This window comes from Apodemus sylvaticus, chromosome X (assembly GCF_947179515.1).
Source record: "Apodemus sylvaticus chromosome X, mApoSyl1.1, whole genome shotgun sequence".
Classification (NCBI taxonomy): Eukaryota; Metazoa; Chordata; class Mammalia; order Rodentia; family Muridae; genus Apodemus; species Apodemus sylvaticus.
Genome location: NC_067495.1, coordinates 66,675,887 through 66,740,015, shown reverse-complemented (window position 1 = coordinate 66,740,015; position 64,129 = coordinate 66,675,887). Strand labels below are relative to the sequence as shown.

The window sequence follows — 64,129 nt, the reverse complement described above, 5'->3', positions numbered from 1 at the left end:
AGTTTCATATATTTGCATGTTGAATTTCAGTCCTATTTACCCCCAGTTTTCATTGCTCATCCCTTCCTTTTTCATTGAAACTCTTCCTCTCTCTCTCTCTCTCTCTCTCTCTTTTTTTTTTTTTTTTTTTTTTTTTTTGGTTATTTCGAGACAGGGTTTCTCTGTGCAGCCCTGGCTGTCCTGGAACTCACTCTGTAGACCAGGCTGGCCTCGAACTCAGAAATCCGCCTGCCTCTGCCTCCCAGAGTGCTGGGATTACAGGTGTGCACCACCACTGCCCGGCGAAACTCTTCCTCTTGACAAGTCCTGCTCCCTTTCATGTTTTTTCATATGACCTACTGAGTTTAATTAAAGCTCCTTGATTGATCGTGGGTGAGAGGTTATCTCCTGAAGCAGGGGCACTTATCAGTGGCTACACAACTGAAGAAAATCCCATGCATCTTTCCAACCTGTAGTCCCTCATGGATGAATGGGACTTCATAAGTACCTCACCCCAATCCATGATGGAATATTAATAGTCCCAAGCATATGCATGTCTTGTACAGATAACCACAGTGGCTGTGAGTTTGTGAGTGAAAAGCCTATGCCATGCCCATATGCTTTTGCTGTGCATTTCCCTATCCTCTGGCTCTTACATTCTTTCTACCATTGAGATCCATTCTGTTGGAGTATTTGACCTTGGGATGAGGCTAGAAATAAGAAGGTACAACCTGCTTAACAGGAAAAAATTAATGATTTGAACTGAATTTAGATGAAGAATTATAGACATATTCACTAATCAGGAAACTGAAAGTACTCAGTTGTCTCTCTCTAGCAGTTACTAGGACCACTAAAAGAATGGTTAAAAACTGTTTTAAAAAAAGAGCCTTTGAAGAAAGGCAGAAGTGATTTTGAATCATATTTATTATACATAAGATAGTTTGACCATCTGAAAATGGAACTAATCAAATATGTATATGTATATTATATGTATATGTATATATATACTCAACTAATAGAATAATACTAAAATTTAAAAGGAAAATAGACAAATAATATACAGAAGAACAACATAAACTACTGAAAAATATGAAATATTTACAATTTTACTAGTATTAGAAAACTATGTCCCCATTTTATGTTTACCAAATCAGCAAAACTGGCAAAATAATTGCTCAATGTCATCATGGATATGATAAAATGAGCATTCCTGTATCATTCTGGGATGTAAATTGAAGCATCTTTTCTGACAAGCAGATACAAGGCAAATTAAACATTTTCAAGCAGGCCATAACCTTTGAAAGATGAATTTCCCTTCTCAACAGTTAATCAAAAAGAATAGTGAGAACCCCAACAAACATGTATTCATGAATCATTCACTGCCACACTTGGTTGGTATAACAGCAATTATAGAAAACTAAAGGACCAACAAGATGGAAATTTTCAAATAAATTGAGATTTATCCTTTCAGTAGCATATTTTGAGAGCATTAAAAATGGTATTTAATCATATGTTGAGCTGGAACGGGAGCCTTCCAGTTTCTGTCTGCTGCTGAAGATGATAATCTGCCACAGGGCTCTATACCGAGGTGGGGCAGGGAGATAGCTAGCCTTCCAGGACTGTTGACAGACCTGTGAGAGCAGGTAGGAACATCCCTGCTGCTCAGAGAAACCTGCCCAGAACCCTAAGGTCACAGGAACCCAAGGGCAGCCTACAACAGGAGTCTTCGGGTGTCTGTCTGCAGCTGAAGACCATCCTCTGTCACAGGGCTCCATACCCAGATGGCACAGGGAGATAGCTAACCTCCCAGGAGTATGGACAGGCCTGGGAGCACAGGTAGAACCACACCTGCTGCTCAGAGGAACCAGCCTGGAACCTTCTGGACACAGGAACTGAGGGGTTGCCTGGGATAGGAGGATTCCAATTTCTGTCTGCTCCCACAGCTGATCCTGGGCAACAGAGCTACATTTGCAAATACCGACAGGAGAGACCTGGTCTGCCAGGAGTGCCTACACACCTGCGAGAACAGAGTTGGCCCTGTACCATAGCTCTCCATACCTAAATTCCTCACAGAAAGAACTGGACTTCCATGAGTACTGACACACAGGCTTGCAGAACAACAAGCAAAATTCAAAGACAGCAAGACCAGATAACACCAGAGATAACAAGATGGCAAAAGGCAAGCTCAAGAACACGAGTAACAGAAACCAAGGCTACTTGGCATCATCAGAAACCAATTCTCCCAACACAGCTAGCCCTGATTACCCTGACATACTTGAAAAGTAAGACTCTGATTTAAACTCACATCTCATGATGATGATAGAGGACTTTTAAGAAGGGCATAAATTAGTCCCTTAAATAAATACAAGAGAACACAGGCAAACAGGTAGAAGACCATAAAGAGGAAACACAGAAATCCCTTAAAGAATTATAGGAAAACACAACCAAACAGGTGAAGAAACTGAACAAAACTATCCAGGATCTAAAAACAGAAATAGAAACAATAAAGAAATCACAAAGGGAGACAACCCTGGAGATAGAAAACCTAGGAAAAAGATCAGGAGTCATAGATGTAAGTATCACCAACAGAATACAAAATAGAAGAGAGAATCTCAGGTGCAGAAGATATCATAGAAGACATTGACACAACAGTCAAGGAAAATGCAAAATTCAAAAAGATTCTAACCCAAAACATCCAGAAAATCCAGGACACAATGAGAAGACCAAACCTAAAGATAATAGGTATAAAAGAAAATCAAGATTCCCAACCTAAAGGGTCAGTAATTATCTTCAACAAAATTATAGAAGAAAATTTCCCTAACCTAACCATGAATATACGAGAAGCCTACAGAACTCCAAATAGAGTGGACCAGAAAAGAAATTCCTCCTGTCACATAATAGTCAAAACAACAAATGCACAAAACAAAGAAATATTAAAAGCAGTAAGATAAAAAGGTCAAGTAACATATAAAGGAAGACCTATCAGAATCACACCAGACTTCTCACCAGAGACTGTGAAAGCTAGAAGATCCTGGGCAGATATCATACAGACCCTAAGAGAACACAAATGCCATCCCAGGCTACAGCAAATCTCTTCTCAATCAACCTAGATGGAGAAAGCAAGGTATTCCATGACAAAACCAAATTTACACAATATCTTTCCACTAATCCACCCCTACAAAGGATAATAGATGTAAAATGCCAACACAAGGAGGGAAACTACAAGCTAGAAAAAGCAATTAAGTAAACTTTCAACATACCCAAAAGAAGATAGCCAAACAAACATAAAAAATAACATCAAAAACAACAGGAAGGAACAATCACTATTCCTTAATATCTCTTCATATCAATGGACTCAATTCCCCAATAAAAAGACATAGATTAACAGACTGGATATGTAAACAGGACCCCTCATTTTCCTGCATACAGAAAATGTGCTTCAATGTCAAAGACAAATACTCCCTCAGAAAAAAGGCCCGGAAAATAATTTTCCAAGCAAATGGTCCCAAGAAACAAGCTGGAATAGCCATTGTAATATCGGATAAAATAGACTTCCAACCAAAAGTTATCAAAAAAGATAAGGAAGGACACTTCATACTCATCAAAGAAAAATATACCATGAAGAACTCTCAATTCTGAACATCTATGCTCCAAATGCAAGGGGACCCACATTCATAAAAGAAACTTTACTGAAGCTCAAAGCACACATTGCACCTCACACAATAATAGTGGGACACTTCAACACCCCACTCTCAGCAATGGACAGATCATGGAAACAGAAACTAAACAGTGAAACTAGCAGAAGCTATGTACCAAATAGTGGGTTGGTGAGCAGGGGGAGGAGGCATGGGATATGGTATTTTTAGAAGGGAAATGAAGAAAGGAGATAACATCTTAAATGTAAATAAAGAAAATATCTAATTTAAAAAGCAAGAATAAATAAATAGTATTAAATATTTTCCCAACTTACAAGTGTATATGCATTCTCTTGATAAATGTATTTGTGTGTATGTATATTTATGTGTAATATGTATAAGAAATAGATAATGTATATTTAGTATATAATATATTTGAAGAAAACAATATGAAATAAATTATTTATGAAACAAATACATGGAAATGTGAGTTTCAAATGGATAATCATGAAGAAATCATAAATCATCTCTTTTATTTGTTTTGTTTATGCTTCCATAGCTTTCTAAGCTTTTATAATTAACATATTTTCACAACTAAAATGATGCACCATAATATCAGAATGGCTGTGAGGTTTAAATGAACCATAATTTGTCAATTCATTTAAAGTATATGTGCAATTTTTCCATTCTAAATTTTTGTTTATAGTATGTGCTTATAAATTCAGCCAGAATCTGTGTATTCTCCCTCTCCTTCAATTCCAGTTTGAATCTATGTATTGTTTTTATTCTGCTCAGAAATGACCAACTACAAGACTCACTTTGCTGCCTAGTGTTTTCTCTCTCTTCTGTCTCTCTGTTTCTCTGTGTGTGTCTCTTGCTCTCTTTCTCTGTCTCTCTTTGTATTCAGATAGGTAGATAGATAGATAGATAGATAGATAGATAGATAGATAGATAGATAGATAGATAGATAGATAGATAGATGTGTAGATAGATAGATAGATAGATAGATAGATAGATAGATAGATAGATAGATAGATAGATAGACAGGTAGATAGATAGATAGATAGATAGATAGATAGATAGATAGATAGATAGATAGATAGATAGATAGATAGATAGATAGATAGACAGAGAGAGATAGGAACTGAGGAGAAGCAAATTAAAACTAGATTAGAATATCATACATATCTATCAAAAGAACTAAAATTTAAAAAAACAATGTTGCAACACTAAATGCTGGCAAGGATTCAGAAGAAGTGGGTTGTTCATACATTCTTGGTGAGAGTGTAAACTTGCACAGTCACTCTGGAAAAGTTTGGCCACTTCTTATAAAAGTAAACATGCAATTACTGCATTGCATAATGGTAATCTGGGGCATTTATTCCAAAAGAACTAGGACATTTACAGAAAAATATCAGCACATGAATATTCATAGCAAGACTTTACACTATTAAATATTGGAAATTGTTCAGAATTCTTTCAACAAGTGAATAATTAAACAAACACAGGACATCATATCATAAGAACATAGCATACGATATTATGAAGTACTACTTGGAAATTTAAAACAAAATGAACTATTGTTATATGCAACAACTTAAATCTCTAGGAAATTAAACTAAGACAACAAGCCTCTAAAATCTCTACCAGTGAAACATTAATAACATGACAAACTTTTGAGAACTGATTAACTGCTATTAGGGGTTATCAATGTGGATGTGCAAAGAGGTAGTATATGTGGCTATAAAGAGGTACCTAAATTTTGCTAAATATTTAACAAAATAGCTAATTGATTTGATTCTGGCTACTAACCCATCAACTGAAAATGATGATAAAGTGTAGTGAATTTAGTATATACACATGCATAATTTAATTCAAGTAAAACTGAGGAACTCAAAATAAGATTGATGGGTTGTATTGACATCAGTTTTCTGAATGTGCTATTATAAAATAATTCTGCAAAATGTTTTCCATTGGAAGAAACTGGGGAGAATATACCAGGATTCAATTTGAATTGTTACAACTGCATTTGTGTATACAATCAGCTCAATATAAATCTCAGCTAAAGAACCAAAGAAACCCTAGTACTTCCTTGTATATATTCCATGCCTGTCATCCCTGATTAACACAACTCCATATATATAGACAATGTATTCTGATTTTGCATTACCATAATGACTAACACAGGGTCAAGGCTATCAGTCTTGGTCTACTGAAGAGAAAATCACCAACTATCCTGTTACAATACTTTAATTATTATTATAAGAAGAGTTTGAGAACCTATTTTCAGAAAACTACAAGAATATAGCAAAGGCCAATAGATATTTTCTGGTTTCTGTATATTGTTGAAAACATTGTATTATTAAAATTAAAGGGGACAAAAAAAAAGGGAATGATACTTTAGCTAAGCAACACAGCACATGACTAATATAATTAAGGCCTTGTCTTCTATCATTACCCATCCCAGAAAAGCAGTTCCATAGACCTGAGTGGAAGTCCCAGATTTGTACTACATTGGGCTGTATAAATTATTTACTACCAAATTTCTTCTTCTTTCTTTCTTTCTTTCTTTTCTTTTCTTTCTTTATCCCTTCCTTCCTTTCCTTCTTTTTTCTTTCTTCCTTTCTTGAAACAGGGTCTCCTGGCTGACAAGACATTTGCCAATCTGAGCCTAAATTCTAGATTGGCCTAAAACTTTTGATCTTCCTCTCTCAGCCTACTAAATTCTGGGATTACAAATGTGTACAGTCAACATGGTTGGCAATGTCTTGTAGAAAGTCACAGTTCAGTTGGTATTAGGAGTTATACAGAAAATAATAATTGACTAGAGACAACCCTTTCAGAGGACATGGCCCTAAACATTTTGACTTGCGCATGTAAATGGGAGAGTAGGGAGAAGAAAAAGTAATGGTAAAATGCATGGGGAATATTTAGAAGTATATTCATGATAAATTCACTTACTCAGGTTTTTCTTTATCACTATATATAATCTGTAGGACTCACATGAAGTTTGTGTTAGCCTACATACTGCATACTAAATTGGGAGCTATTAGCAGGTGGAGATAGCTATTTCCTTACCTGTCTGTTTCCCCTACATCACCACCCTGAGGGCAATGCATAAAACACGTAGTCAGTAAGGACTTTATAAGTTGAACTTGCTTGGCAATTGAAGCAGCCTTGTACCTAATCCAAATGTCCTTTCCATCTCCATAAGGGCTTTCCCCAAATAACAAAACTGTTTCAAATATCAGATTCATATACTTTTACTGAAGAGGCCAAAGAAAGAGATCAAAAGAACTCTCAGATGGTAAATCCTCTCTACCACAGATGACTGCCAAAATTCTCAGGGATTTCTTAAAACCTGGCCAACTTAGTACTTCCCATAATTCCAATTGTTAGAAAGGTTTTATTGTTATCGTTTATTAGTTTTGTCTACTTTCTTACTTGCTCTGTTAAATATTCAGGTCAAACGTCTGATTCTGTTATTAAGACTCACTGGCCTTTGGCGGTGCCTTTTGGGAATACACAAATTAAGTACAATTACAAAACCACAGGCCAAGAATTAAATTCAGTGCTGGAAGCCAAAAATGGCAGTGATATGACTAGCATTCTGAAACTACATAGTTTTCCTTTTTAACTGATGACTGAATGTAGGCATTAGAACTATCCTTCCTTTATAGAGCCTTTGATTTATTTTTATTCAAGTCTAATATGCCATGGAAAAGTGCTTTTACATCTATGGTAACTAGTCAGTGTTCCTCTCTCACCCAGCGATTCAATACACTGAAGATGGCAGGAAGTAAGTTTTAGTTCCTTCTTGGTCCTCATATCACGTATAACCAGAGGAAACCAAGCACCACTCACTCATATAAACTTTCACTGTTTTAGCTCCATATTGACATGGAGAAACTGAGGCATAAATGGGTTAAAGGTCTGGGGTCATAAAGCTAGAATGATGCAATCTTACTAGAATCTATAACTCTCTACAAGATGTACTATGAACTAGAAAACAGTCAAAAATTAAACACTAGAAAAGAAATATGAAATCCTACAGTGATTCAACCATAATCAATAAATTATTGCTGATAAGAAACATATTAATTTTAAAGTTTTTCCTAGAAAATTTCCCTAAATTTGCAAATCTATCATTTTGTTTTGTCTTAGATTCAGTAAATATGAAAGACAATAGAATCACAGGCAAAATAACATTTGAGATCAAACCTACTTAATATTCCCCAAACATATGATCTTGAAAAATTCCTACAGTCTGCCTCCTCAGAAGCTTGGACTCTGTTGTACATGTAGCAGTAACCTGAGAGTTCAACATTTTATTACCATCAAATAGTATTGTGCCACAAGGAATTAAAGGCTCTTGTCAATTGCATTTTACTGTCATGGTGGCCATTTACCAGGTCTTATTCTACTGACCTACTTGCTGTTCAGTCTACTTTAGTTTTTCCATTTTGAAACAAAAGCATGACACATAACTGTATTATTTCTATTACAACATAATACTATGACTATAGCTAAATACAAAATAAAGAATCATATATTTGGTGAACTTTTTAAAAATTGACTAATGTGGCCTAAGTGAGGAATGACTCAGAGATTAAGAGCACTGTCTGCTCTTCCATATGTCCTAGGTTCAATTCACAGCAACTACACGATGGCTCATAACTATCTGTAATGGAATCTGGTGCCCTCTTCTGGCCTTCAGGCATAGGTGCAGGCAAAAAGTTGTATATATATATATATATATATTATTTAATATTTTTTATTATTGCATGGAAATAAAATAAAATAGCTGATTTGGAAGGCTTCATTGCTTTCCACAGAAAAACTCAGTTCTTGCTTCCTAGTGGAAAGTAATTTCTTCTTTCTCTAGGTGCATCTCATTCCATTTACACATTTTGCCAAAATATTATAAAGGACGAGCTTTTTAAAATTTCACTATAGCCTTCTGGTTTCCATATGCACCCAGAGCTCATCCTGTGTCACAGTTCTCCATACCCAAATACCTCCAGGAGAGAACTGGTTTCCCAGGAGTGCTAAAATGCCTGTGGACACAGGTAAGTCCACCATTTCTGCTCCAAGGAATCTGCCCGGAGCCGTCAGGACACAGGAACCAAGGAGCAGCCTAGGACAGGATCATTCCAGTTTCCATCTGTGTCCAAAGCTGGTCCTGTGCCACAACTATCCATACCCAAATTCTGCCAGGAGAGAGATCACCTTGAAGGAGTGCTGACACACATGTGAACACAGATTAAGATCACCATTTCTTTTTTCTTTCTTTTTTTGAGAGAACTTTTTATTAATTATTTTTATATACTCCATATTTTATTCCCCGCCCTGTCAACCCAAGTCTACCCTTTGACTGTTCCATGTCCCATACATTCTCCTCTCCCCCACTTTCCACATTAATGTCTCTACCCCACCCCATCTGACCTCTAAGCTTCCTGGGCCCTCCAGTCTCTTGAGGGTTAGGTACATCACCACTAGATGAACACAGACCCAGCAGTCCTCTATTGTATGTGTGCTAGAGGCCTCATATCAGCAGGTGTATGCTGCCTGGTTGGTGGTCCAGTGTTTGAGAGATCCCTGGGGTCCAGATTCATTGAGACTGCTGGTGCTCCTACAGGGTCAGCCTCAGCTTCATTTAGCCTTCCCTAATTCAACAGCAGGGATCAGCTGCCTCTGTCCATTGGTTGGGTTCAAAAATCTACATCTGACTCAGCTGCATCTGTTCAGCTGCTTCTTGGGTCTTCCAGAGTGCTGTCATGCTAGGTCCCTTTTTGTGAGTACTCCATAGCTCAGTAATAGTGTCAGGCCTTGGGACCTCCCCTTGAGCTGGATCCAACTTTGGGCCTGTCACTGGACCTTCTTTCCTCAGACTCCTCTCCATTGCCATCCCTGTAATTCTTTCAGACAGGAACAATTATGGGTCAGAGTTATGGTTGTGGGATGGCCCCATTCTCCCTCATTTGAAGCTCTGTCTTCCTGCTGGTGGTAGGCTCTGTAAGTTCCTTCTCCCTACTGCTAGGCATTTCACCTAAGGTTCCTCCCTTTTCCTCCTGTGAGTCTCTCCCCTCCCAGGTCTCTGGTGCATTCTGGAGGGACACCCCAACCTCCTATTTCCCAAGGTTGCTTGTTTCCATTCTTTCTTCTGACCCTCAGGGCTTCAGTCCTTTTTCCTCCCCCAGTGTCAGTTCAAGTTCCCCTCTCCAACCTCTCCTCCCTCTCCTCACTCTCCCCAACCCCATCTACATTTCCCCCAGGTCCCTCACTCCCTCCCCACTTGTGATTGATTTCTTCTCCCTCCCATGTAAGACTGAGGTGTCCTCACTTGGGTAAAGACCACCATTTCTGCTCAAATTCTTGGCCCAAGAGGAACTCACCCACAGCCAACAGGACACAAGAACCAATGAACAGACAGGAACAGGATCTTTCTGGTTTCCATCTGTACCCAAGAACTGACCCTGTGCCACAGTTCTCCATACCCAAATTCCTGACAGAGAGACTTGGTCTCCTAGGAGTACTGACACATGGGATTGAAGGAGGGACAAGCCACAATCAGAGACAGTAAGACAAGATAACACTAGAGATGACCAGATGGCAAAGGGCAAGCATAAGAACATAAACAACAAAAACCAAGGCTACTTAGCATCATCAGAACCCAGTTCTCCCAACACAGCTAACCCTGGTTTCCCCAACATACCAGAAAAGCAAGACCAGACTGATTTAAAAATCACATCTCATTGATAATAATAGAGGACTTTAAGGAGAATATTAAAAAAAAAAAAACTCCCTTAAAGAAATACAGAACACAAGTAAACAGCTAGAAACCCTTAAAGAGGAAACAAAAAAATCCATTAAAGAATTATAGGAAAACAAAACCAGTTGAAGGAATTGAACAAAACCTTCCAGGAAATAAAAGTAGAAATAGAAACAATAAAGAAATCACAAAGGGAGACAACCCTGGAGATAGAAAAAATAGAAAAGTGATCAGGAGTCATAGATGCATCACCAACAGAATACAAGAAATAGAAGAGAAAATCTCAGGTGCAGAAGATACCATAGAAAATATTGACAAAACAGTCAAAGAAAATGCAAAATGCATAAAGATCCTAACCCAAAACATTCAGGAAATTCAGGACACAATGAGAAGACCAAACCTAAAGATAGGTATCGAAGAAAGTTGAGATTCCCAACTTAAAGGGTCAATAAATATCTTCAACAAAATTATAGGAAAAAAAACTTCCCTTACCTAAAGAAAGAGATGCTCATGAACATACAAGAAGCCTACAGAACTCCACATAGAGTGGACCAGAAAAGAAATTCCTCCTGTCACATAAGACTCAAAACACCAAATGAATAAAACAAAGAAAGAATATTAAAAACAGTAAGGGGAAATTGTCAAGTAATATATAAAGGCCCACATAACAGAATTACAACCTACTTCTCACCAGAGATTGTGAAAGCTAGAATATCCTAGGCAGATGTCATACAGACCCTAAGAGAAGACAAACGAGAGCCAAGACTACTATACACAGCAAAACTCTCAATTACCATAGATGGAGAAACCAAGGTATTCCATAACAAAAACAAATTTAAGCAATATATTTCCACAAATACAGCCCTACAAAGGAAAATAGTTGGAAAACTCCAACACAAGGAGGAAAACTCCACACTAGAAAAAGCAAGAATGTGATCTTCTTTCAACAAACCCAAGAGAAGATAGCCAAACAAATTTCAACCTTGAATAACACAAATGACAAGAAGTAGCAATCACTATTCCTTAATATCTCTTAACATCAATATATTCAATTCCCCAATAAAAAGAAATAGAGTAACAGACTTGATAATTTAAACAGACACAGCATCTTTCTGCATACAGGAAAGGCACCTCAGTGACAAAGAAAGACACTACCTCAGAGTAAAATGCTGGAAATTTTTTTCTAATCAATTGGTCCCAAAAAACTAGCTAGAATAGCCATTCTAATATCAAATAAAATCAACTTTCAATGAAAACTTATTTTAAAAAAAAAGTAAAAGAAAGAGACTTCATAATCATTGTAGGAAAAAACCTACCAACATGAACTATCAATTCTGAACATCTCTGCTCCAAATGCAAGGGCACCCACATTCATAAAAAAATTAAATAAAACTTTACTAAAGGTCACAGCACACATTGCATAGCACATAATAATAGTGAGATACTTCAACACGCTACTCTCATCAATGGACAGATCATAGAAGCAGAAACTAAACAGAGACACATTGAAACTAACAGAAGTTATGGACCAAATGAATTTAACAGATATCTATAGAACATTTCATCCTAAAACAAAAATATATATATACCTTCTCATCAGCTCATGGCACATTCTCCAAAATTAACCATATAATCTGTTACAAAACAAACCTCAACAGATATAAGAAGATTTAAATAATCCCATGCATCCCATCAGATCACCATGGAATATAACTGGTCTTCAATAACAACAAAAACAACAGAAAGCCCACATACATGTGGAAGCTGAACAACACATTACTCAATGGTAACTTGCTCAGGGAAGAAATAAAGAAACTAAAGACTTTTTAGAATGTAATGAAAATGAAGACACAACATACCCAAACTTATGAGACCTGTTGAAAGCAGTGCTAAGAGGAAAACTCGTAGCTCTGAGAGCTTCCATAAAGAAATTGGAGAGAGCAGGTAATAGCATCTTAATAGCACATATGAAGGCTCTAGAACAAAAAGAAGCAAATACACAAAAGAGAATTAGACAGCAGGAAATAATCAAACTCAGGGCTGAAATCAACCAAGTAGAAACAAAAAGAACTGTACAAAAAATCAACGAAAACATGAGCTGGTTCTTTGAGAAGAACAAGAACACAATAGATACACCCTTTGAGAATCAACAAGATAGATAAACCCTTAGCCAGACTAACCAAAGGGCCCTGGAACAGTATCCAAATTAACAAAATCAGAAACAAAAGGGAAATAAAACAACAGAATCTGAGGAAATTTAAAAAAAAATTATCAGATCCTACTACCAAACCCTATACTCAAAACTGGAAAATCTGGATGAAGTGGACAATTTTCTAGACAGGTACCAAATACTAAAGTTAAATCAAGATCAGATAGACCACCTACACAATTCCATAACCCCTAATGAAATAGAAGCAGTCAATAAAAGTCTCCCAACTAAAAAAAAAAGCCCAGGACCAGTGAGGTTTAGTGCAGAATTCTATCAGACCTTCAAAGAAGACCTAATACCAAAACTCTTCAAAGAGTTCCACAAAATAGAAACAGAAGGAACACTATACAGTTCATTCTATGGGGCCATAGTGACACTAATACCATATCCACACAAAGACCCAACAAAGAATGAGAACTTCAGACTAATTTCCCTTATGGGTATCAATGTAAAAATACTCAATAAAATTCTCACAAATGGAATCAAAGAACTCATCAAAACGATTATTCAACAGGATCAAGTAGGCTTCATATCAGGGATGCAGGGATGGTTCAATATACAGAAATCCATCAACACAATCCACTACATAAACAAACTCAAAAAAAGTACATGATCATTTCATTAGATGCTGAGAAAGCATTTGACAAAATCCAACACCCCTTTATGATAAAAGTCTTGGAAAAATTGGGAATTCAAGGCCCATACCTAAACATAGTAAAAACAATATATAGCAAACTAGTAGCCAACATCAAACTAAATGGAGAGAAACTTGAAGCAATCCTACTAAATTCAGGGATTGCCCATTCTCTCCCTATCTATTCAATATAGTACTTGAAGTTCTAGCTAGAGCCATTAGACAACAAAGGAGGTTAAAAGGATACAAATTGGAAAGGAAGAAATCGAAATATCATTATTTGTAGATGAGATGATAGTATACTTAAGTGACCCCCAAAATCCATCAGAGAACTCCTAAGGCTGATAAACAACTTCAGCAAAGTGGCCAGGTATAAAATTAACTCAAACCAGTAGCCTTTCTATACTCAAAGGATGAATGGCTAAGAAAGAAATTAGGCAAATGACACCCTTCACAATAGTCACAAACAATATAAAATATCTTTGTGTGACTCTAACCAAGCAAATAAAAGATCTATATGACAAGAACTTCAAGTCTCTGAAGAAAGAAATCTAAGAAGACCTCAGAAGATGGATTAATATAGTAAATATGGCCATTTTGCTAAAAGCAATCTATAGATTCAATGCAATCCCCATCAAAATTCCAACTCAATTCTTTGTAGAGTTAGAAAGAGAAATTCTCAAATTCATTTAGAATAAAAAATAACCCAGGATAGTGAAAACTATTCTCAACAATAAAAGAAATTCTGGGGGAATTACCATCCATTACCTCAAGCTGTATTATAGAGCAATAGTGATTTAAAAAAAAACTGCATGTTATTGGTACAGTGACAGGCATGTAGATTAATGGAATAGAACTGAATACCCTTCAGAGTATCTGGCTTTATGTGGAGGTCCTTGATCCATTTGGAGTTGAGCTTAGTACAAGGAGACAAGAATGGATCAATTCGCATTCTTCTGCATGCTCAACTCCAGTTGAACCAGCACCATTTGTTGAAAAGGCTATCTTTTTTCCATTGGATGTTTTCAGCACCTTTGTCAAGGATCAAGTGGCCATAGGTGTGTGGGTTCATTTCTGAATCTTCAATCCTGTCCCATTGCCTGTCACTGTACCAATACCATGCAGTTTTTAACACTATTGCTCTGTAGTATTGCTTGAGGTCAGGGATACTGATTCCCCCAGACTTTCTTTTGTTGCTGAGAATAGTTTTAGCTATCCTGGCTTTTTTGTTATTCCAGATGAATTTGATAATTGCTCTTTCTAACTCTGTGAAGAATTGAGTTGGGATTTTGATGGGTATTGCATTGAATCTGTATATTGCTTTTGGCAAAATGGCCAGATACTCTGAAGCTAATAGAAAAGAAACTGGGGAAGACCCTTGAGGACATCGGTACAGGGAGAAAGTTTCTGAACAGAACACCAATAGCATATGCTCTAAGATCAAGAATTGACAAATGGGACCTCATAAAATTACAGAGTTTCTGTAAGGCAAAGGACACCATCAAAAGGACAGATCAGCAACCAACAAATTGGGAAAAGATCTTCACCAATCCTACATCAGATAGAGGGCTAATATCCAATATATATAAAGAACTCAAGAAGTTAGACTCCAGAAAACCAAACAACCCTATTAAAAAATGGGGTACAGAGTTAAACAAAGAATTCTCACCTGAAGAACTTCAGATGGTGGAGAAACATCTTAAAAAATGTTCAACTTCATTAGTCATTAGGGAAATGCAAATCAAAACAACCCTGAGATTTCACCTTACACCAGTCAGAATGGCTAAGATTAAAAATTCAGGAGACAGCAGGTGTTGTCGAGGATGTGAAAGAGGAACACTCCTCCACTGCTGGTGGGGTTGCAAATTGGTACAACCACTCTGGAAATCAGTCTGGCGGTTCCTCCGAAAACTGGGCACCTTGCTTCCAGAAGATCCTGCTACACCACTCCTGGGCATATTCCCAAAAGATTCCCCAGCATGTAATAAGGATACATGTTCTACGATGTTCATAGCAGCCCTATTTATAATTGCCAGAAGTTGGAAAGAACCCAGGTATCCCTCAACAGAAGAGTGGATGCAAAAAATGTGGTATATCTACACAATGGAGTACTATTCAGCCATTAGAAACAATGAATTCATGAAATCCTTAGGCAAATGGATGGAGCTGGAGAACATCATACCAAGTGAGATAACCCAGACTCAAAAGATGAATCATGGTATGCACTCACTAATAAGTGGATATTAACCTAGAAAACTGGAATACCCAAAACATAATCCACACATCAAATGAGGTACAAGAAGAACGGAGGAGTGGCCCCTTGTTCTGGAAAGACTCAGTGAAGCAGTATAGAACAAAATCAGAACAGGGAAGTGGGAAGGGTTGGGTGGGAAAACAGGGGGAGGGAAGGGGACTGATGGGACTTTCGGGGAAGGGGGGTCCAGAAAAGGGGGAATCATTTGAAATGTAAATAAATATATCAATAAATTATAAAAAAAAAAAGAACTGAATACCCAGAAATAAACCTACACACCTATGCTCATTTGATCTTTGAGCTAAAACCATTCAGTGGGGGGGAGGGGAGGGGAGAGACAGCCTTTTTAAAAATTTGTGCTGGCAGTCAGCATGAAGAATAGAAATTGATCTATTCTTGTCTCCCCATACAAAGCTCAAGTCCAAGTGGATCAAGGACCTCCACATAAAACCAGAAACACTAAATCTAATAGAAGAGAACAGGGGAAACACCTTAAACACATGGGAACAGAGGAAAAGTTCATGAAGAAAACACCAATGCCTTATGCTGTAAGATCAAGAATCAACAAATGGGACCTCATAAAATTGCAAAACTTCTGTAAGGCAAAAGACACTGTCAATAGGACATAACAGCAACCAGCAGATTGGGAAAAGATCTTTACCAATCCTACACCTGATAGAGGGCTAATATCCAATATATACAAAGAACTCAAGAAGTTAGACTCCAGAGAGTCGAATAACCCTATTAAAAAATGGGGAATGGAGCTAAACAAAGAATTCTCAACACAAGAAACTGGAATGGCGGAGATGCACCTAAAGAAATACTCAACATCCTTAGTCATCAGGGAAATGCAAATAAGAACAACCCTGAGATTTCACCTCATACTAGTCAGAAAAGCTAAGATCAAAAAAACTCAGTTGACAGCAGATGTTGGCAAGGATGTGGAGAAAGAGAAACACTCCTCCACTGTTGGTGGGATTGCAAGCTAATACAACCACTCTGGAAATCAGTTTGGTGGTTCCTCAGAAAATTGAATATAGTACTACCTGAGGACCCAGATATACCACTTCTGGGCATATACCAGAAGATGATTCAACATATAACAAAGATACATGTTCCACTACATTCATAGCAGCCTTATTTATAATAGCCAGAAGCTGGAAAAAAAACAGATGTCCCTCAATGGAGGAATGGATACAGATAATGTGGTATTTTTACACAGTGGAGTAATACTCAGCTATTAAAAACAATGAATTCATGAAATTCACAGGCAAATGAATGGAACTTGAAAATATCATCCTGAGTGAAGTAACCCAGTCACAAAAGAACATATAAGGTATGCACTTACTGATAAGTGGATATTTGCCCAAAAGTTCAGAATACCCAAGATACAATTCACAGACCACATGAAGTTCAAGACGAAGGAAGGCCAAAGTGTGGGTGCTTAAGTGCTTCTTAGAAGATGTAACAAAATACATTAGGAAACATGGAGAGAAATTGTGGAACACAGACTGAAGGAAAGGCCATCCAGAGATTACCCCACCTGGGGATGCATCCCATATATAGTCACCAAATGCGGACACTATTTTGGATGCCAAGAAGTGCTTGCTGACAAGAGCCTGACATGGCTGTCTCCTGGGAGGCTCTGCCAGAGTCTGACAAATGCAGAGGCAGATGCTCCCGTCCATCCATTGGACTAAGCGCAGGGTACCCATTGGAGGAGTTGGAAAAGGGAAGGAAGGAAAGGAGGAGGGAGCATCAATGTCAACTGGCCAGACCCCCTGATCTCCTGGGGTCTGGGCCACCAACAAAAGAGTACACATAGAGGGACCCATGCCTCAGACCACATATGTGACAGAGGCTGGCCTTGTTGGACTTTACTGGGAGGAGTGATCCTTGGGCCTGATGCGTTTTGATGCCCCAGTGTAGGGGAATGCCAGGGGGAGAAGGTAGGAGTGGGTGGGTGGGTGGGGGGAGCACCCTCATAGAGGCAGGTAGAGAGGATGGGATGGTGGGTTTCTGGAGGAGAGACCTGTGCAGGGGATAACATTTGAAATATAAACAAAGAAAATATCTGGCCATTTAGTAGACTCCGCAGGACTGAGAGAATCTGTAGGAGCAGAGCTAGAGAGAAGTGGGTGGGCCTGCTGGGATTTGAGCTTGGAACTTTTGAACCCATGATCTCCCTTGGACTATGTAGGTAAGGTTTATGTAGGTAATCTTGGAAACAATAGGAACAAGACTGAATTAGAATGGGCTTTTGGCTATTATGGACCACTCTGAAATGTGTTGGTTGCTCAAAACCCTCCTGGCTTTGCTTTCTTCAAACTTGAGGATCCCCTAGTTGCTGCTGATGCTGTCAACGAGTTAGATGGAAGAGAGGGAAGAACACTATGTGTCTGCCAAATAAGAGTGGAAGTGTCAAATGGTGAAAAGAGAAGTTGGAATCGTGGTCTGCCTCCCTCTTGGGGTCGTCGTCCTCAAGATGATTTCTGCAGGAGTCCTCTACCTCGGCACAGATCTCCCAAAAGGAGAACAGCCAGGGCTACACAGAGAAACCCTGCCTTCAAAAACCAAAGAAGAAGAAGAAGAAGAAGAAGAAGAAGAAGAAGAAGAAGAAGAAGAAGAAGAAGAAGAAGAAGAAGAAGAAGAAGAAGAAGAACAACAACAACAACAACAACAACAAGAACAAGAACAAGAACAAGAACAAGAAGAAGAACAAGAAGAAGAACAAGAAGAAAAACAAGAAGAACAAGAAGAACAAGAAAAAGAAGATCAAGAACAAGAAGAACAAGAACGAGAACAAGAAGAACAAGAAGAACAAGAACAAGAACAAGAAGAAGAACAAGAAGAAGAACAAGAAGAACAAGAAGGAGGAGGAGGAGGAGGAGGAGGAGGAGGAGGAGAACAAGAACAAGAAGAACAAGAACAAGAAAACAAGAACAAGAACAAGAGCAAGAAGAACAAGAACAAGAAGAACAAGAAAGAGCAACAAGAACAAAAAGAACAAGAAGAACAAGAAGATGAACATGAACATCAAGAAGAACAAGAACAAGAAGAAGAGCAAGAAGAAGAACAACAACAAAAAGAAGAACAAGAACAAGAAGAACAAGAAGAAGAACAAGAACAAGAAGAACAAGAACAAGAAGAACAAGAACAAGAAGAGCAAGAACAAGAAGAGCAAGAAGAACAAGAAGAAAAACAAGAACAAGAAGAACAAGAAGAACAAGAACAAGAAGAAGAACAAGAACAGGAGGAGGAAGAGGAGGAGGAGGGAGAGAAGGAGGAAGAGAGAGGAAGAATAGGAGGAAGGGAAGGGGAAGGAAGAGGAGGAGGAGCAATGAGGAAGAAGAGGAGAAAGAGGAAGAGAAGGAGGGGGAAGGAGGAGGGGAGGAGGAGGAAGAGGAGGAGGGACAATGAGGAGGAATAGGAGGGGGAGGGAGAGAAGGGGGAAGGAGGAGGGAAGGAGGAGGAAAAGGAGGAGGAGCAATGAGGAGGAAGAGGAGGAGGAGTAAGAGAAGGAGGAGGAAGAGAAGGAGGAGGAAGGAGGAGGGGAGGAAGAGGGGAAAGAAGGAGGGGAGGGGGAGGAGGAGAGGGAGGAGGAAGGGGAGGAGGATGGGGAGAGGAAAAGGAAGAGGGAGAGGGAGGAGGACAGGGACAGTGAGAGGGAGAAGGAGGGGGAGAGGAGGAGGAGGGGGAGGGGAGGGGAGAAGAAGGGGGAGAGGAGACAGAGGGGAGGGGAGGGGAGGGGGAGGGGAGGAGGAAGGGGAGGGGGAGAAGAAGTTCCTGAAGCAGAAGCAGGTCACTTTCTAGAGATAGGAGAAGAGAAAGGCCTCTGTCTCATGAGAGAAACCGCAAGCCATCTCAATCCTTCTCTAGGTTTCTTGGCAGATCTAGGTCAAAGGAACAGAAATAGAAGACCAGTTTGCAAAAGTGGTGTACAGGAAATAACTTCATCTGACAGGAGTATGTACAGGAAATTAAAGTTTTGTTTGAGACTTCATAAGCTTGGTGCATTTTTAAGATATTTTAAATATCTGAACAAGAAGAACAAGAACAAGAACAGGAGGAGGAAAAGGAGGAGGAGGGGGAGGAGGGGGAAGAAAAGGAGGAGGAGGGGAGGAGGAGGAAGAGGAGGAGGAGGGAGAAAATATCTGTTCAAATGTGTTTTGTCTCTTGGAACAGTGGCACACAAAACAATGTAATTCTCTGTGGTTTCAAATGGATCATATGAGGCATGAGATATCAAGAATTGTTACTTTAAAATGTTCCCTTAAGCAAGATTGAATTTGCTTTAAATTTTAATTTTTCATAGACTGAAATAAACCTAGATCCTGCCCAGTTTTAAGTGTGATGTACTAATGATATAAAGCAACTGGCAGAAACTGAATAAAGCTGTAGTCCTCTAGTAGCTGAGATACAACACTGTGTGGCACTGTGGGTGGAATGATAAGCAGTGTTTAAGAGCTGCTGTGAACACAAGCCAACAGGTAAAGGGAAGGAACCACACTCTGAAGGTTTGCAAAGGGGTTCCTTCCTGGTTGCTATATGTGGATGCAGAGCTGTTGTAATGTCTTTATTTGGAAATGTAAAAACTAAAATACCAATGTCCTATCAGTTTCAGGGTACATTGTAGAGCTGAACTTTTCAGTTACTGTGCAAGATTTTTTTTTCATGCTGTCATTTGTAATATGTTTGTGAGACTCCTTGGGATTAAAATTTTGGTTACAAATTGTTGTTTAAAAAAAAGAAAATATCCAATAAAAATGCAAAAACTTTATTACTTTTTAATGGAAATTTGTTGAACAATCATGCAAGTGATTGCTAATAATATTTGAATAACTTTTACTTCTCATCTGTAGTTATGTGACCTTTGTTTCATTACCTTCATGAAATCACAGAAAGGGAAATGTAGTCAGAATAAATAAAGTTTCAGCATTGAGACCATATTACACTGGAATAGTAACTACAGGAAGCGGGATAAGATACACCTAACATCTTTTTTTTCTTGGAGGTAAACTTTGAGTTCATAGAAAATTGTATCATTTGAATATCTAGCACAAGACATGGTTTAATAAGCAAAACCAGAACAGGGAACTGGGAAGGGGTGGGAGGGAGGACAGGGGAAGAGAAGGGGGCTTACGGGACTTTCGGGGAGTGGGGGGGGGGCTAGAAAAGGGGAAATCATTTGAAATGTAAATAAATTATATCGAATAAAAAAAAAAGAGAGATAAATGATTCCAGAGAACTTTTTTATTGGTTAGATAGTGTAGAATTATTTATTAAAAAGGAAAGTTGCTATGATATATTTTTAAGTGAAAATGGAATTAAAATATTACAAAGAGTATGTTTCTATAAAAGAATATCTAGATAAATCATAGATAGATAAATAGGTAGATAGATTGATTGATAGATTGATAGATAGATATACACAGAGCTTTCTAGAATAATCCACAACTGAAATAATAGGAAGATTAACCTCAATAGTGGGTGATATTTTATTTTCTCTAATCCTTTCTATATAATTTTATTTTTGAAATTAATATTATTTGTGTGATTTATTTTTAATAACTTAAGAATTGTTTCAATTTTGAAATATCAGACATTAAAGCTACTGTTTTTCTGACACTAAAATTTACCAGTTTCATTGGAACATAATATCCACATAATTCGTATTAAATATAATCTGCACTTCTGACTGGAATGGAAATTATAATACCTAACTATATTTATTTTGATTCTTTTTCTGGTTATAGCAGGTCTCAAGCAAAATAATTATAATGATCCTTTTATTTCTACAGTATATTGTTACCTTTTTCTTTTCAAACTACCTGCGAAGTTATTTTCCTCCTATTCATTTTTAGAAGCTGATTATGGAAAAATGAAATTGCCCTCACTTTGTCATCTATATTTTTAAACTGGACATCAAGAGAACAAACATGTGACACATTTTCAAATTTGTATCTAAAGAACTTAACTTCTTACATGAATGAAGCTAGCCAAGTTGTTTTTTCCATCAAAACTTTACCATGTTACCAGAATATTTAAACTTATCTATTTTAAGCAAACGTATTAATAGCCTAACAACTTACAAAAATATAATTGAGAATTATGAAAGATTAGATAATAAATTTTCTATTTAAATATGCTAATTTATGTAAATAAATCATTTAGCAAAAAAAAGTACTAGATTGTAATCCAGGATAATCTTATAATGTAAACATAATTATATTTTATACAAAAAGTTGCTTTCTTTTGAGAAATAAGAAATATTTATTTGCATAAATTCACTCTCCTTGACAGGAATAAATTGAAGATATTGCTCACTATTATACAATTACGGATCTCATAATATGTATCAGTGTAACCTACAAATTTAATAATCATTCGTGTACAATTGTGCTATTATTTATCTTCAGTTAGACTGTAATAAAAAAGTAATAAATACTAAGCCTTAAAACTTTAATCATAAAATTATTTATACTATAAATTATAATGAATATGTGTAGGAAAACTAGATTTTATATATGTTTTAGAAACTCCTCAGATTGAGTGCCTCACTGATGTGAATATTTTATGTAGTACTTTAGAAATCCCATCTTAAGATTTTAATACACTAATGTCCTGGGCCATACATATTTCTACTTGTTACTTGAGAGAAAGGCTTTGTTTCAAGAGGCATAATTGATATTTCCAGTAGCAATATCATGTGTTTGATATGAGTGCCATCAATTCATCCAGTGTCTAAGAGTTTACATTTAGGAGTCTATCTTTGAAGACCTAAAATATTAAGCTACTGGTATGGATGACTACATTTCAATGAAGGGAAAACCAAAGAAAGATAAACCTTTTACATTTAAAACATGAACAGCACAGCATATTTGAAGACAGCTAACATAAATCAATCACTCTTCACCTAAGCTCTACACTCTCAGCATTGCACTATGTCAAGAGTCTTCTTGCAAAGAGACAGGGCACAATCTCATTGGAACTGTCTGGGAATCCTAACTCTGTTTTAGACTCTCACACTTGACTGATAGCCTGTACAAACTCACACATATCTCAACATGCTTACTTGAGGTTTGGATGTTTTCATCTCAGAATTGTTTGGCTGTTATGATCCCACCCAGGTATACAGCTAGAAAAGAATCTGTTCTTCTGGAGCACATCTGTTTCCAAAAACACTAGGAAGATAACAGAGCTGCTTCATACTACAGGCAGAAAACTTCACCCTTCATCTGGAGAACAGGGCTTCCTGAGCCACGTGCAGAGCTGATCAAATGAGCATACTTCATGTCAAGGTCACTTGGTTACCAGGTACACCTATTGCACCACCTGCAACAGTCTTAGGCTTTGATGAAGCTCCCCAATCCATTTGAAGGAGTACTATTAGTTTTAAGACATTTAAGGAGTCCTTTCAAACAAGTGGTTTTCCAGATGACCAAAACAGTTTGGCAGTTTTATATAGATTTAAACTGTGAGAATCCTCCAAGTAACTGAGTTATGTAGTTGGAACTAATGGAAAAATCATTCTGCATTGCCAGGGGCATAATTCTATCAGTGCATACACTTTAGTATTGCTTAGATTCATAATCTAGCATAGCTATCATTTGTGGCCAATTCCAAGAAACACGTCAACATAGACTGGCCAGGGATAAAGTAATAGATTTCCAGCTAGAATTATGGTTTGGTATGTAACAAGAAGGACCTCTAGGACATAAATTTACCACCAAATTCATATCCTTATTCTTCTACTTTACCTCTCAACCCAAACTACCACTAGAAGCTGTGGGCTTGCCAAAGATGTTTAAGAAGGAGAGACTGTTACTACTCATGACGAGCAACGCAAGATTTGTAATTCAACTGCTTGAGTTCAAATATTTGACTCACACTCCTGTCTTACAAACTCTCCCTTTTCCTCTGCCCCTCTCCCTTCCCTCCCCCTCTCCCCCCTCTCTCTTTCTCTTCTCTCTGTTCTCTCTCTCTCTTCTTTTCTCTCCACATGTAGTAAATTATTATAAAAGACTGGTTAAACAATTGTATAATAAAGTGCTTTACTATGAACAATAACAACAAATGTACAATTTAAGAGATTTTTTTTAAAAAGAAAGGAAAATAAACAAAAACCATAAAAATACTCAATCCAGAACACACAGGCCAGCTTTCATGACAGTGGGTATATGACCTAACCTACCTCCTTGCCCCCATTTTCAAAGCACAATCCTAGACACTAACAATGTTCTCCATTGCATATTCCTATTGAAGGTTGTCATGAAGCTGAAGGCCACTGAAAACGTCACATTCCATTTGGTCCCTGGATTTAATCTTACACTGCTACTCTGATATTAAGAATCATACTGGGTTTGTTTATTGATGTGTCAGATAACTTCCACACATGCCCAAAAACAGAGACTCACAGCTCATGTCAGACACTATTGAGACTTCAGTTTGTCTCCTCTTCCTTTTATTTTCCTTCTTGGCCATCCCTGCCACCACCACCCCAGCCCAGGATTTTGTCTGGAAGCATTTGAAACACTTGAGCTGAGACAATTGCATCCAACTAATGCAATCATATTTCTGGCACACAGCCCAAAGTGTGGCAACTGTGGGGAAAGCCATCCAGGATCCCCTTTCTCTGGGCTACTCTACAAGCATGCTATTCAGTGACTTTCTTGGCAAGTGAAAACATGAGTTTAATTGCACCATCATCCTGACTCCCAGGGTATAGAACTTTGCCAAGAGGGTTTGATTGTTTTCCAAAGCCAAAGTATAAGCATTTTAAAGTTGGTTAAGCACACTTTCCAACAAGAAATATTCTGAGAAAAATGAATATAAATTATTCACGTGATGAATAGTAGGAATCCTTCTCATTCCCCAAGATATCAAGTAAGTCAAGCTTTATGCTGCTTCTTTAAATAAATAAATAAATAAATAAATAAATAAATAAATAAATAAATGTCTCAAAATTATCTCAGTTAGGAAAGTTCTTGGCTTGTAAACCCCAGAACCCACATATAAAAACTGATCATGGCAGAGCATGCTGATGATATTAGCACTGAAGAAGTGGCAGGCATATCACTGGAGCTTAGTAACCTCCCAGCCTAATATAATTAGTTCCCTACCAGCTTGACACCCTATCTTAAAATAAAATAAAATAAAATAAAATAAAATAAAATAAAATAAAATAAAATAAAAGTGTGGGTGGTGCCTAAGGAATAGCACCTGCAGTTGTCCTCTGGTTCCCGAATGCACATAATGCACAGGTGCATGTGCACCTGCACACACATGTGCAAACACAAACATGCATACCCACACATACACATACATGCATATACACACACACATATATATACCCACACAAAGTCTAGGAAGGTATTCTTGTGCAAATTTTCATATATGACATTAATTGATCTAGATGGCCTCACCCATCTCTCATTACTAGGAGTGCTACTCTTGCCAAATGAACAGGATCCCAATGAACAGAGAGCACATTGACCAAGACAGAGACCAAGGATCAGGCAAAGTTCAAAGAAACTGTACCTTTAAGTTGGGCGGAGGAATCTCAGCACCAACCACAGACACTTGTCTTTGTTGATCATCATGGGTTCCAGGTTCCCTTGTAGAGCTTCTTTCTATCCAAATCCCTTATGACTTGAATCAGAGGCTTACCCATAGACTTTTTTGGTGTAATACTATCAGTGCCACCTCCTGTGCTAGACCAGAAGCTGAGGTTGACTGTTACTTTGTTATATCTTGGTTCAGCATTCTGAGTTTCACTATCCTGCCCATGCATTCCTAAGACTAAATCATAGTGTCATTTTTTGCTTCAACACTCCCAACTTAGCATCTGGTGAAAGAAAGAAAGAAAGAAAGAAAGAAAGAAAGAAAGAAAGAAAGAAAGAAAGAAAGAAAGAAAGAAAGAAAGAAAGAAAGAAAAGAAAGAAAAGAAAGGAAAGAAAGGAAAGAAAGAAAAGAAAGAAAAGAAAGAAAAGAAAGAAAAGAAAGAAAAGAAAGAAAAGAAAGAAAAGAAAGAAAAGAAAGAAAAGAAAGAAAAGAAAGAAAGAAAAAAGGAAGGAAGGAAAGAAGGAAAGGAAAGAAGGAAAGAAGGAAAGAAGGACAGAAAGAAAGCTCACTACATATCAGATATGACAGGAGAAAAATGAATCCCTGTGAGATATTGCATTTTACCTGGAAGTATAAAGACAAAGCAAACTTCTTCAACTTCTCAAAGTAAACACTCAAAGTAAACATGCAGCAGTGGTTTAGTACATACATTTTCACTATATTTGTAGGAATTCCAAAGGTATATAAACACTTCATTTGTTATCACTACTCCTCAACATACTTTATATACCCCATTATGAATTTGTCACAAGTTTTGTGAGTGTTTTGCATATCGTTAGTTCACTGTCAAAATCTGTAAAGGCAGAAATCATATGTGGAGTTGTTACTGCACATTTTTTTAAGCTTGCACAAGATCTCCTACTGATAGCTAACAGATTATTGTACAGTCTTTCTGGAAATTGTCAATTTCATTTTGATAGCATCATTACCCTTGGATTTTTGTCTTTTATTCTCAGAAGTCTCTGCCTAGCCCTATTGATAGCTCCTCCCTTCCACCTCCTCTTTACTATTGATTTTGAGGTGTTTTGGCTTTAGATCTGGGTATTATTATTTGTGCTACAACTTTTACAGACTCTAATAAAAAGGAGTGGCCCCTGGTTCTGCAAGGACTCAGTGCAGCAGTATAGGGGAATACCAGAACAGGGAAGTGGGAAGGGGTGGATGGAGGAACAGGGGGAGGGAAGAGGGATTATGGCCGGGGAGTGGGGGGCCAGAAAAGGGGAAATCATTTGAAATGTAAATAAAAAATACATTGAATAAAAAAAAAAGCTAACTCCTTTATCCAAGCACAAGCTCACTCCTGAATTATAAATCTTCATGGAGCTGTCTCCTTGACCTTTGCGTGTCCTACATATCTTTATCAGTTAGTACAAACAAGGTTGAAGTTACCACCTCCTATTCCTGCCCCCAAATTAATCCTCTCTCAGGCATGAAGTCACTTAGCACACAAACCAACATTCAATAAGTCACTCAATACATTCTGCTTTTGTTGTTTAGTACCAACTTTAAAAATAGTTTTAATAACAGTTTTAAAAAACGTTTCAATCTGATGTGTAATACGGTGTCACGTGGAGTTGAGTGTTGTAGGGCTCTTGCAGAGGGCTCACATTTTTTCCCAGCACTCACATGGTGACTCACAACTTCCTGTCCTCCAGGTCAGTGTTCTCTTCTGTCTTCTTGTGGGAATGTGAGCACCCATATATACACAGAAGTTTTAAATAAGAAATTATGCATGTAACTAGACATATTTGGGCATAAGTGTGTGAATTTGTTACATAATTACAGCATGAACAGTGTCATTCTCCTCATGAATAAAGACTTACAGAGGCTGGACAGATGGCTTAGTGGTTAAGAGTACTGGCTGCTTTTCCACAGGGCGGAGGTTCAATTCCCAGTACTTACATGGAGGCTTACAACCATCTATAATGACTTTTCCAGAATATCTGTTCTTCTGGCTTCCATGGACAGTGTATGCACTTGATACATCCAGTTAAAACACCCATATAAATGAAATAGAAAATAAATTTAAAAAGGAAACTTTACTCATATTCCTTTCCTCAGACTCCTACCTTCATGCTGCATTTTCACCATTAATTTATATTTCTATGAGAATATCTTAGTACCATGGATTTGATGCCTGCCCCAAATTCATATACTGAATTTCTGAAGCCAAATACCTCAGAAATAGCCCTTCTCAAAAGTATGGTATTTACAGAAGTAATCAAGATAAGGGTAGGACCTAATCAATTATGATTGATGTTCTCATTAAAAAGGAAATTTTTAACATAAACACACACAGGAAGAATGCCTTATAAAAATTAAGGGGAAGATCAGTGTGATTCTTCTTTACTCCCAAGAAATTCCAGAGATTGCAGGCAAATCATCAGAAACTCAGAAAAATGGGAGGAAACCAATGTTTTACTCCAACTTCCAGCAGACACCAAGCCCGGGAGCACAGAAACTAAAGGTTTATGGCCTGCAGTTCTGTGAGATAAGAAGTGTTTGGTTTTGTTCAGCCTATAATATTTGTTATGACAAAACTAAAGATAGACATTTGGTTTGCATTTGTAGCCTTTTAAATTAAGGAGATTACATGAGAATGTCCTGATTTTCCATTTTCTGTCATAGAATGATTATTTTAAGATTCATCCATATATAAATATATTAATAGTTCTGTTTAATGTTGAATAATTTTCCTTTGTATGGAAATAATACATTTTGATTGCCTATTCAATTGTGGATGGGAATTTGGGTTATTTCAAGTGTGGAGTCATTAAAAGTAAAGATTATATGAGGATAAGTATATGAATCTTTATAATCAACTCATATTTTTTATTACATATGTAAGTACCAAATTGTGAAATGATTGGTCAATAGGGTATGTGTATATTTGAAATTTTAAAATGCTTCTAAATTAGTTTTTAAAATATTCCAAACTATTATTTTACATTCCTACTAGCAGTTCAAATTTGTCAGTTCAAATACAACTGTCAGTACTTAGTATGGTCAGAATTTTTAAAATTTATTTTAGCCATTATAAATAAGCATAGAGTAATGCCTCTTGCAACTTCTGTTAGGGGAATTTCTAAGAACCAATAACTTCTAATATTTTTTCAAGTGTCCATTATTATATATTTCTGGTATATCTTATAACTTGAATTTCCATAATGATAATTGACCTTGAAATTTTTCCTCATGTTCTTATTTGATACTGTGTATGTCCTTTTGTGATATATCCATTACAAGGATTCTTCTCCCTTATTTTGATTTTATTATTTTCATGTCACTGATTTTTTTAATATTTTTATTTTCTATATTCTTTGGTTACATTCCAAATGATTTCCCCTTTCCCGGATCCCCCCTCCCCATATGTCCCATAAACCTTCTTCTCTCCATCCATTCTCCAATCACCTCCCTCCTTTTTTCCCTCTGTCCTTATATTCCTCTCCAATGATAGATAAATCCTTTCCAGGATCAGGACCCTCTCCATACTTCTTCATGGGAGTCATTTGTTATGCGATTTGTGCCTTGGGTATTCAGAGCTTCTGGGCTAATTAATATCCACTTATCAGAGATTGCATTCCATGTGTATTCTTTTGTGATTGGGTTACCTCACTTAGGATGATATTTTCCAGATCAAACCATTTGCCTAAAAATGTTGTGAATTCATTGTTTCTAATTGCTGAGTAGTATTCCATTGTGTAAATATACCACATTTTCTGTATCCATTCCTCCTTTGAGGGGCACCTGGGTTCTTTCCAGCTTCTGGCTATTATAAATAAGGCTGCTATGAACATAATGGAGCATGTGTCCTTATTGCATGCCGGGCAATCCTTTGGGTATATGTCCAGGAGAGGTATAGCAGGGTCCTCTGGAAGTCTCATGTTCAGTTTTCTGAGGAACCTCCAGACTGATTTCCAGAGTGGTTGTACCATCTTACAGCCCCACCAGCAGTGGAGGAGTGTTCCTCTTTCTCCACATCCTCGCCAACACCTGCTGTGTCCTGAGTTTTTGACCTTAGCCATTCATGTCACTGATTTTTATGATTACTTAGGAATGATGGTTGCAAATCCCTGATTCACTGTTTCATTTTTCAAGTGTTTCATCTGAATCCTTGGCTTCTATTTTCATCTTCTTTATATCTATAGAAAAACGCAATTGTAAAACTTCAATACAATCCTGTTTATCAATTTAATTTTATAGGCTATGCTTTTCATATCATGCATGAGAAATCTAAGCCTAAATCTTATATCTTCTTCCAGAAATTTCTATGTTTTTTCTGATTTATAATGATGTTTATGATCCATTTTGAGATCGCTTTTATACATGGAGACTCATGGAGCTGAGTTTAGTTTTATCACTTGTTGATATTTAATTATTTCAGGGTTATTTATTGTAAAGAATGTATTTCACAGCTAAGTTTACTTTTACCCTTTACAGACAATCAATTGCCTGTTAAGTGGCATATGTGAGTCTCTCTCTGATTCTTTATTTACACCTTTACACCAAGATCACATTATTTTGATTGTTGTAGCCTTATAATAAATCCAGAAAGCATAATGTTAGTTATACTGGTTGTTGAATTGTTATATTTAGATTTTGAGATTATTCATATGTTCCTTACGTTTTTACATAAAATTTAGAGATTACACATCAATATTTTTACAGAAATCATTTGAATTTTTAGGGAAAATCAATAAAGATATTCTAAAATGTCTTGAAATAATTAAAGTTGAAACACAACATATAAAAAGCCAAAGGAAAGCAAAACAGCACATTATAAAGAGGTGTGTATACAGCCTTCTATGTGCATATTTTAAAAAAATAGTATGTCATCTGAGGGAACTAGAAACATAAGAACAGCTAAAATCCCAAATTAGTAAAAGGGAAGAAATAATAAAGATCACAGCAGAATAAAAAGAATAGAGGCTAACAAAATACCAGCACCAATGAAACAGAGACACTTCTTCAAAAGGTATTCAAAATATATAAACCATTACCTAGGGTAGCTAAGAAAAAGAGGGAGACAATTGAAGCAAATTAAATTAGAAATAATAGTGAAACACTATAGCTTACACAACAGAAATAGGAAAATCGCTAAACATTAGAAAAACTCTGTGTGTGTGTGTGTGTGTGTGTGTGTGTGTGTGTGTGTGTGTGTGTGGTATGTCAGAGAGAGGAGGTTCCTGGAACTGGGTTATGGAGGATCTGGGATGAATTGGAGAAGGAAGAATGTACGACTATAATATTTTCTATATAAATGTTATTTCAGTTTTAAAAGCAGATCAATCCTATGCCAACAAAATGTAAAACCTAGTTTTCAAAATGTTTTTGCCAGGTAAGTGTAGCTATCATCCTTTTCAAAGAAGTGTCTCTGTATAGAAAATGGAAACCATCACAGAAAACCAGAACTAGACACAATGTGGAATACCTAGTACCAATGGGTAAATCTGCAGCACAGCTTCTGCATTTATGACTCAGGGAAAATCGAGGAAGAGAGGGCAGAAAGACTGTTAAGAGTCAGAATACCAGGAAGTCTACTACTGTGAGACTGAGTCTTCTAGAAATGCCTGAATAAACAAGGCCCAAACAATGACAATATCAAAAGACATATTAACACAGAACAGGGAAAAATCTCATGGGTCCCACCCCTAGACAAAGAACTACAGTAAACTAATTACTTATAAGTTAGGGAGAACAACCTGTGCCAGAGATGAACATTTTAACTAGTTATCCAATACAAAGTGGTTAGCCATATGCACACAAACAACAAACATGTAATCAACAATTATATTTACATATTTTTGGTATAGAACAATAACTATCAAATGAAAAGAGAGTATCAGTTTGAGACGGGTTGTGAGAGGGATTGGAAGGGGGAAGTGATGTGATTATATTTTAATTAAAACTGTATTAAAAATGTAAAGCCTAAAACTGAAAATCCTAGAAATCACAGGGTAAACCACTTTAGCTCATTGGAATGGCATAAATTTTTTTCAGCAAGACCCTCAAAACATAAGATTAATTTGATAAAAGAAGACATGAGTTGTAATTTGATTTGGTGAAAAAATATTGTCTGATATCATTATTTTTACCTTCTTTGCTTCTAGAGCTGTCCTCCTCTAATTCAATCTCAACATTGGAGTGAAGTTGATAAATTCACTCCAGTGATTTGATAAATATATCAAAACCAGTCTTGATATACTCCTAATTAAGCACTTTAATTCTCTATATCCATATGCCCTGCATCTCTTTGACATGCTGCCTAAATAATTTCATCACTTGGCCCTTGTCTCCTCCAAATTAACCTCTACTCTTGTTGTTTACCTAATATTAGAAGTTCTAATAACCTTAACTTGGGTTACTATGAAAGTTATAAATTCTCCAAACTAACATTCAACATCAGCAGTACTGTACATATATTTGTTTAATTAGACTCTATGTCTCTAGCTAGATAGTTCAAACAGCTGTTCTTTTTGTCATCTCCCCAGTTCCCACAGATAATGTTGTTGGACTTTTTCCTTTCCTGTTCTCCAAGATGATTGATTTATTGCTTTTCTCTAGAATTTACTGTGTTACATTGTTAATACCTGTTTACATTTTCCCAACATGTTAAACTGAGTATCTCAGGGGCCAGGATGAGTTATGTTTTTATTTGAACCTATAAATTCAAGCACCTGTGCTTAACACATTGCCTGGAATTGTGTGTCTGCACAGTAAATACATGTTGAGTGAGGAAGAGAATAGCTAAGGAGATGTTATCTGAGTTCCTTTTGTAGCTATTTAAATACTGCCAAATTTCATTAATTCTCCATCTGCCTCCTAAATTCATCATATTGGCATACCATATGTATAGTTAATATTTTTATGTTGAGTCAAAACATTTTTTTAAAATCTTAAGATCTTCTGTCTTAAGCAAGAGTGCCTATGCATTCAAAAATGAATATTCTATTCATGGATTTTATAATATTGATTAAATTAAATACATACTAAAAGTAACATTCCATTTTAAAATGTTTATCTATCGCTAACCATCACCTTACAAAACTGCCAGTGATATGCATTGCTGACATTAGGAGCTACTGAGCCAGAGAATTCTGCATTTATATCGTTTGCCTATGATCAGGCAAAACAAATGGGAAATGAATACCACAGTCCAGGTCTTCCAGCCTACAGCCAAGAATTGCCTACCTACATTGGAGTGTGCTTCCATGGATAGACTTCCAAAAGATAAATGGATAAATAAAAATACCCTGAAGACCCAGAAGGGGGAACAAAAAAAAAGCCTAACTTAGTATAAAAGCAGAGAAGGTTTTATTATTAGATTAGCATAAACATATGATGGATGCAGAAAATATAAGGTGGAACATATGGTGAGCATCAGCCCAGTGGGATGATTGATGTCCTTTTTAGATAGCAATAGTGTTAAAAACTGCATGGTATTGGTACAGTGACAGGCAGGAGGATCAATGGAACAGGATTGAAGATCCAGAAATGAACCCACACACCTATGGCCACTTGATCCTCGACAAAGAGGCTGAAAACATCCAATGGAAAAAAGATAGCCTTTTCAACAAATGGTGCTGGTTCAACTGGAGGTCAGCATGCAGAAGAATGCGAATTGATCCATCCTTGTCTCCTTGTACTAAGCTCAAATCCAAATGGATCAAGGACCTCCACATAAAGCCAGACACTCTGAAGCTAATAGAAAAGAAACTGGGGAAGACCCTTGAGGACATCGGTACAGGGAGAAAGTTTCTGAACAGAACACCAATAGCGTATGCTCTAAGAGCAAGAATTGACAAATGGGACCTCATAAGGTTACAGAGTTTCTGTAAGGCAAAGGACACCATCAAGAGGACAGATCGGCAACCAACAAATTGGGAAAAGATCTTCACCAATCCTACATCAGATAGAGGGCTAATATCCAATATATATAAAGAACTCAAGAAGTTAGACTCCAGAAAACCGAACAACCCTATTAAAAAATGGGGTACAGAGTTAAACAAAGAATTCTCACCTGAAGAACTTCGGATGGCGGAGAAGCATCTTAAAAAATGCTCAACTTCATTAGTCATTAGGGAAATGCAAATCAAAACAACCCTAAGATTTCATCTTACACCAGTCAGAATGGCTAAGATTAAAAATTCAGGAGACAGCAGGTGTTGGAGAGGGTGCGGAGAAAGAGGAACACTCCTCCACTGCTGGTGGGGTTGCAAATTGGTACAACCACTCTGGAAAGCAGTCTGGCGGTTCCTCCGAAAACTGGGCACCTCACTTCCAGAAGATCCTGCTATACCACTCCTGGGCATATACCCAGAGGATTCCCCACCATGTAATAAGGATACATGCTCTACTATGTTCATAGCAGCCCTATTTATAATTGCCAGATGCTGGAAAGAACCCAGGTATCCCTCAACAGAAGAGTGGATACAAAAAATGTGGTATATCTACACAATGGAGTACTATTCAGCCATTAGAAACAATGAATTCATGAAATTCTTAGGCAAATGGATGGAGCTAGAGAACATCATACTAAGTGAGGTAACCCAGACTCAAAAGGTGAATCATGGTATGCACTCACTAATAAGTGGTTATTAACCTAGAAAACTGGAATACCCAAAACATAATCCACACATCAAATGAGATACAAGAAGAAAGCAGGAGTGGTCCCTGGTTCTGGAAAGACTCAGTGAAACAGTATTTGGCAAAACCAGAACGGGGAACTGGGAAGGGGTGGGTGGGAGGACAGGGGAAGAGAAGGGGGCTTACGGGACTTTCGGGGAGTGGGGGGGGCTAGAAAAGGGGAAATCATTTGAAATGTAAATAAATTATATCGAATAAAAAAAATGTAACAAAAAAAAAAAAAAAGAAGAAGATCATAAGAGAAGATGACTGAGAAAGCCACAGTAGTTTCTAAGGAAGCTCCAAAAATTCTCAGTAGTTTATCCCTGGATCCTGCCATTTAGTAAGTCTTATGCCTGGTGGTTTAGCCTAAGGCTGGTGTCTTCTTGTCATACCCCATCATCACCAATGAACTGCCAAAACAGTGAACTTCTAAGTTATCCTTTTCTCTTAGGAAGTGCAGAGAATCATATTTTTTGAAGAAAAAGAAAATAATCTGCTATAGGAAGCATATTAAGGTACTGAGTACAAATTTAGGAGTTAAAGTTTCTGAATCCTCACCTTTGTTCTCCCACTGATTCAGATTTAGAAAAACAAGCCTCTCCAGGAAGTTTCCAGAATAAACATTTACCTTGGTTTAATTCGGGGCTAGTCTCACCATTAAGGACTATTTTTACATGAAAAAAAAGTGAATATGTTGGCATTCATACAAAATGGACACCGTTTAATGAGGCCTTTCAATGGATCGGCTCAGCAGAAACACTGGTTCTGGACAAATTCTTTTCCAGGACCTACCCTGCTGAAGTCCTTTTTCTGAGCTAAGTGACTGCATATTTATGACCCAGTTTTAATAGGTGTTGTTGACTCGGCCAAAACTGTGATGTCCCAAGTAGGATCACACCAATGTAAATTATGGAGTGCAAAACTGGACTCTACTGAGGAAATTCCACTATAGCAGTCAAGGATGCAGCTTTAGTAAATCTTTCCTTGCTATAGCTATCAGAAATAAAATAACAAAGGTCTGGGTGTTTTACTAATATATTCAAAGAGATTGAGGAAAGTCAGGTCTAAGGCCACTCCCATCACACGTACACTTGAAAATTTCCTTCCTAAATTTGATAACCCTGATTTGGGGAAGTCATGGCTATTTCAAAAGCTTGCCTGTAGATCACACTGGCTGTCTCTAAGCACATCCTGAATATAGCCAGCCTCCTCAGATAGTACTGGTGGATTTGTATTTCTTAATCTTTTCAGTTTTTCAATGTGGTTGATGAACAGCGAACTGTAGTTTTGTTTTAAAGTTATGTGAAATAGATGAATGGTCCTCAATGCTTACTACTAAACTAGAAACTCTGGGGATACCAGCTAACAGTCTCTACTTTAATAATTATAGATATTTTCTCTCATCACATTTCACCCAATAGACAACAGTATCTCACTACGATGTTAGAACACTACTACCTTATTCTTGTTGTTTCCATGAGGTCTGTCAATATGCAGCTCTGTGCATATCTTTTGCCTATATTTTCAGGTAACCCATACACTCTATTTCCATCTAATCATCACTTCTATATCTATCCTACTCATACCCACAGTTAAGATTCAGTCTTTTTTTCCCAAGAAGTATCCCCTTACAAATTTACATTGATCTCTTCCTTAGCTTGAATCTAACCCTTTTTATGATAGTCAAGACATAGTAAAACTCTGAATTATTTACTCTATTATTTAAATGACCCCTATGTCTGTCTCATTTTTTTCAGTTTGATCCAAGGAATGAAACCAATGGTTGTTTGTGTTTGTTTGTTTTCAGAAGAGTTGTTTTTTGTTTTTTCTCATGTTATGGGAATCTATAAGGACAGAACTAATTTAATCCTTTCTGACTACTTTCATAACAATGTAGTCATTTCTGCAAAAGGTAAAGCAACAAAAGATTAAATTATCTTATTGGTTTGGTTTTCTTTCAATTGAAGTGAGGAAATCCACTGATGATGATAGTATAACACTACACTTAATATTTCCAGACAGTGTAGATATTTTTTTCCTCATTGCTACAAAAATAGCTGAGATAAAGAAGGTAAGAAGACCTGTTTTTTGAGTCATAGTTATAGAGGTTCTGTTCCATGGTCAGCCAGCCTCACTGCTTTAAGTGGAAAATGTGACAGATTGTCATGATGGAGAACACATGAGAGACCAGTGGTTCTCAATATTCCTAATGCTGTGACTGTAATTATGAATAGAAATACATACAATAGTAACAGCTATACAACCCTAAGGGGGTTGCAACCCACAGATTGATAATTACTGTGAGGAAAGACATTCACCTCATGGCTGACAAAGAGTAGAGAAAATGATAGGGAGAGGGACAAGATAAGCCCTTCAAAAGCATGGCCAGAATGATTTGTTTCCTCTGAGCAGGCCCCATCTCTTGAGAAACCATTGGATTCAAAGAAGCAGTAGCAGAAATCAGGGGACAAATGAAACAAATTTGTCTATGCACTTTGATAACAAGAAATTGATTGTGTCTTATTCCAAGGTATACTCCTTAACATTTTAAGGATAATTCAGAATGTCCCTAGTTAGCAACGACTCTTAACTAATATGTCTGGAAAGAGTGAAATAGAAATAAACACTCAGTTTCACACCTGTTGAAGTTTTTTCCCCATCAAGGGGAAAATGTGAGGTTATATGGATCGTGTTTTCTGTGAGAAGTCAGCTCTAAGAAGCAGTGCTAATAAACTTAATAAAACTTTACTCGATGGACTGTAGAACAAACATCAAAGTCACCAAAAATGAAAGGTAAATATATGCTGACTTTTAAGATTTCCTCTTAAGAGTCTCATGTTGTCTTACTAGGTGTGTAGCTTAGGTCACAAGCCAATATTGGCAAGATCTGGGAGGTTCTACATACTCAGTTTAGAAGATGTTTGTTTTTGTATGAAAGGGGGAATGTGCTTACTTTCTGTAATCCCTGGGAACTCTGCGGGACCTTAGATGCTATCAAACACACATAATGATGCTGACTGACTTCAGTAGGATTAAGTAAAATTCTTTCTCTTTTTCTCTATGACTGCAACAAATAGTTTTGAGTTAAGGGGTTCTCTTGAAGCCTATCCAAGAGTAGATAAGGTTCTTCAGGTTTTCTCACCCTGCCCCCCACCCCATGTACTTATTTTTCTTGCTCACATTGCCACTTCCAAACTAACCTTCCCTTTTTCATGCTCCATTCTTGTTGTTTAAGATGCATACAGTCCCTGGTCCTGGAAAGGCTCAGTGCAGCAGTATAGGGGAATATCAGGACAGGGAAGCAGGAAGGGGTGGATTGGGGAACAGGGGAGGAAGAGGGCTTATGGGACTTTCGGGGAAGGGGGAACCAGGAAAGGGGAAATCATTTGAAATGTAGATAAAGAATACATCTAATAAAAAATGTGTACAATCTATGCATATCAATGTTCCCTTCATTCTGAGTCTATATATGGAGCACTGACCCATTTCTTTCATATAGACTATATTCTAAGGTACTTTAACTGTCATATATCCTTGCATTATCTAAAAAGACTTGAGTGTTTGTGTGAGGAACCCACTTCCTATTTTCGACTGATGATATCTAATTATTTAAAAAAAAAAAAAACGCAGTGACTCAATCCCCAAACTGCTGCAGCCACACACTCCTCTGGCCACATCTGAGCATAGCCATGAGGCAAAATTGCTTTAGTTTTTAAACATTAATTTAGACACCTTGCTAAAGACAGTATGCCTCTACCTCTCTTGTTACTTTCTATGAATATTCTTATTCTCTGACCTGAGGTCATTCACATCCTCCCTTTATCTCAGGGTACAACTTGTCTTTTGTTTTACTTCCTTCTTTATCTAGCCTGAATGACTTGGGCCTCACTTCAACTAGACTTTTTCCTGAACTCTCAACAACCGTTTGCTTTCATCATCCTGGAAACATACATCTCCTAATAAAATCCGACACTTTCTGTTCTGCTGTATGGACAAGGTGGAGTGCCAAGGTAGCAGTGGAGGGGTTGTCACTGCACAAACATGCAGGCTGACCCCTACAAAGCCCTACCAAATAGGACTTCAGTGTAACTCAGAAATTTTGGACAACACCTTCTCTAATTATTCTTAGGAGCAAGTTCAGATACTTTTTTCTAATCCCTCACCACTGCCTCCCTCTCTCTTTGAGCAGATGACATCATCTCCGACTCACCAGAGAAAAAAACAAGGTCACTAGGCAGAAACTTCCACGACTTCCTGACTCCAGCTCTACAGATTTATCTCTGTGTGTAGCTGTTCTTTAAATCCTTTTCCCCTCACGACTCAGTGGGAAAAGGTATTTCTCCTCCTACTCAACACTTGGATTCCTCAACAACCTTGTGTCCACTGGGTTTTTTTCCCATTTAACATATGAATTAAAAGTATTTTCAGTCTAAAGAAAATCACAACAATAGGATCAAAAAAAAAAGTCCCCATTTTCTCCACTAATTTGCTCTGCCTTTGCTTTCCTTCACAGACTGACCTATACACAATAGGCTGCCTCTGTGTCCTCAAAGGGATTCAGCCCTCAATATCCTTTCATTTAACTTCTCTTCTAAACACTGCTACCACAAAAGCCACTAGTCACTCCAAGTTTCCAATTTATTGTACTATTTTTTTCCTTTTCCTTTTGTTTTTCTTAATTGTTTTTCTTAATTGTTATGTATTTATTTATTCATTTTACATCTGAATCGCAGCTCTCCCCTCCTCCTCGTGGGACACCACCGCCAAACACACACACACACACACACACACAGTCCCTCCCCCATCCTTCCCTCTCTTTCTCCTATGAAACAGAGAAGACTCCTGTGAGTATCACCCACCCTGGCATATCAAATTAGGACCAAACTCATCCTCCTATTTTACTCAGAAGACTCCTTCAACCATTAGTAAATCACAATCAATCAAGACATTTCCTCTTCCTTGTGACACCCTCCCTGTCTACCAATAAGTGATTAAAGTCCTTCATGGGCTCCTTCTGGTATGGATCCTTTACACAGATTTCATTCAGTAGATCCTCATTTGATCAGTACCCTCTGTAAATTTTTTCCTCATTAATTCATTTATTTATTCATTCACTTTATAGCCTGATCTCAGCTCCCCTCCCTCCTCTCCTCACACCCTCCCTATGTAGCCCCTTTCCCCACCCCTTTCCTCTTCTCCTCAGAGAAGCACCCCCCCACCCCCAGGTACCAACTCACTCTGGAACATCAAGTCCCAGAAGAACTAAGTGTATCCTCTCCCACTGAGGTCAGACAAACCAGCCCTGCTATGAGAAAGAGGTCTAATTTTTTTTTTTTTTTTTTTTTTTTTTTTGCAGAGCTCCAGACACAGTAGTCCAGAGTGTACAGCACCCACCTGCATCTCAAAGTGTCAAAGCAGGCAATTTCCTCACTGCCTCTATCTCAAAGTCGCTCTTTGTCTTCCAATATAGCCCATTAGCAAAATTATGTACCCAATGACCCAAGGAAAAAATAAAATCATGATATCATCCTGGTCATCTTTGCCCTTCCCTTCTAACTTTACGAACATATCTAATCTGTTTCCTCCTCTTCGTTCCCTGTAAAGAAGTCAAGACCTGAATGTTTGTCATCTTGACTAATAAAAGCACCATAAATATTCTGCTCACTTCCTTTTCTCTTTTGTAAACCATTCCCTATAGAGCATTCAAAATAATCTCACTCAAGGCCAAAAATGGTTGTTATTTAACTGCTTCGACTCGTCGGCATCCAAGCGTAAGGTACAGAGCAGCTTCAAGTCCCTTCAAGCAGGAATGCAAAGCTTGCCGGCCAATGGTTTTGATCTGTTTCCCATAATGTGCTGCCATTTATAGGCATGCAGGAAATTCTTTCAGAGTTGGATCTGAAAAGAGACACAATCACTTTACCAAGTGAATTCCTTGCAAGGAGTCTTAACTCTGGTGATTAGTTTTCTAGGAAATCATATGATCAATCTCATCATTCCTAGATCACAAAGTCGTCTGAAATTTTAGCAACTGAATGAATACATCCAAGAAGCAAAGGTCTAGACTTTTATAGCTGTGGTAAAATTAAGATACATTTCATGCTTCTTTCTTTAACTATCCTTAGAGATACTTGTGTATCGGAGTGAAATGACTGGCACTTTCACTCTCTGGGAGATATGAGCAGGAACATTAAAATAAAACTGACATTAGGTTTAATGTAAATTACCTCAAGAAAGGTTTGACCATCTGATTTTGAATGTACTGATTTTTACATGCAGTCAATATTAATAAATGCGTTTTGGGTTTGGAAATAAAATTGAAAAAATCTGTATTATAGTCATATCTACTTATATTTGAATATTGAGATTTGTCCACTAGCTCTGTGAGCTGAGGCAAATTATTTAACATCTGTGAATTTCAATTTTCTGCAAAAGAGATATACTAATATTTTATCACTTTCATTATAGGATTCTTATAATGATTAACAGACACAAGCACATATGTAAGGAACCTTTAAGCACATAATAAATTGTCTAAATAGTTTCCAGACCTTTGCTCCTATGTTATCTTATACTATACTACTATCTAAGACAACAAAAATTTTCTGGAAAAAAATAAAAACAAAGAAAGAAGTCACGGAAAAACAACACATTATTATACAGAAAAAGCAATAATTTAAATTTAATATAATCCAAATTAATAAGACACAGAGAAAGGGAACAGGCTCACAACCTGCTATATTTTAAAACTCTTGCATGTTCTTTTCTATGTGAACACAAAGAAAGTAAGAAGAGTTAAAGAAGCTTACTCAGTCCGTGAATTATCTGTAAACAGTTTGCTTCTGGGGCTGAAGAAATGTCTTAGTAATTGCAAGTGTATACAGCTTTTACAGAAAACCCAGGTTCATTTCCCAGCCCCTATGGTGGCTCACACCTGTCATTTATAACTCTAGGTCCAAGGGATCTGAAGTCTTCTGTCCTCCTCAGGCACCAGACATTCATGTGGGACACATTCATACATGCACATATTCATACACATTAAATAAAAATAAGGAAAAAACTTTTTTAAAAGATTGATACCTAAGACTTTGATGGACAAGATCACGTAAGGTGGTTCTGGAGATGTACTTGATACACCATAGTGTTACTCCACTCAGGTGGGTAGTGTTGGGCATTACTAGGAAGGCGCACATCCTGTGAGTGCCATCGTACAAGAGATGGAGGACTTGTGAAAGCTCGACATTAAAATTCCCATTTCCACTTTCTTTTTCTTTGCCAGGACACACACAAACTGCAAACAAACAGTCTAGTCATGAAGATCTCTAGACCAGAGTTACTAGAAAAAGGAAGCCTGTTCTATTTTAGATCTTTTTGGTCCCTGTAATCATACCAGTGGGTGATGGTGGGCTTGGGAAAATATGAAAGTTTCTTGGGGCTTCAAGAGCAAAGAAGGGGAGGGGAGCACACATGGAAACTGGCAAACAGACTGGCTCATCTAAACAGCAGAGTTACCTTCCACCTCAGATTTGTCTTTGGAGTGTTGTGAAATGTCTGCTTCTAAGAGGCAAGCTTTTGTGTTCGGAAAATGTAAATTGGAAAATTAAAACTAACAAAACTAATCTGTCTTGCTGAGAAGATAAAATCATTATTTCCCCACCTCTTCATTCAGAAGCACAAAAGTAGAAGAGATAATATCCAATACATATAGTCTGTTTTATTGGTAGTTTTCTGACTACAATCAGGTGCTTCTTAGAAGAAAGAGGAGGAAGAAGAGAGAAGAAGAGGAGGAGGAAGAAGAAGAAGACTTATTCATTCCATGGGAATGTGATCAATTCACATAACACACAACATTTTTTAAAATATCACTGTCCTCTGAAAGACCCAACAAGTAGCTGAAAGAGTTAAATGCAGATATTTGCACCCAATCAATGGACAGAAGCTGTTGACCCCTTTGGTTAAATTAGGGAAAAACTTGTAGACGCTAAGAAGGGTGACCCTGTAGGAGGACCAGCAGGCTCAATTAACCTGGATCCCCGAGATCTCTCAAACACTGAACCACCAACCAGGCAGTATACATCAGCTGATATGAGGCTCCCAACACATATACAGCAGAGGACTGCTGGGTCTGGTTTTAGTCAGAGAAGATGCACCTAACCCTCAAGAGACTTGAGGTGGCATGGGACGTAACGGGTGGGGACATCCTCAGGAAGACAAGAGTCGGGAAGGAGGTATGGAATGTGAAACAGTCAGAGGGTGTACCAAGAGGGGAATAAAATTTGTAGTGAAAAATAAATAAATAAATAAATAAATAAATAAATAAATAAATAAATTAGAAAACCACACTGATATGTCCTTTTCCTAATCCCACTATTACAGTGGTTCTCAACCATTCTAATGCTGCCACCCTTTAATACAGTTCCTCATGTTATTGTGACCACTCTCCATGAAATTATTTTTTGCTCCTTTGTAACTGTGATTGGGCTACTGACCACTGCACTATTACAAGTCATATTATTGGCTTCAATCACTTGGTGTAAAACGGATAATATGTAGTCTCTCCCTAGACACTCTCTAGGGAGAAGGAACTGAACAGTAAATTCCTAAGTAAAACAATTCCCCCAAAGTTAGATAAATAAACGCATGGAAGGGGCTTTCCCTGAACCCCGTAGCTTTCATTCACTTATAGGCACTGTGTAGTATAGATGATTTATCCCTTTGTATCCTGCACTCAGCTATGTGCTTTGACTATTTCATGACTAGTCATGGCTGGCTCCTTTCCTAGCTAGTTGACAAGAATGACATGCAGTCGACAGAGTTTATTTGTGTGATCTCTTTCTGTTTCACTGTGTATTTTGGAAGCTAAGCTTAGGTTTTTCTGGTGGCATGATTGGAATGTGAAAGACTACAAAGAGTGATAAGAAAAATCAAAGGGTTATTGCTAAGTGAAGGTAAAACAAAACACAATAGTTGGGGAAGGCTCTGCATTCATTTCTTGCCACTCTTTTACACCATATCCTTATGTACTTCAGTGATATACAGTAATTGCACATACCAGTACCATACAGTGTCATAGTTAAATTCATGTGCATAACACGTAGTGATCAGATCAGAGTAGTTGGTATATTTATCACCTCAAACCTTTGATGTTTCTGTTTGGTGAAACCATTCAAACTTTTTCTATTCATAGGCCTTTATAATTTATTTGTTTTATTTCTTTGTATGTTTGCCTTCATTCATTTTTATAGACTGTACTTCAGGTTGTATTGTGTACTTTGTCTATGTTTACCCAATAGATCCCCTTTTTGTCTCCTTCCAGCACTGCAGTTCCTTCTGCTAATCTACACACACACACACACACACAGAGAGAGAGAGAGAGAGAGAGAGAGAGAGAGAGAGAGAGAGAGAGAGAGAAAGACAGAGACAGAGACAGAGACAGAAACAGAGACAGACAGAGAGAGTAATACAGATGCACACATATGGCTTTGGGTGTGTATATAAAATTTGAGACTCACATATGAAAGTAGATATTTGATATTTGCTTTTCTGAGTCAAGATTTTCTCACTCACTGGAAGCAGGATGCTCAAGTTTAATTCCAGCACTCAGGACCAGAGTTAAGCAGGTCTCTCTGAGTTCAAGGCCAACCTGCTCTATTTAGTTAATTCCAAGTCAGTCCAAGCTACAAAGTGAAACCTGTTTTCCAAAAAGAAGGAAAGAGAGATAAAGAGAGATTGGGGAAAGGAAGGAAGGAAGGACAGAGGGATGGAGGAAGGGAGGGAGGAAGGTGAAGGGAGGGGAAAATGAAAGAGAAAAGGGTATTTCACATAATATAATAATTTATAATTCCATCATTTTCCAATATAAAGAATGAAGGACATAATTTTGTTCTTCTTTGTGGGTGAATAAAATTACACTGTGCATACAGAATAGAGTTACAATAAACATAAATGTTCAAGTATCTCTGTGACATTAAGTTATTATCCTATAGATGGTTTTATGTTTATATCTCAGTTGTTTCTGAAATGGATTTTCAGGTCTTATGACAAAATGATGGATATGACCAGAACTATCAATGACAAATTTTAAAGTTCTATCACAGAAGTTAGGGAAAGTGAATAAAATTCCTCTAAATAGGCAAATGAATGCAATTTGAGGTTGCTATATAAAAAGACAGAAATGCAAGTTTGAACATTATACTGAACTTGCCCAGTAGCTGAAAACCCAAGAATGTTTCAAGAAATAGACAAAATGCCTTATGAAATGAGGCTATCCATTTTGTGATTAGCACAAGCCAGAGACTATAGTAAGGGATATTTATTGTATGCATGACTAAATTTCTAATAAATATCTTGGTCATGAAAAACTATGACTTGATTCTTCTTTTAGCCTAAATACTAATCAGTGAGACACAGTAGTTCTCTACACACGAAAGAGAAAGATATGTTTTAAGCATCAATATGTATTAAGTTAACCCTTTTCCCCATAAAGAAACCTGAACCCCAAAAAGAGAAGGGCCATTTTAGCTATGAACTGCGAACTTCAATTTTTCCTATCTTATTTTCTATATATACTTACATAACTGCTAGGATTGGCATGTTTCCAACTCATCACTGATCAATGTAATAATCTGGTTAGGTAGAGATTATATATTTTCACTTTTTAAACTAAATATGTATTTATAGGTGTGGAGTATAACTGTGCCATAGCAGGTATGTGAATTAGAAGTATTCTAATCAGAAGACAGTTTGCAAGAGTCAGTTTTCTCTTTCCAATATACAGCATCTGGAGATCAAATTCAGGCCATTAGGCCTGGTAGCAAGCATCCTAAACACTAAGCGATCTTGAAGGACTGATATTGCTATATATTTTCACTTTTAATGAAGAACTTGTATTCCACAAATGCCAGATTATTTAACAAAAACCATTTAAGTACTATGTGAAAAAAGTAATGTTTGGGCTAAAGAGATTGCTCAGTGATTAAGAACACTCACTGACTGCTCTTCCAGAGGTCCTGAGTTCAATTCCCAGCAACCACATGGTGGCTCACAACCATCTGTAATGAGATCTGTTGCCCTCTTCTGGTGTGTCTGAAGACAGCTACAGGTACTCAAATAAGTTAAATAAAAAAATTAAATCTGTAAAAAATAATGTAATATTTGAACCTGCATCTGAGTCCAGGGTAAATCCTCTTCCTACTGTTTTGTTGTCCCTCATGTACTAGTGAATTACATAATGCATCTTTCCAGTGAACAGTAGTTTTTCAATTCCCTCTAGTTGTTTCCAGAGGGAACATGATTGTCTCTATTTCCATCCAGAAGAAACATCCTTAGAACTGAATGCTTCTTTTTCACCAGATCAATAAAGCCCCTTCTCATAAACTATAGCCTGGGCTTTGGAAAGCCTTCTCATAGAGTGAACTTCTCGACACAAAGGCATTCCTCATGGAGGGATCTGTTAAATCTGAGAACAATGCCTAAAATTCGTCCTTTAAGAAAATATATACACTATTGACAATCTAGGATACAAAGTCCACAGGCTGATAGCAATACATTCAGGAAACTTTTTGAAGACATTTGATAATGCTATTTGCAGAAACAAGGCAAGGGAATTTGAGAAACATTGAGATTCTTCGTGTTTCTATTCCTTTCACGGTTCAGTTCTCTTGTCTTGTTTCCTGGGCTTGGGTGTAACTAGGCATTTTCTGAACACTCAAGAAGTGACACATTTCCACAATTAGGACTACACAGACATGAAGCACAGATTTGCAGCTATTTTCATTTGTTTTTTCCCCTAAGGCAACCAATAGACAAATAGGAAGCAAGCATGAAGTAGTTACAGAAGGGGAAGAATTCAGAAGCACACTCTGCTGAGAGTGAAAGCACTGGTTACTTCCCACAGCCTTAACTATTCATGAAGCCTCCATGAATGGTTCAGAACATGACCTCCAGGGAAAGGTAGAAGAAATAGATTATCGGATGAGTAGTAGCCATTAATCAATCCCTTCTTTAAAACTTCTGCTTCACTACACCAGTGCCCAAGAATACCACTGAGTGATATTCTTACCAACACTTGGCTTTACTTGCTAAAGTAGCACCCTAACCTGAAGCTGCAAGAGCTCAGGAATATCCCTTCTTCAGGATGTATCAGAATCAGCTCCAAGGTCAGAGTTAAGGCAAGCTTATATTCTGTAGCTCTTGCAATCTTAAAAATAGATACATAAGATGGTATCAGTAGTGGCCTTGTTCCTGTACACTGTAGAGACCTGTGTCTCTCCTAGGACAAAAAAAAATAGAGTCCAATAAATAAAATAATTGTAAAACTTAATAAAATTTAAAAAAAAGAATAGAATCCATCATGGAGAAGGCAGCCTGAGACCCCATTACAGTAGAAGCAGAAGAGGAAAGTACAGCTTCAAAATATAGCCAAAGGCTACATACATGTGCACACATGTGCACATACACAGACTCAGGATATATATGCATGAATAATGAAAAATAAAATAAACTAATTTTAAAACACATTAACAATCACTACTCACTCAAAGAAGCACAATAAGTCACCTAATAGACCATAGACTGGAAAATTGATTCAGAAATTAGTCAATGGCCCCTGAGTTCCTTGAAGTACATATCTTATAACATGAAACTTCGCCATCATCTTTTCACAAAATAACCATTTATTGAACACACATTATTCACCTGATGAATTATGTCACAAAAGAAAACATGTTCAATAGGAAAGGCAGAAAGACATCTCATACTACAGTTTTAGATGTAAAACTTAGAGTATAGAACAGCCAGGTAGTTCTACCTGAGCATAATAAAAAATTCTTAATATCTGAACTTGGCTTTAAATGGTAATTATAAATGACAAGTCCGACCAGATTTAAGGGCCTCTCCAAGACAGGGAACACATGTCTTATACTGCCTAGGTGAGCAAGAACCAGAGACTAGATAAGCCACGGGCCTAAGGAAGAACCAAATACTACTGTTCTGCTAAGAGAACATAGCAACAAACCAGCTCCTAGCAACATGCTGCTTTACTCATACAACAGTGACTCACTCAGCCATTATCAGAGAAGCTTCCTCTTACAGTAGATGCCTAGCAACACAGAAGCCCACAAGTAGACCATGTGCAGAGAGGGAGAGACCTTGGAATACCCACTTCGAAATGGGATGTGTCCATCAAAACCCTCTTGTCAGGGTCCAGGGAACAATGAGAAAGCGAAAATGGAGAAATTATAAGAGCCAGAGGAGATAAATGACACCAAGAAAAGAGTGTCTTCTGGACAAATAAGGACTGGTGTACATACAAACTCACAAAGACTGTAGCAGTATGCACAGGTTCATACCAGATGGGGTTGCAGCACTGAGACAGGAAAGTAGACACAAGTTCCTATCCCTAAACCAGAAACTATCTGCAAATACTACCCATTTGAAAAGGAAAAATTAGTTTTCTCCAATGGAGTCTCACTGAATATATAAAACACACTTAAGAGCAAGCCCTATGCCAACAGAACAAGCCCATTGCAACAAGAACTTAGTGGTATTTTTATAATTTTTTTCAGTCTCATATTATTTTTTTTGGTCTTTTTTTTAAATCCTACTGACCTTTTGCTTGTTTATAATGGGGTTTTATTTTTTGATATGCATTAAGGGTGTGTGAGAAAAAGTGTTTCTTATGCTTTTTCTTTGTTTTGATTTTTTTATTCTTTCTTTGTATCTTTTTTAGTTACCACTTTGTTTTAGCTTTGTTTTCTAAAGAGAGACAAATAAGGCAAAGGCATGGACTTGGATGGATGGGAAAATGGAGAGGATCTGGGAGAAAATCAGAAGGGGGAAACTGATCACGAAAAATGACATGTTTTTCAGTAAAAGGCCTTTAAAATAAATAACAAGTAAACAATAAATGTTCACAACTTTGCTAAATAGATACTGCTAAGAATTTGACAGAGCACATCAGTGTGTTCTCTGTTAGTATCATGTAAAACTTGGTGCTGGGTATTTATACAGAAAACAGGATTATTTAGTTCACAGTTTTGGAGTCTAAAAGTCCAAACGGCAGAGAGGTTCTGATAAGGATCGCCTTTGCTCTCACTTGTGGCAGTTAGCATAATGGTGGAAAGCCATGCAAAAGTTAGCAATTACCTGACAATTTAGAAAGCCAAATGAAGGTAGGGTAGAGTGAGGAGCAGGCTTGTTCTGTAAATAACAACCCTTACATTATAGGTGACTCAGAAGAGCTGGCTTAATCAATCTCTCTCTCTCTCTCTCTCTCTCTCTCTCTCTCTCTCTCTCTCTCTCTCTCTCTCTCCTCTCTCCCCCCCTCTCTTTTTCTCTCTCCCCATGGCACCACTCTAACTGGCCTCCAACCTAGTCTTCATCTTCCACCATTTCAACACTGCCACTCTGAAGATCAGACTTCCACCGGATAGACTCTTAGGGTACAAAGCATAGCAAGGGTTACTCTATTCTATTTTTGATTTTCACTTTGACAGTGCATCTAACACTTCATATAATATTTTGGCTTTCTAGAAAGCAACAAAACAAGTAATTTCCTACTTATAATGTAAGAAATCAAACCTCACATCTTTTTTCCTAAAAAAAAGTATTTCTTACATTTATGACTAACATAGCATTTTTACTTATAACAAACTTTTTCAAATAGTATTGACAATTCATTAAAAATTACTTCTAAAAGACATATTATACACATACCTCTTCTATACATAGTCTATATAATTCTAAATTATTGATATATAAGTCTATGAATACAGTGTATATTAAATACCCACACACATGCACACATACATGGGCAGCAAGCTTCATGACGACTGCCAAAACATGCTTGAACACTGCATAATTTGGAGCACAGAAAACATTAAATTTGATTGTTAAATTCGGGTTTGAACTTTTTTAAAGTCAATAAAAACAAGTATGCAAAGCCAATTCTGATGCTTTTATGCTCTATAATTTCATTTTAAAAAGTATTAATTTAATTTCATTATAATTTACCATCTGGTAATTCAGTGAAGATGGCTATTGTTTATAAGCTTTAATTGCCGCACCCTGTTCTTCAACTCAGTAAGAGTTTTGTAGTCATGCTTTTTACCACTCACTGTAGCTCAACCCTAGCTTACAGTTTAGCAGACACATGCCATTTGTCACAGAGGGCTGGGAAAGGCAGCGTAAGCAGTTCATAGAAATCCATCTCAGTTTGAGAACAGCTAATCCCCAGGCATGCTCAGCTTTAGGGGGAGGTATGTCAGGCACTCCCTATACTAAAACTTAAGCATAAAGCCAGAAATGGCCCAGAACAAACTGAAGCTGTGCAAAATATACCTGCAAGTGTTTTGGCTGAACAGGAACTGGCGAATTAACAGTGGAGTCAAAAGTCTTCATGACAAATCAGAGAACACTACTGATCTCTGAATTTTCATTTTTCTCTTCTTGAGACTAATCTGGATACAAACTGGAAGAGTGGTCAGAAAATAGGTCATTTCCAATTAATACTAAAGCGCTAAACACCTTTAGTCAAGAGGCAGCTAGAAAAAAGAGAAGACACCAAGAATACATTCATCTGATTAACCAAGAAGCAATTTGCATGTCCTTAAAGCTCCGGCCAGCTCACAATTCACATTTGTTCGAAAACAGGCAGCTATACATTTTCCATATAAATTCCAACTAGGCACTGTTCATTTGCATCCCCTCCCTAACTACAAGCCATCCCAGTTCCTCTGAGGTTAGCTGACCAGCAGCTGCGAAGAGACCTTTTCTCCATGAATGCATAATTGGTCATTGATGAATGAACAGGCACTCACTCAGTCTACCTGACCTAGGGGAAAAAAATCCCTGACCATCATCCCAGATGTCCATGTTGGTCAACACAATCTCCATATAATTTATAAGGTATTAAATATCAAAAATAATGGATCTTTTCAGTTAGCATCTTGGCAGATGATGATAGCAGTGCATTTTATTTGAGAAGCCAGCACAGACTTCTCACAGTAAAACTGCAAACAGAAAACTGTGAGCATTGGCCCCAGATCCTCCTAGAAAAAGGCTGCCATTATACTCCATTACAGTTGAGGCTATGTATGTGCCTCCTGGATGGCATCCAATTACATGGCACTCTCCCCTCCCTCCCTGCTTGCTTTTACTTTTCCCCCTTCCTTTTTAGTAAAAACATGCTTTCTGAATGGCTAGACAGTGGTTTATAGTAAAGAAATAGCTTGCAAATCAACTAGAGGAATGTGTGCTAAAGGGAATGGGAGCCTTTCAGAATTACCAGTAACAAGATCCTTCTTTGTAGTCAACTTTATGTGCTATGTGACATGCCATATGGACTGAAGGTTTCAGTCTAATATATAACTCCAAGTGCCAGCAAGTGCCAGGGAGGACAAATTAAATGCAGGGGAATCTGCGAAAGGAAAGGTGGAGTTATTTGCTTGGGCTCTGAATACAGCTTAAGAGTTTTAAATACACTGGAAACATGTCCTTCTTTGAGGACTTCCTTTAACATTTTATTTGAGAACTGCTATATTCTACAGAAAAATACCAAGAAAGATTAATGAATGCAACTTATCTAGGGACTACAGTTGCCAACTGGAATGTAAAGCAAAGATTATGCTCATCACCACTCAGGTTCTTAGCCATAAAGGCGTTGGAAAATGATGCTGCAGTCAGAAGAACAAATAGAAGGGTCAAGGAATAAACTGAAAGGCACTAGAGTGGATAACAAGACTTCTAACATCCCAGACACCTGACTTCTAGAATTTCTGATTTTATTCCTCTCAAAAGTATGACTTAATCTCCTCTTGCACTGGATACTGTATTAAAAAATAGAAAACTTGTTTTCCTCATGGAGGTTACGTTTTATTGGGAAAGTTGCTTAGGCAACCAATGAAAAAGAATCAGAGATGAAAGAAACGGTATCATGGAGCACTAAGAAGATAATGAAAATTGTGTTACATTTTCCTCAGGGTGTCTACTATATATATATATATTGGGTGACCAACAAGAATATCTGAAAAGGGGGCATTTGAACCTAAATGATGGGTGTTAGCCACATGTAGACCTGATAGGAAAGTATTCTGTACAAAGGGAACAGAAAATACAATAGGACTAAACCAAGAATGGATTTCATTCTAATGACCAGCAAGACAATTAGTGTATGTGGGCTTGGAGGTGAAGGCAATAATTTAAAATACACACTGGGACCAGGAAAGTACATTTCAGCATATTAGCCATGATTTCCAAGACTTTTAGGGAGCTGAAATCAAAATAACTTTCACAGTTTTATTTTTTACCTAGGTGACTAGTATAATCTGCTTAATTCTCCTTGGGGAGAGATTGGGATCAAGTTTAGAGCCATTTACTATATAGAGAGATTTAAAATATTAATCAAATTTAAAATGTTTGAAACATAATCCCAACTTTACCCTTTAATTTTCTGTTGGACTCACCAACAAGATGCTCAATCACTCTGGGTTTATTTCATTAGCAACTGAAATAGAGAAAAAATATCAACATTAGGTCCTTACTACAGCACATAAATGTTACAAAGACAAACAATGACAAATATCTATGGCGTACTGAGGAGTCCACCAAATACCAGTGGAAATTTTAACTTAATGCCATGGTGACATGGATGAGTTTGGTAAAACCCAGTAGGACTAATGCTATAGTCCTACTCAGTAGTGCTACTCTGTGAAATAGAGGGAGAGAGGGATGTGGGAGGGAGAGGGGGGGAGGGAAAAGTAGAGCCAGTTCAGATATGGGAGGAGATGGAGGAGAAGTACAGTGGGTCGGGAGTTTGAAAATAGATTTGTAGCAGTGGGAGAGTGGGAACAGGGGATAGCCACTAGAAAATTCTTGATCATTGGGTTCTTCTTTTAATTATGGAGTATACTTCATACTAGCACTACTTTACAAGCTGTAAGACTTTCAACACATTTCTCAACTCCCGGTGTCTTCTGTTCCTTTACTTTTAGAGAGAATAAAAGTACCAACTTCACATTAGCTCTTCACAGTTGGTGGCTTCTGGCTGGACTGAGGTGGACAAAGACTTTGTTGTCTTTAAGGGCCTGGACACTGGGAGAGTGGCCACACTCTGCTAAGTGAATATATGGGAAACACAAATTGGACTTGGTGTATTTTCTCTCTCTCCTTTTGTCTTCTTTTTGTGGCGGGGGAAGTCATAACAGTGGGAGGGATGAACCTATGAATACTTGGAAGTGAGGGTGACCAGGATAAATTATGTCAAATGCCCAAATAACGAATAAAAATGTTATGCTGGTGGAGGAAGTACCCACTTTATTATACTTTAGTAAAGTTTAAAGCAGATAAGTTATTTAAGACAGAATCTAATGTATGTGTTATGAACTTCCTCTTTCTTGACCAAGTAGAACCCAAGCAGTTCCCAGAACCCAACAGGGAGGACTTTAGCTGAAATACCCAACAAAGGGGAGCTAGAACCTGTAGAGGCCATATCCAGTAGATAGTCAAGTCCCCCAGTTGAGGGATGGGTCCACCCACCCACCTCAAACATTTTAATCCAGAATTCCTCCTGTCAAAGGGAATGCAGGGACAAAGAATGGAGCAGAAACTGAAGGAAAGGCCACCCAGAGACTGCCCTACATAGGAATCTGTTTCATTTGCTGACACCAAACCCAGCCACTATTGTTGATGCCAAGAAGTGCTTACTGACAGGAGCCTGGTACAGCTGTCCCCTGAGAGGCTCTGTCAGAGCCGGACCAATACAGATGCAGATGTACATAGCCAAACATTGGATTGGGCACAGGAACCTCAATGGGGAAGTTAGGGTAAGGACTGTAAGAGCTGAAGGGGTTTGCAACCTCATGAGAAGAACAACAATATCAACCAAGCAGAACCCCTCAGAGCTCCCAGGGACTAAACCACCAACCAAAAGTCCACAATGGGTTCCCATGGCTCCAGCTGGATATGTAGCAGAGGATTGCCTTATCTGGCATCACTGGGAGGGGAGCCCCTTGGTCCCATAGATGACCCAGGGTACAGGAACAGTAGGGCGTTGAAGTAGGAGTATATGGGAAGGTGGGGGAGCACCCTCATAGAGGCAGGGGAGGGAAAATGGGGCTTGTGGAGGGAAAACTGGGAAGGGGGATAGCACTTGAAATAAATAAATAAATAAAATAACCAATTAAAAATGCAAAATTAAAAAAGAACAAAAAAATCATGGCTATGGGAAGGGAGTGGAAGAGTCTTTAATAGGGATGGGAAGGAGACTATCAATAGTTTTTAAAGAAAATGTCTTATGTATGCTTCAAAATTATTTTACTTATAAGATGATTTGTTTATTGATTCTTTGGAGGAATTAAGAACTTCTCTTGTCTTGCTCCAAGCCTTTCAGCTTGCTTTTATTAGACAAAGGCATGCACATATAATTTCACTAGAATAGTAACTGGTCATTGCCTTTCTGACAGAAGCAGATTATTCCCAACTTTCTATATCAGAGCCCAGAAATTACCCTCTGTACTCTTGCCTACCCCACATCCTTTCCTGTCTTGTTAACTTAGATGTGAAATGTCTTAATTTTTCATAAATAGCAATAACAATATTGAATACATTCAGAATTCTATATATGCTAATTTCAAACATATATGGATACTTTAAATGTATATATTAATATTGTTATTATTCAAACTCTTTTGGCCTCTCTATAAGTCAGAATAACCATTCATTTTGTAAAATGTTTACAAAAGAAGTTGGAGAGACTTTTATCCCTCTTATTAATGGCTACATTTCTACCATTAAAAACTTATTTCTGTTTAACATGGTGGCACATACCTATAACCCTAGCATTTGGAAGACTGAAGAAAATGGACTGTGAGTTTGAGTCCAATATAGAATATATAGTGAGATTCTGACATTAAAAAAAAAACCTATTCCTGAAGTGGCTACCTCAGTCTGCAGGGATCTGGCTAGGTCCTCATATGTATGCATACATGTTATGGTTGTATAGCTTGGTATCCTTGCTGGATTCCCTCCAATGGAAATGGGAAGTGTCTCTGACTATTTTGCTTGAGCTTGAGACCCTTTTTCTCCTACTGGTCTGGCTCATCCAGCCTTGATATGAGGGTTTGTAACAAGTCTTATTGTAACTTATGTCATGTTCGGTTGATATCCCTGGGAGGCCTGCTCTTTTCTCAATGGAAATGAAGAAGTGAATGTCAGGGAGAGGAGTGGGGGCGGAGAGGATATTGGGAAGACTGGAGGGAGGGGAAGTTGTAGTCAGGGTGCATTGTATGAGAGAAGAATAAAAATATTCCTTAAAATTCATAGCTATGAATGGATACAAAGTACATGCTTAACTGACATACAAAACTGTGCTCAAATCAGACTCTGTCTATTTTTAGCCCCATGTTTAGTTTAAAATCCTTCAGTGTTTTCAGTCTCAATTTTCTCACCTACAGAAAGTGGCCTCCCTCATAGGACCTATAGGAAGTAATGAATTGCTTAATATAATATCTAACATGCAATGAACACCACCATCCATGTACCCCAAACTAATAAGCACCATTAGTTCTGACTCCACAGAAATGTAGTCAGTGTTTCAGAGCTAAAATCACCAGGGACTTCAGAGGTGATGTAGGGATCCTTTTTCTAATAGATGAACTCAGTCACAAAGTGAGGGAGATATTTTCCTAAATTAATAGGAGTCTTATCAACCAACCAGACCCCCCAGATCTCCCAGGGACTAAATCACCAACCAAAGAGCAAAAATGGAGTGACCTATGGCTCCAGCTACATACGTAGCAGAAGATGACCACTTCAGACATCGATGTATGGAGAGGCCCTTGGTCCTTGAAGGCTTGATGCTCCAGCATAGGGGGACACTAGGGTTGGAGGCAGGAGTGGGTGGGTGGGTGAGGGAGCACCCTCATAGAAGAAGGGGAAGGGGAGATGGGATGGGGGATTCTGGAGGGGAAACCTGGAAAGGTTTGAAATGTAAATAAATACAATATCAAATAAAAAAGGGGGAAAAGAAAAAAAAAGAATAAAAAGCTTTTAGCTCAAGTCTCTTTATTACAGCACTGAGTTAGCTAGCTTTCAGCCCTTCTCTAATACCACACACTTTGCTGAAAGGGAATGGAACATAAACACTCAGCATATACAGACTCAGTACAGATTTTGAACAACAGCTGTTCAGAGCTTTATAAGCAACTTGAAAACAAACATTAGCTCTTGTGAATGGTATCATAATAAAACATCACTGTTTTAATGCTGACTTGCATTCTTTAGTTATATAGCCAGGAGTGGTAGAACTGTAGAACTGGATAATGTGGTAGCTCTAGCTTTCTCTGCCAAAAAAAAAAAAAAAAAAAAAAAAAAAAGCTCTTGTTCCTGTTTTATCATGCCTAAAGACACTGAATTGTATCCTCTTTCTATGAATGTAGCAATTCTCATGATGCTCAGTGAAAGATAAGTACTTGGAAAGCCATGATAGCTAAGCATGTGTGTGCCTATAAATATGACTGGCATATGGTTCCATCATAGCAATTTACTTTATTGCAGTCCCCTTCAATTATTCTAATAACTGTGGATGTTATGACAGGTCATTTAAATTTCTTAATTCTGTACAGTTCAACCTTGTATTGATAAATATTTCTGTTGCTTAGTATAAACAAGAGATGGAAAGAAAGATGCATTGTTGAGGCCATTGAAGCAAGGGAGGCTGAAGCTCAACAGATGACTGGCACAGCTTTTGCAATCCTCTGAATTAGTCACATGCCCTTTCTTTTTTTTAAGATTCATTTTTTGTATGCAAGTATACTGTCATTCTCTTCAGACACAGCAGAAGAGGGCATTGGACATCTCTACAGATGGTTGTGAGCCACCATGTGGTTGCTGGGAATTGAACTCGGGACCTCTGGAAGAGCAATCAGTACTCTTAACCACTGAGCCATCTCTCCAGCCAGTCACATGCCCTTTCTAAGATGCAAAGCTGACAGAAAGAAGAAAAACAATAGGAGACAAAGGAAGGGGCAGTCATTCACAACTCTGTGCTGTGTTAACATTGTTTCATATATCATTTTCTTACCAGGCAGCAGTAGCTATTCCTGTAGGTGGAACTACTGGAGTTTAAAAAAGCCATGGAGAAAATAAGTGGATTGCATGAAATCTGGCCAAACATACTAAGGTATAGAGGCTTAGAAGCAGAGAAAGAAAGTAGAGGGAAACAGATGTGAAACAAATAGCTCTTTTTACCATGTTCTTTAAAGACTTGGCCTAGGAGGTAATTAAAAATTACATATTTTAATAAGCTTTTTATCAAAGGATAGGAAGAAGATAAAGGGTGCCCTAAGAATGAAGAATTGAATAAAATATATAACTGACCAAATATAATACCTTAAGAATCCAAATATGTTTTATTATATTCAATAAACATTTAAATGAAAGTTGTAATTACAGCTGAAAGATTACCTGTGCTTATAAATGTAAAATAAATTCAACTTTACAATTAGGTACACATTACAATTTGTTGGTTACATTATTCACATCACCATTTTTATTACTAGCAAGTTATATTAAATATAAAAAATGAAAATTAACCAAAATAAAGTAAAATATGAAAGAGTAAGCAACATTAAACATGGAAATTATGCAAAACAAATAATTTTTAAATGTATTTCATGTGAATTCAGTTAACATCCAATTCAATGATTTGATACCATAATACTAAAATTCCATAACTGTAACAGTTAAGATTACAGAGAGTTCACATATAGTTCAATATAAAAGAAAAGATACGGAAGGAAACAAGCAAGTTTTTTATACTTTGATTGCTAGCTTGAACTTACAGTATTAACCTAACAACTGAACTCCATCTAACTTAAGCTACTTTTGTCTAACTGAGCCTACAGCCTTATGTATTCCAACAATTACCTTTCTTTGCAAGACAATATAATGCATAGTTATTTTTAGGAGTTTAAATCATGAATTCATTTTTACTATTGTTCTATTGTTTTAGCAACTTTTTTTAGCTAGTTCCTAACCCAAGCCCAAATTCAGCAGCCGTTAGCGCTGCATTGTGCACACTAATTTTTAATTTATTATTATTTTTAAGCCTACATGTCACCAGAAAGAAAGAGAGGTTAAGGAATTTCAAGAATTTGCTCATTGTTTTGTATTTTTTGCCATTTCATCATTGTTTCATGGTTTTTAATTTAACCACCCTCTGGCACAAGTTCAGCAATATATAAGACATGTTATTCCTGGACATTTACTTGAAAAATCTTGGCATTCTTTTAATTGCCACATTTTGTACATATTATTTAAACTTACTGATGCATATTTAAGGTATATCTACTATATACATCAGGAAAATAACATTGTAAAGATTCTTGTTTGTGTTGTTCAAGTGAGTTACAAAAAGGATTCTTCTTTTATAAATCTTAAAATGATGTTTTTATTTGTTCCCTCTCAAACTTGGTGGCAGTTATGCAGTTGCCTAGGTGCATTTTGATCCAAGGCATCATCTGCAAATTGTAGCACTTGGAGTTCTGTAAATTAAGTATTTTTCTATAATTCAATCCTGTCCCAGACACAATTTTAGCAGATTTCTAATTGAATTACACTAAAATGTTTACTAAAAGGGCATAGTATTTTTAAGTTTATAAAACAATCATGCAGGCATTAGGAACTAATTTTTTCTTATTTGTTTTTTTTTTTCTTTTCTAGTTTTGTGGGGTTTTTTTGTTAATTTTTCTTTTTTTGTTATTTTTTTAATGTACACATCTTTTTCAATATGCTCCCGACCTGAGCACAAATTCAGCAGCACCTTGGCTACAATGTGCTCCAAAATTTACAGAAAAGAGTATGTATTTCAAAGTTAAAGCTATCTAACCCCCCACCTCAAAAACTACTAATATAAGTTCTAAGATATCTTGCTACTACTATTCTATTCACTTACTTTTTCAATTTACTCCTGACCTGGGTACAAATACTGTAGCTCTCTGGCTGTAGTATGTCCCCAACATTTAGCATGAAGAATAAATATTTTCTACAAGACAGTCCCCACCCCCATAAAAGATAAATGAAAATCTTAAGAAATAATGTAGTGTTGCTTAAATTTTTTTTTAATTGACACTGTTAATTTTATGAGTTTTCCATTTTCTACCTGCCAGGCACATAAGTAGCACCTTTCAAGATTAATAATTTCATATGAAAATTCTAGAATTATTTTAAAAGGAAAGTTTTAAAAGCAGACACTAATTGTGGTTATTATATATGTATAAATGTTGTCTAAATTCCAAATTTTCCCACCCATATTCATTCAAACACTTCATTTAGGTTTTTAAAATCTAGATAAAATTTGCCAATCCTTTAAAAATTCAACACATTTCTCTTTCTCAATATGTCTTATTAACATTAGGTAAAAATAGTTCTTTTTTAAAAATAAATTCAATGATAATTCAAAAAAGGAAAAAAATACTAGCATATATCAGTAGTAACACAGATATTTTTAAATAATCCCTGAATTTGTTCTATATTTATAGGCCCAACCCAATTACCAAAATTACTGGAATGCCTTTTTTAAGTTTTAAAATAACCCCCACATCACTAAAAGTCAAGACCACTGGTCATTTATGTAATGAAAAGTCAACTCAACAGAAGAGTCTGATCTGTTTTGGTTGTCGTAATTAGACTTGACCTATAATTACTGAACAAAACAGAATATGTACAATAGTGTTCAAACAAATGTATCTGACTGCATTTGGTACATTAATCTATTCTCAGTATAATTAGCTTCAATTTGTTTCTCTTATTTATAGCGTAGGAAAAAAAATCATAAGAAACACTGTAGCTGAACCTGAAAGAAAATTCTGGTACCTAGAAGGTGGATTCCAGCATTAATTCACCACCATTATTTGTTGTTTGATCACTAACTTCCTCTTGGATAGCTGGAAGGGAAGGTTTCGGGGTCAGAGGTGTCTCAGTCTTAAACAGGGACTCCATCCTTATATGTGTGTTGATATAAAAGGACTTCTGAAAAGATTCAAGAGTGAAGTAATAGATAAAAGGATCAAAGCAACAATTCAGAGTTGCAAGGCACAAGGTAATTGGGTACATGATCTTTGCAAACCTTTCCAATAAGCAATTAGTAATGGCTTGGGAACGTACCAGGGCATATAAAAAGAGAACAGAGTTGTATGGTACAAAGCATACCACAAAAACTGCCATATGCACTGTGATCATCTTCAACACTTTTTTCTTATTGGTCCCAATTTGAGACAATGTTGCAGGCTTGCGGAGGGTTCTAAGCACCACAGAAGAACAAGAAACATTCAATATCAGAGGAATGATGAACCCGACAACTTCAATGAATATAGTGATCTTGGACAGGTATGTCTTCCAGACACGTTTGGAGAAGCCTTCAAAGCAAGTGGTGGTCGCATTGTTGACATTAGTGGTGGAGAACAAAGAAGCTGAAATACCACCACTGAGGACTAGGATCCAGACTCCAGCGCACACAATGGCGGAATTCCTCCTGGTCCTGATGGTACGAGATCTGAAGGGATAGACAATGGCTAGGAAACGATCCACACTAATGCAGGTGAGGAAGAGCATGCTCCCATAGATGTTGGTGAGGAACGCAGTCCCTGAGATCTTACAGAGGGTATCACCAAAAGGCCAGTGGCGATTAAAATTGTAAAATATTTTGAAAGGTAGGGTACAGACAAAAAGCAAATCAGAGAGGGCCAGATTGGTGATGAAAATAGCAGTCTCACTTCTCATTTTCATGCGGAAGCAGAAGACAAACAAGGAGGCACTGTTGGTTATTAGACCCAGAATGAATACAACACTATAGACAGCACCATTCAAATTATACTTGAAGGAATCATCAACAATGCAAGTATTATTGGCAGTTGCATTTCCCAGCCTGGGTCTGAGACTTGAATTTAAATCTTGGAATTGGAAGTCAATAAATCTTCTGTCACCCATGGATTTTTTTTTCCCAGAGAACCTGCTAGGTGCAGGGGTTCACCACTCTTGAGACTAGGGACCAGTAGAGAATGTTTTCTTCCTATGGGAAACAAGATAGAATGAGTCACCAAATCTGCCTTCCCGCCAAGATTTCTATGGAATAAAATATATTCTGTTCACCCAGGCAAGAAAACATATGCATTCTATATGACTTGAGAAGTGCTGTTTGATCACATACCATATCTAAATGGTACAACGAAGAGTATACTGCAGACATGGCAGAGATCAAACAATGCTATAAATACACCATTGCAGCAAACATGAATAAAGTATATATCTCTCAAGGGAAAAATCAAGGAACATTTATTAGCTAAGATGCTGCTAATGTCATGGAATTTGCAGATCATTTTCAACTTCAAAAATGCATCTAAATTGGAACATGGTTTGAATGATATATTTATATAAACCCAGAAATCACATCTTTGATTACTAAACCATAAATTTTTCAAGTTACCAAATTTGTACTGTAATATTACTAAAATACCCTGTCCAATTATTAACTTTATTGTATAAGACAAAGGATGGATATAAGGCCTCTCGTGCATGCTCTAAACAGTTATCAATAATTTATTGGTTCACCTTTTAAGTCTAACACAGAAGCTCAGAAGACACAATCCCTTAGTTTAAACCTGATTAGTTTGATCCCTTAATTAAATCTGATAGCTAAGATTTTTCACTGTTCTAACACACCACAAAATGAACTCCATTGTTTTTGTTTGCTTGTTTTGTTTGAGAGAAAGAATATGAATTTGGTTGGTTAGAGTGGGAACTGGGGAAGAATTGGGAGAGGGAAAAAGAAAATGATCAAAATATACTGTATGAAAAATATTCCCGAGTTCATGCCTGAGACACCTCTCCATCTACTCTGCACTAAATCCGCACTTTCATCTACACACCAACCCTGCCATTGTACACCATTGTCTACTTCCAGTTCAAGGGCAGTGTGAGGCCATGCCCATGCTGCTGGCTAACCAGGGCCAGAGATGGATGGAAGGAGGAGGGGGTTACCGTAGATATACATGGGCTTGCACAAACCCACTTATCTGTATGGGCAGCTCTCCAAATTTGAGGATGGAGACCTCACCCTTTACTAATCTAATACCATTTTGAGGCACCTTAGTTGCTCTTTTGGGCTTTATGGGAAAGACCAGTGGGAGGCTGCCCAGATGGATATGGTGAATGATGGGGTGGAGGACCTACACTGCAAATGTGTCACCCTCATCTGTACCATCTATGAGAATGGTAAGGATGACTATGTGAAGCCCCTATCTGAAGCCTTTTGAGAACCTGCTGTCCCAGAACCAGGGAGGCAAAGCTTTCATCATGAGTGACCAGATCTCTTTTGCCGATCTGCTGCTGATCCATTGCATCCTGGCCCTTGGCTGCCTGGACAGCTCCTGCTCTCTGCCTATGTGTCTCAGTGCCTGGCCAAGATCAAGGCCTTTCTGCCCTCCCCCGACCAGGTGAACTGCCACATCAATGGCAAAGAGTAGTGGACCAAAGAGACAAGAGCTTCTTGTCCCCCTTTTCCCAGAACTAATAAAGTTTGTAAGACAGAAAAAAAGAAGAAAATATTTCAAGATTAAAAATAAATAAGTTAAAAAAAATAAAAATAAATAAATAAATAAGTTCCTTCACTGTGTTGTGTCACTTGGCCATTGTGAAGAAGAGATTAAAATATCAAACTCACTGGGCAATGGTGGCACATGCCTGTCCCAGCACTTGGGAGGCAGACGCAGGCAGATTTCTGAGTTCAAGGCCAGCTTGGTCTACAGAGTGAGTTCCAGGACAGCCAGGGCTATACAGAGAAACTCTTGTCTCGAAAAACAAACAAACAAACAAACAAAAAATATCAAACTCATTTCTTTCCAGTACTACATGATTCTCTTTCCAGCTATACTTTAAGCCTGGCACATATATATATATATATATATATATATATATATATATATATATATATATTGTCAGGAATATGTATATATATTCATTTTATGTCTCCCACTGCTTGCCCCATCAGCACATCCATGCCTCCATCTGCTAAAATGGACCTGTTCAATATTGACTTTTCTCATCAAACACAAATGACAACAGAGTCTGATGGATTGTGCCTATAACCCCAGACACTTAGAAAGGTCTTAGCAGTAGAATTCATGTATGTTTGAGGGCATCCTGAATGAGAGTGAGTTCTAGGTCAGCTTAGATTACATATTCAAGCCCTGTCTTGACAACAAAAAAATTCCAAATGGGATGTGAAAATTAAGGACCAGAATAGCCTCCTCATTCTTTGTACAAAATCTGATCTGGTCATTTAAAGGTTTTCTTTCCAACAGTTTTATACATGATAGCCATTAACTCAATTGTTTAAATATTTCGATCAACAGGATTTAAAGATACATATAGAAATCTTACCAACTTTCTCCTAGAATAATAGTTACTATTGGCTACCCTGTCTTTCAAATGTGTCACTGTGGATAAGTAACTGTTGAATGATTCTTTTGAGTAGTAATATGAAATCAAAGTGGCCTTTGTTCCCTGACAATGCCAGTAATGGATTTTCACAGGATTGTGTTGTAAAATACAAATGGCTGTTTTCTGAAGTGATTCCTTTTTCACTTTTCCCTTCAAGGCACCAAGGAAACAAGTCAACAAAGCCCTGATCTGAAAGGGAGTACAAAAGAATATTGCCAGAAATACAGAGAGTCACATAGCTCCCTGAGTGTCTGACTTTAAAAAAAAAAAAAAAAACATACTTAGCTTGAGTCACTCATTGCAGTACCCAGAGGGAGGGATAATTTCCATAATACGGGGGAAAGTGACAGGGTTATCATTGTAACAGTGCTCCAGTTACAATTGGACCTTGCTATCCTGAATTGTCCTTCAATAAGTCTTTGTTTTTATGTCTTTATGTAGTCACCTAAAATCATGTTCCTTCTACTCATTTCATCATATAGCTTTTCCTCAAAACAAGCCTGATGTACAAAAAGCAAAGTAATAGTACAGACCGAGTAAAGTCTAGCAGGGATGTTCCAGATAAGTAATAAATAAAAAAATAGCAGAGAAGTCAGGAAAAAGATGAAAAAGAATGTGCAAGAGAAAGAGAAATAGAAGTATGGAGAGAAATAGGGGAAGAGAAGGTAAGGAAAACAACTTTTTGGAGGCATATATTTTGTATTAAGAATCTTAGGAGGGGTTCCTCTAATCTCATCCTCACTACTTCATTTTATCCATTCCATGTTTGCCAGACTGAAGAATGGTTTTCAAGTGCTGCATTTAAAACACTGAAGCTAATCAGCTGAAACAGAAAAAAAAAAAAACTCAAAAAACTCAGCCCGTGGTGTTCCTAGCTACAGACACAGTTTTTGTTGTTTCTGATTTAATGTATATCCATGCTCATCAAAAAAGTGGTAGAGTGCCAGGCGGTGGTGGTGCGCGCCTGTAATCTCAGCACTCTGGGAGGCAGAGGCAGGAGGATTTCTGAGTTCAAGGCCAGCCTGGTCTACAGAGTGAGTTACAGGACAGCCAGGGCTATACAGAGAAACCCTGCCTCGAAAACCCAAAAAAACCAAATCCAAAAAACTAAAAAAAGACAAAGTGGTAGAGAAAACATGCAAACGCCACACTTCTCAATCTCTTCAGTCATTTCATTTACTACTTTAACATCACTATTAACTAGAAGTCCAGAAGACACATTTACACTAATAATACTATTTACATTTTAAAAATCCATTGCTGGAAGAAATTAAGAAGACAATGAAAGAAATAATTTCCCATTACCCTAGTGATGTACTTTTAAGAATTTATGAGGCTTTAAAACTCAACATTACAACCAGACTTCATTCATAATCTCTTGCATCTACCTTATACAATAAGCACTGCCAACAACTTTTTTTTTACTTAGCAAAGGATTTCATATTAGAAGGCTTCTCACCTTTTCCCAGAGCCCCCCTCCAGCCTTACCCCTATGCCAAGAATTGGTTATATCTTATTTTGTACTTTCCTCAGTGATTCAGATTACTATTCTGAATCACTGAGTTTTGTATCCTATTTGTACATTCCATTTTTTCCAGAAATAGCAATTATTTCATTGTATTTCTTAATTCACATTATTCAAAAAATTAATATCAGAAATAGTAACCAACCATGTTATGTTTATGGAGTGCAATATGATTGATAAGTGAATCAATACATATTTATATTGATGCAATATAAGGTGATTAAATCAAGTTGTTTGATACATTCATCACCATGCTTTAGTTTTATAGTCCCCTGAACATACCCACTATATACCCACAGCAGGCAGTCTGTAAATGCATGACACTTCTACTCTGTTGCTTTGGGTAATCAAAACCTGTGGGATAGAGAGGACCAC

At 37.3% G+C, this 64,129-nt stretch overlaps 1 protein-coding gene and 2 pseudogenes across 1 annotated transcript; 2 read left to right on the top strand and 1 right to left on the bottom strand.

Moving 5' to 3' along the window:
• The first annotated feature begins 8,667 nt into the window (after nt 1-8,667).
• LOC127674532 (serine/arginine-rich splicing factor 3-like) lies at nt 8,668-19,399 on the top strand (annotated as a pseudogene).
• Nucleotides 19,400-58,281: 38,882 nt separating this feature from the next.
• Nucleotides 58,282-59,794, bottom strand: Lpar4 (lysophosphatidic acid receptor 4). The gene has a single exon (XM_052171154.1). The coding sequence runs from the start codon at nt 59,716-59,718 to the stop codon at nt 58,606-58,608; it is 1,113 nt and encodes a 370-aa protein (XP_052027114.1). The 5' UTR covers nt 59,719-59,794; the 3' UTR covers nt 58,282-58,605.
• An 840-nt stretch (nt 59,795-60,634) lies between these two features.
• Nucleotides 60,635-61,253, top strand: LOC127674531 (glutathione S-transferase P 1-like; annotated as a pseudogene).
• Nucleotides 61,254-64,129: the final 2,876 nt, after the last annotated feature.

Excerpts from the sequence above, each read along its gene's own strand:
- Lpar4 (XM_052171154.1), bottom strand. The coding sequence starts at position 59,718 with ATGGGTGACAGAAGATTTATTGACTTCCAATTCCAAGATTTAAATTCA.